This window comes from Ylistrum balloti, unplaced genomic scaffold (assembly GCF_031769215.1).
Source record: "Ylistrum balloti isolate Yb309-2 unplaced genomic scaffold, AGI_CSIRO_Ybal_v1 Utg371716, whole genome shotgun sequence".
Classification (NCBI taxonomy): domain Eukaryota; kingdom Metazoa; phylum Mollusca; class Bivalvia; order Pectinida; family Pectinidae; genus Ylistrum; species Ylistrum balloti.
The window spans coordinates 11908-83996 of NW_026782864.1; the positions used below are offsets into that span (position 1 = coordinate 11908).

Here is a 72089-nt window from a genome sequence, read left to right on the forward strand (position 1 = left end):
AATTCAAAAGTTCATATTTCTCAAGTATTTAAATCTATTTTCAAAGAATTTTTTTTTAATTGTGTCGCGTAGACTATAAAAACAACAATAAAATACCAACATGTCATTTGAAAAGGAAATCACAGAAAATTTGAAAATCTTATTTTTCGTACTTGAGATGAAGAATTCATTTTGATCGTAGGGTTTCGAAGCGGAATATGGTGTACACTATTACACCCACACACCCCGACTTGTTGTCAACAGGTGAACACCATACTGTATATAGTAACAAGGGCATGTTTTGCGATTTCTGCATACCCATAAGAGACAGGAAAAAATCTATCTAGCCGTTTCTATAGTTACTTCCGAATTCGTCAGGTCATATCCTGGTCAATATTTGGCCAATCTTTCAGAATTCTCCTTCACTTTAAATGTTACATATATATATGTGTACTGATTGCTATATTTAAACATTATCATCACACATTAGACAATAAATTCTCTTGTTGGTTTTACTAGAATCCTACGTCAGCTTCATCAGCCTTGAATGTTTTACAAACGTCTGGAAGATTCGGATATACCTTCCAGAGCTTTACAAGCGCCACACAGACTTTGATCCGACTGATATATACCTCGGTAAGGCGGGCTGCGAGGGCTACCGATCTGGTGACTACCTGATTATAAATCATCAGTATAACGACTGTCTGACTCGCCATACTGTAAGTCCTAATTATTAGTTATGTACGTATTTCTAAATATAGAACTGTGAGTTAAACCACCTCACTACAGAGTTACACATTTTAGTTAACTACTTGAAACCGGACATCAAACGACAGAAATGAGAAGGTAGCGACGTAGAGCAGGAAAGAAGTTCGTTTCTTTCAAAAAGTACACTTTCTATGTGGCTTGTTATGCTTCACTTTATAAAGAAACAAAAGGGTTTATAAGGGTTTTCGATATTTAATGTTTTGGTGTTCAAAATACCAAAACTCGAACATCCTATCCGGTACAATGTACGTTAGGATTTATGATCCCATGGATATAAACTTATTCGTTGCAGATGACCGCCATTTTCAAAGTCGATATTTCTGAGAAATGCAAAGCAAGAAATCGTTTAATAAAACGAATCTGTTAACATGCCTGTCAGTTCAGCTGGATTTTAAATCTATGGATTTCTGTGACGTGAAATTTTTATCTAGTTAAATTAGAGTTGAATGTTTTAGCGCGTCGTTAGAAGCTAAAAAGGTTACTTGCATCGATGAAGCGGTTTGCTACCATGGATAAGGAGAGGGTGTTTGGACATTTCGAAGCTGAAAGCGACCAGAAAGAAAAAGATGTGCCTAAATTATATATTTTACACTTCGAAAGTTCCACTGATGGGGCTCAGTTCAGACTTGTCTGAAATGATCATGAGACAACAGACCTGAGCAATACTTATTTTTTGGGTCGGTCCGAAATACAATACGTCCGCCATCATGATATACATTTTAAAAATCTGTTCAAGTTGAAAAGTCGGCAAAGTGCTGTTAGTTTTCGGCCTTTTCAATACTTTTACGTGGAAGTCACGTTTGTCATTTTGTAACATGATTGCCTTATCATGTTATTAGGTCATGTGACCCGAAGGGTAACACTTGTTACAGTTACCTACTCCTCACCAAAACTTAAGTCTTCATGGGAAATAGCTTCTCAGTAAGATTTCATTCAAAGTAGAAAAATAATCCTTCTCCCAGCCGAAAGTTTTTGTCGTCAGATGACCGGTAAGGCCAATGGGCCTCTTGTTTTTCTGAACAACACTTAACCTCAAGTTCCGACAGTGGAATTAAACCCAACAGTGCCTGGAACGATCTTGAGGTGATATTGACCAAGTATTTTTATTTTTCGGATCGATCTGAAATCTGAAAAAGTTGAGAAACAAAATAAAATGTGCTTTGATGCTTCTGTTACCTTTACTGCCAAAATCAGAATCGTTTAAATCATTTGATGGTTTACTTAAAAAATTAACTTCAGTATTTTGCTATATGTAGCTGTACAATACTTCATTTCATTTTTGTCTTTATTTCCTCCAAAGATGAAGAGCGTTACTTACAAATTACAAAATCGATCGACTAGAAACGCATACAATCAAGGTGGAAATTAATGTAGATTTTACAAATTATGATTATACATACACTATGTTCGTTTTATGTAATTCATACTCCGTGAAGAATTATCTTGCAAGTTATAATGTTATGAAATAATTACATACTAAGTATATATGTCACAATAATAGGTTTTAAGTGTATATAATACAAAAGACCAAGAAAGCCGTAGTTAGTTGCGTTTCCGAGAAATTGTGATCTATCTGAAGTACACATCTTTGGACGGCGATAGCCTCGATATGGATAGCCTCGATATGAATAGCCGTTGTCTGTGACGTGAGAAATTCAACGCTATAGAAGCATGTTTAAATTAATTACTTTCGGCAAATTTCATATGACTGTTTACAGTCTGTATAATGTTATCGTCAGTATTATTTAATTCCTCAAAAGCTGTCAAACATTTCTTTGCAATCTAATGTTGCATATCATAGCTGTTCTCGATCTGTTTCTTCCATGTCGGCTACTTGAACTTGTGACGTAACAGCCGATAGGGTCCCACTCAGCGCGAGTCACCCTTAGTCTGATTAGAAGTAGTTTACTGAACACGTCAATATATAGGATTTTAATGCCGTTTCAATCTTTTTGATTCCGAATCATAAGAAATAAGAGTACATTCATTTCAGTCAGGGTACACTTTAATGTTACGCCAACAATGGTATGGTATTGCATTTCTTTTCAGTAATTATATATATTCTTGATATGGTTTGATTTTAGCTCACTGCCAGAAGTGACGTGTATAGCAATACTTTGGTGTATGCACTGAGAGATGCCAATTACGAGTTTATCATCAGAGACTACCGCTTCCGGATAGACCTAGAGTGTCGCATGAATATACACGAGACGGTGTCGCAGCATTTTATAGAGACACAGAACCAGGTTCGCACGCGCAGCAATAATCCACGTATTTCTGGTCAAGGCCACTACGCTATCTCTATGACATTTTACACGTGAGGCTTGTTAATTTCCCGTTTATAGCTGTAAGATCGCAAATGATATTCTGTTTTTCTCTAAACACACAAACGAATCAAACATCATGTATAGTTCAAGTTGTTGTACATTTATTTTTGTTAGAACTTCATAACGTACTGTTGTAATATACGCACAGGTTTATAATTATTTATCGTATTCCTTATTTTTACCCATCCTATGTAAATTATTTTTTCTAGTCCGAATACAATTTTCGTTACAGGGACTTAAACTTCCTACATCCACTGATCGATAACTATGTAATGACAAATAACCCACTCTCGGCCGACATCGGGGAGGACATCTATGTCAAGCTCGCCACACTCGTATCCGACCCCGACGTCAAGATGAGAGTAGACTCCTGCTACACTCTTCCCTCCCCTGGAGCTGGGGAAAATCTGAAATTATACCTGATCAGGAACGCGTGAGTTGTTGATGTGTTCCTTCTCTCTGCGGACATAGGTCTGCAACGGGGCAGTGGAGTTTCTGATTAGTAAAGATCTTTTGCTGATGAAATATTCATTTGATATCCATTCTGTCAGTGTCTCTATCAGCTTCGATTCACTAACTAGTCAGAGATTAACCAATCATGTGATACTTCTATTTCAGGTGTGCTAGTGACATCAGTTCACGTGTGCTCTACATTACACCTCACGAGACCAGGTTTGTATTTAGAGATTTTGAATATTCGACTGATCAGGACAACTTGTATTTGTATTGCACCGTCACCTTCTGTAACACTACGGACAATTCGTCTGTTTGTGACCAACAATGCCACCAAAGAATGGTGCGGTCGATCGTAACAGCGCCTCAGGGGTACCGAGCGATGTTAACTACTTCCGGGGTCATACCGCGACACATCGGTAAGCCAAACTACAAAAACATTTCCATTGCATTTCTTTCTGATTGTTAAAACCAAACATCTTAAGAAGTCTTGTTGTAAACTTACACACAGTATATTTTTGTTGACAGGCCGTAGAAGAAAAGTGGCTGGTAAACCGGATGTAGCAAACCCAATCGGTCAGACGAAGAACATCGGTATCGATGGTGATATATTCACGATCGCAGTGTTGGTAGGTATGATGGTGTTATCAGTAAGTGCTGTTTTACTGATGGTTCGACGCCGTTTGAACCGGGAATCAGAATAGTCACCAAAAGATCACTTTTTTAGGGACAAACCAGGCAATAATAATTGTACTTTTTGTTTTCCGTCTCTGAAAATAAACACATTTACAGAATTAAAACGACTTTGTTTTCATCTTTACTAGTCGAATTAAATTTTGTACACAATCTCTCGATTTTAAGCAATTACAAGAATCAGTGTCCGAAATCATAGCAGGGGCCAACATGAAGAAAGTGAGAATGTCGGTTCCAGATAGTCCATCAAAGGGCGATACCTTGACGACTTATCTGACAGCAGGATTCGTATTAGACAGGAATCTGTCTTGTAATTGTGTTCCTATTGTGACCAAGTCGGCAAGGGAGTTTAGATACTCGTGAAACGAATGCACTCAAATATAGGAACTTCCGATCAAAGAGTATGTTTTCTAGACATCATATCTTTTTCCAAAGTTGAGTTACATACAGGAGTACTTCAGTTAATTTACGAAGAATTTAAGTTCAGTATATGTCAATGACTAGAAAGCTATAATTTACAACAAATTCTTTTCTGATGTGGAGGCCGAAAGACCTGGCCCAAAGCGGAAGCGGAAGAACTCCCGTCCTGTTTAAATGTCGGAAGTAGCTTAAATACCAATAATCAGCCGTCATTCAACGGTCTTCCAGGACAGAACCAATTATGAAGAATATGAAGGAATTATGACGCTACAAATAGCTCGACTGTACCTTTTAAAGTAAAATGTTTATACATAAGTGCGAAACAAGTTTTTTCCAACTTTTATTAATCACACTTGTTGTTCCGAATGAAAGCACACAAAAGGGGTCTTACTATGGGAGGAACCGGAGTACTCGTGGAAAACCCACGTTTACGGGCAGGTGACCCCATACCTTTTCACGTCTGTTCCGGGAATCGAACACCGGACGGCTAGGTGGAAGGCGAGTGCGTTACCACCGGGTTGCGCAGTAAAATATTTGTTTACTCTCTGATGGTTATGTTGATTTATGGAGATGGGGAAAAAATTCGACACTGCTGATAAGAGTAGGAGTCACTGAAGAGCGATTATTAATCTCTCGGTGCCTAACTACAACTCTATAACTGTGTATAATTCTGGAAAAAAAGCTTTCCGCCGGGAGCTCTGTGGCCATCATATGGTTCTTTTCCTATAACCCCGCTTTGCTCTTGATTCTAAAGGTAGGTTTGCTATAACGTTTCACGGAATATTCGTAGCATGAGCTACCATATTTACAGTAAAGATAAAGCATACTGCGGATGAAATTAGGAAAATGATTTCTTGCTGACAACTCTACGTCTAATTTGGTGGTAAGATCTCCTTACAGACTATTGACCTGTGGAAACAAACTGTGCTTCTATTTTGGCTATTTTCACACTTGACTGAATTAATCAGATAACTTATCAAAATAAAGACATGGACAACTGATCTCATTTCTTCTTTAGATGTTTTCATGGTGTCTTGATTTGTAATGATTAACAAAACAATGTTCCTTATTCATTGGAAAGCAACCACACGACAGGCTCTTCTACTTTTTACCTCGACCCTGTCATACCACACAACCATAAGGTGCCGATTTGTGCTAAGTTAAGCTTGAATATTTCGATTACCTTAGATTTCAGTTTCTAGTTGTAACAATCCTGCTTCCACAATCTATGATATTTATATGTTGGTATTCATGAGCATGTTTAACTTGCAACGCGAGATTTCAAGAGATGCAGATTGATGAAGACTATGGAGAAGTTTAATGACCTTCCCCGTGGTCTGACTGGGAAATATATGTATTCGATGCGAGTTATCATGTGAAGTGGATTCCGACAGAAGTAAAGGCTGACGACGCTAACCCTTCCTGAACACTTGTCTCAGTCCCTGTACTACGAGTCTCCGTGTAATTTTTGTTTTCTTTGTTGATGTTTTGCCGTTGTAATAATGATATTGCATATACCAAAGCATAAGCTTTTCAATTTCTCTTGTGAATTGTAAATTATATTACAAGGAGCCATCCAAATGTTCTTCAACAAGTCTCTATCTATTCTGTCAACAGTCATGTATTGATTCTACTATAAATCAATTAATTCCATTTCCTTTTAAATTGATATTTAAATCACCAAGCCACGCATGGCTGAATTTCCTTTATAGCTACAGATTTTCAATCAAAATATCGTGCCACGAAGTATATCATTATATATGTGTAGGTGTAGATGAGAACTGACATCGGTAAATACAAATATGTAGCCATCTACCTACCACTTGTCCAGTGAACCGTAACCTTGTTATTCTGTTCTTAGGCAACACATGTAGACTTACTTCTTTTTATAGACTTTCATCGTCACATTCACAAACAAAACCCATCCTTGCGTGGTAAAACGTGACGTATGAACCGTGATAAAACCAGTTGAAAGGTCGTGCTACTGTATATTGTTGTTAACATTCAAAGAAGATGGCGGACCCAGAGTCAGGTCGGGAAGGATGCCGAGAGTGTTGTTCACAAGAATTTAAGGTGTCTAATTTCCTTTCGGGATATGACCGACCGCATCACTTTGTCCAGTTTCAGGTGAGTTAGTATCGGTCGATCAATTCTGATAAAAGACTTACCTGGCCACAGTAATTTGCACAGTAAGCTGTAACGTAAACATCCAGGTGTGGAACAGTATCAAAGCTGCTGCTGAATATGTTCTTAGTTGATTACTTTCTAGAGTAGTGTGCATATATACAAACCATGATATTTATCTTTTTAGGTAGAGGATGAACTAGCTTTTGATTCTTTAATATCTTATGATATATTGAGATTATCTATATTTCCTGTGGTTCGTGGTATAGCATACAGTATGTCTGTTAGTGTGTATGACAGCTCATTAATGCTGGAGAGGTGAGTTGTACTTGAATTAAATGGTAGTGTGATATACAGACTTTTATCATGTTTATTTGTTTGGTGTTTTGTTCACGACAACAATCGTGCTACAACATAAGATTTTTATTTTTTATCTGGACGATGTATCGTGCTACAACATAAGATTTTTGTTTTTATCTGGACGATGAATCGTCCTAAAATATAAGATTTTTAGTTTTAGGTGGACGATGAATCGTGCTACAACATAAGATTTTTAGGTGGACGATGAATCGTGCTACAACATAAGATTTTTAGTTTTAGGTGGACGATGAATCGTGCTACAACATAAGATTTTTATTTTTTATCTGGACGATGAATCGTGCTACAACATAAGATTTTTGTTTTTATCTGGACGATGAATCGTTCGACAATTTTTAGTTTTAGGTGGACGATGAATCGTTCGACAATTTTTAGTTTTAGGTGGACGATGAATCGTTCGACAATTTTTAGTTTTAGGTGGACGATGAATTTTAGTTTTAGGTGGACGCTTAGGCCTTTTTATCAATGCCACGCATTTTTAGGTTTTAAGTGTAACTATAGTTAATGGATGCTACAACATAAGATTTTTGTTTTTATCTCGATCCTCCCTAAAATATAAGATTTTTAGTTTTCACTCACTCCTTCCTTCTCACTCTTTCTCCCTCCCTGGTGATTTCGCTCGCTCCTTCCCTCACTCGCGATCTCGCTTCCTCTCCCTCCCTCGCGATCTTGCCTTCTCTCCCTCCCACGCGATCTTGACTTCTCTCCCTCCCCCACGATCTCGCTTCCTCTCTCTCCCTCGCGATCTCGCTTCCTCTCCCTCCCTCACTCGCGATTTCGCTCGCTTTTCATCCCTCACTCGCGATCGCACTTCCTTTTCTTACCTCCCTCCATCGCAGTTTTGTTCCATCTCCCTTCCTCCATTACAAGCTCGCTCCATCTTCTCCCCTTCCTAGCGATCTCACTTCCTCTCCCTCCCTCGCGATCTCGCTTCCTCTCTCTCCCTCGCGATCTCGCTTCCTCTCCCTCCCTCACTCGCGATTTCGCTCGCTTTTCATCCCTCACTCGCGATCGCACTTCCTTTTCTTACCTCCCTCCATCGCAATTTTGTTCCATCTCCCTTCCTCCATTACAAATTCGCTCCATCTTCTCCCCTTCCTAGCGATCTCACTTCCTCTCCCTCACTCGCGATCTCACTTCCTCTCCCTAACTCGTGATCTCACTTCCTCTCCCTCACTTGCGATCTCGCTTTCTCTCTCTCCCTTCGCTATATCACTTCCTCTCCCTAACTCGTGATCTCACTTCCTCTCCCTCCTTCGTGATCATGCTTCATTTCCATCACTCATTCGCGATGTTATTTCCTCTCCCTCACTCACAATATCGCCCCTTTTCCATTCGTCTCCTCGCTTTTATCGCTCGGATCATGTTTAAACGTTTTTTTTTTTCAGTGTGGAAAACAAATTCCATATTTGGTGTGGAGGGTAATTTGGGCCCTATACCACGTGGTCTGGATTATCCTGACGGGAGTGTTTAGCTGGCAATGGGCGGGGCCTGATCACAATCAACAAATCAAATGGTTTATATACCTCACTGACTGGTGCTACTTCATGCTGACCCTGTCCACGCTGATAGACTTAACTTGTGTCATTTATACTCGTGTTAATCGGAAAGATATATGTGAAGGTATATACCATTATATGTCCATATAGCCATGAAATGTACTTAGTTGAAATCAAAGAAAAGTATTTTCTCTTGTAAAGAAATTTGTCTATCCTGATACTTTGACCCAGGTTACGTGTTTGCAGAAAACAAAGCGAATAACCTGCTCTCTCAGTATAACATTCTATTGTTTCGGAACATTTTTGTGGATAAACATTTATAACATATATCTAGAGACCTGTTTCAATATTGGAAATTTATTTATATTTATCTTTTGAAGCGGACACGATTTTTAACTTGTTTCGGTTTGTTGTCTAGGTTGGTTTAACAGCTTGTTTTCAGGTAGACATGCTAGGCTTACGATATCATTGTGAACTGTTTTATAGCGTTGGCGTTTGCGAATCCATGGTACTTCAAGTTCAACTGGGTAGTCTTTAACGTAGCCAACACATGCAGTATCACCGTATCCATGCTATACTGGGGCCTCCTCTACAGCAGTAAGTATACAGTATCGGGGCCTCCTGTACAGTAGTAAGTATACAGTATCGGGCCTCCTCTACAACAGCATATACATGTTTTATATACACTACTTGGGCCTCCACTATAACAGGAACTATATATCTCATATTCAGTATCGGGGCCTCATCTACAATACCAAGTACATATCTGCTGAATACATAACGCAAATATTATTTGTTAATTAATTTTCCCACATTTCCCGAAAAAGTTGCTAACCAATCACTGAATCATTGTCGTCTCGTGTTCACTGTATGAGTGTTGTCTCATGTTCACTGTATGAGTGTTGTCTTATGTTCACTGTATGAGTGTTGTCTCGTGTTCACTGTATGAGTGTCGTCTCATGTTCACTGTATCAGTGTCGTCTCATTTTCACTGTATGAGTGTTGTCTCATGTTCACTGTATGAGTGTTGTCTCATGTTCACTGTATGGGTGTCGTTTCATGTTCACTGTATCAGTGTTGTCTCATGTTCACTATATGAGTGTTGTCTCATGTTCACTGTATCAGTGTCGTCTCGTGTTCGCTGTATCAGTGTTGTGTCGTGTTCACTGTATCAGTGTCGTCTCGTGTTCACTGTATCAGTGACGTCTCGTGTTCACTGTATCAGTGTCGTCTCGTGTTCGCTGTGTCAGTGTCGTCTCGTGTTCACTGTGTCAGTGTCGTCTCGTGTTCGCTGTATGAGTGTTGTCTCATGTTCACCGTATGAGTGTCGTCTCATGTTCACTGTATCAGTGTCGTCTCGTGTTCACTGTATCAGTGTCGTCTCGTGTTCACTGTATCAGTGTCGTCTCATGTTCAATGTATCAGTGTCGTCTCGTGTTCACTGTATCAGTGTCGTCTCGTGTTCACTTTATCAGTGTCGTCTAGTGTTCACTGTATCAGTTTCGTCTCTTGTTCACTGTATCAGTGTCGTCTCTTGTTCACTGTGTCAGTGTCGTCTCGTGTTCACTGTATCAGTGTCGTCTCGTGTTCACTGTATCAGTGTCGTCTAGTGTTCACTGTATCAGTTTCGTCTCTTGTTCACTGTATCAGTGTCGTCTCTTGTTCACTGTGTCAGTGTCGTCTCGTGTTCACTGTATCAGTGTCGTCTCGTGTTCACTGTGTCAGTGTCGTCTCGTGTTCACTGTGTCAGTGTCGTCTCGTGTTCTCTGTGTCAGTGTCGTCTCGTGTTCACTGTATCAGCGTCTTCTCGTGTTCACTGTATCAGTTTTACTTCATAGACATGTTTCTTTTACACGAGTAGGTTCTGAAGAAATGACTGCTGTGAATATTGAGACACATGCCTTGAATGCTGTCTACGTCATCCTGAATCTGTTCGTCACTGGAATACCTGTCCGAGTCCTCCACTTCTGGCACACGATGGTGTACGCTTTAGTGTACGTGCTGTTCTCTCTGTTCTACACGCTAGGGGGCGGCACCAACCACGTAGACAAAAACTACGTCTATTCTGTTCTTGACTGGAAGGGTAGCACAGGGTATACCGTAGGGATCTCTATAGCTGTCACCTTCGTGGCTATGCCGTTGGTCCATTGTGTATGTTACGGCATTTACAGACTCCGTCTAGTACTCTGCTGTTGTGACGATGGTCGCGTGATTGACAGTAAGGAAGTAGAGTTAACCTACCAAGACAATCCATCATATACTGCAGATAAAGACACAAACTGAACTAGGGACATTAGCCTTAGTCACGTCTAAGTTATATATACAAGCTTATGTATAGCCAGTGTATGCAAAATTATAAAATATTATACAAACCGATACGACTACACTTTATTAAGTTCATAACCATTTATTTAAGTGTAAATGTCTATAACCCCCTTCATCTCGACTCGAAACTTTTCACTCCACTGAGACACGACATTCACTTTCTCTCCTTTGTATAAATTTCCTTATAGTTATAATTGACGTAAACTTTGATTTACAAACATTTTGTCGTAAGTGTATGATCAAAACTACCGTAGGTATTTTACTCGGATCATGCTCAGCAATAGCATGTATGTTGCTGACGAATGTAACTCCAAAGTGATGGATGTAATGAGTTACATGTCTACGAAACAGTTAAGCAGGCGTTTGAATCGAGACGAGGGGAACATAGACTCGTGTGCATATAAACGATTTATTGATTCCATATCCATTGTGTTAACTAGCTACATATCATTGCACAGCCTATCTGCTTAAGGTAACAGAGTATGCATTGCACAAGCCACAAGTTAAAAACATACTCTTCAAGTCAACGTTGCATACTTTTCTCTATACATTTTCTTGGTGTCATATAAAAATCAGTTTTACTGTAGACTATACGGAAGATTCAAAACATGCTGTGTAGATAGAAACGAATTTTATGTTACTATTGTTAGTTTGCAACATCCGTTTTGTATTCTTTATAACTATAAAATGTACGTATTATTGGAAATCAACAAGAATGTCTGACATGTCCAGATATCAACATCAACAAGAATGTCTGACATGTCCAGATATCAACATCAACAAGAATGTCTGACAGGTCCAGACATCAACATCAACAAGAATGTCTGACAGGTTCAGACATCAACATCAACAAGAATGTCTGACAGGTCCAGATATCAACATCAACAAGAATGTCTGACAGGTCCAGATATCAACATCAACAAGAATGTCTAACATGTCCAGATATCAACATCAACAAGAATGTCTGACAGGTCCAGACATCAACATCAACAAGAATGTCTGACAGGTCCAGACATCAACATCAACAAGAATGTCTGACAGGTCCAGACATCAACATCAACAAGAATGTCTGACAGGTCCAGATGTCAACATCAACAAGAATGTCTGACAGGTAGAGACATCAACATCAACAAGAATGTCTGACAGGTCCAGATATCAACAAGAATGTCTGACAGGTAGAGACATCAACATCACCAAGAATGTCTGACCGGTCCAGATATCAACAAGAATGTCTGACAGGTCCAGATATCAACAAGAATGTCTGACATGACCTTGATTTGTCCTGAACCCTATTTATTACAATATTTTACACATTGAAGTAGAGTATTTATAGACATATTTAGAGAGTCACATTTCTAATCACATGTACCCAACCCAACAATAGTACGTGATGGTTTGATTTCCATGAAAGCATAGCACATGGCTGTAAGCGATGCAAGCTGGTGTTGGTTTGGTGTTTGTTCCTTGCTCGTTGAGTTGGTTTGTTGGCTGGTATTTGTTCGTTGCTCGTTGAGTTGGTTTGTTGGCTGGTATTTGTTCGTTGCTCATTGACTTTGGTTTGTTGGCTGGTATTCGTCGTTGCTCGTTGAGTAGGTTTGTTGGCTGGTATTCGTCGTTGCTCGTTGAGTAGGTTTGTTGGTTTGGTATTTGTTCGTTGCTCGTTGAGTTGGTTTGGTATTTGTTCGTTGCTCGATGAGTTGGTTTGTCGGCTGGTATTTGTTCGTTGCTCGTTGAGTTGGTTTGGTATTTGTTCGTTGCTCGATGAGTTGGTTTGTCGGCTGGTATTTGTTCGTTGCTCGTTGAGTTGGTTTGGTATTTGTTCGTTGCTCGTTGAGTTGGTTTGTTGGCTGGTATTTGTTCGTTGCTCGTTGAGTTGGTTTGTTGGGTGGTATTTGTTCATTGCTCGTTGAGTAGGTTTGGTATTTGTTCGTTGCTCGTTGAGTTGGTTTGGTATTTGTTCGTTGCTCGTTGAGTTGGTTTGTTGGCTGGTATTTGTTCGTTGCTCGTTGAGTTGGTTTGTCGGCTTGTATTTGTTCATTGCTCGTTGAGTTGGTTTGGTATTTGTTCGTTGCTCGTTGAGTAGATTTGTTGGCTGGTATTTGTTCATTGCTCATTGAGTTGATGTGGTATTTGTTCGTTGCTCGTTGAGTTGGTTTGTTGGTTTGGTATTTGTTCGTTGCTCCTTGAGTTGGTTTGTTGGCTGGTATTTGTTCATTGCTCGTTGAGTTGGTTTGGTATTTGTTCGTTGCTTGTTGAGTTGATTTGTTGGCTGGTACTTTTCGTTCCTTGTTGGTTGGTTTGTTGGCTGGTATTTGTTCATTGCTCGTTGAGTTGGTTTGGTATTTGTTCGTTGCTCGTTGAGTTGGTTTGTTGGTTTGGTATTTGTTCGTTGCTCTTAGAGTTGGTTTGTTGGTTTGGTATTTGTTCGTTGCTCTTAGAGTTGGTTTGTTGGTTTGGTATTTGTTCGTTGCTCTTAGAGTTGGTTTGTTGGTTTGGTATTTGTTCATTGCTCGTTGAGTTGGTTTGGTATTTGTTCGTTCCTTGTTGGTTGGTTTGTTGGCTGGTATTTGTTCATTGCTCGTTGAGTTGGTTTGGTATTTGTTCGTTGCTCGTTGAGTTGGTTTGTTGGTTTGGTATTTGTTCGTTGCTCGTTGAGTTGGTTTGTTGGCTGGTATTTGTTCGTTGCTCGTTGTGTTGGTTTGGTATTTGTTCGTTGCTCTTAGAGTTGGTTTGTTGGTTTGGTATTTGTTCGTTGCTCTTAGAGTTGGTTTGTTGGTTTGGTATTTGTTCGTTGCTCTTAGAGTTGGTTTGTTGGTTTGGTATTTGTTCGTTGCTCGTTGAGTTGGTTTGTTGGCTGGTATTTGTTCGTTGCTCGTTGTGTTGGTTTGGTATTTGTTCGTTGCTCGTTGAGTAGGTTTGTTGGCTGGTATTTGTTCATTGCTCGTTGAGTTGATGTGGTATTCCTCGTTGCGTGTTGAGTTGGTTTGTTGGCTGGTATTTGTTCGTTGCTCGTAGAGTTGGTTTGGTATTTGTTCGTTGCTCGTTGTGTTGGTTTGGTATTTGTTCGTTGCTCGTTGAGTAGGTTTGTTGGCTGGTATTTGTTCGTTGCTCGTTGAGTTGATGTGGTATTCCTTGTTGCTTGTTGAGTTGGTTTGTTGGCTGGTATTTGTTCGTTGCTCGTAGAGTTGGTTTGGTATTTGTTCGTTGCTTGTTGAGTTGGTTTGTTGGTTTGGTATTTGTTCGTTGCTCGTTGAGTTGGTTTGTTGGCTGGTATTTGTTCGTTGCTCGTTGAGTAGGTTTGTTGTCTGGTATTTGTTCGTTGCTCGTTGAGTTGATGTGGTATTCCTCGTTGCTTGTTGAGTTGGTTTGTTGGCTGGTATTTGTTCGTTGCTCGTTGAGTTGATGTGGTATTCCTCGTTGCTTGTTGAGTTGGTTTGTTGGCTGGTATTTGTTCGTTGCTCGTTGAGTAGGTTTGTTGGCTGGTATTTGTTCGTTGCTCGTTGAGTTGATGTGGTATTCCTCGTTGCTTGTTGAGTTGGTTTGTTGGCTGGTATTTGTTCGTTGCTTGTTGAGTTGATGTGGTATTCCTCGTTGCTTGTTGAGTTGGTTTGTTGGCTGGTATTTGTTCGTTGCTCGTTGAGTAGGTTTGTTGGCTGGTATTTGTTCGTTGCTCGTTGAGTTGATGTGGTATTCCTCGTTGCTTGTTGAGTTGGTTTGTTGGCTGGTATTTGTTCGTTGCTCGTTGAGTAGGTTTGTTGGCTGGTATTTGTTCGCTGCTCGTTGAGTTGATGTGGTATTCCTCGTTGCTTGTTGAGTTGGTTTGTTGGCTGGTATTTGTTCGTTGCTTGTTGAGTTGGTTTGTTGGTTTGGTATTTGTTCGTTGCTCGTTGAGTTGGTTTGTTGGCTGGTATTTGTTCGTTGCTCGTAGAGTTGGTTTGTTGGCTGGTATTTGTTCGTTGCTCGTAGAGTTGGTTTGGTATTTGTTCATTGCTCGTTGTGGTTTGTTGGTTTGGTATTTGTTCGTTGCTCGTTGAGTAGGTTTGTTGGCTGGTATTTGTTCGTTACTCGTTGAGTTGGTGTGTTTGCTGGTATTTGTTCGTTGCTCGTTGAGTAGGTTTGGTATTTGTTCGTTGCTCGTTGAGTAGGTTTGTTGGCTGGTATTTGTTCGTTGCTCGTTGAGTTGATGTGGTATTCCTCGTTGCTTGTTGAGTTGGTTTGTTGGCTGGTATTTGTTCATTACTCGTTGAGTTGGTTTGTTGGCTGGTATTTGTTCGTTGCTCGTTGAGTAGGTTTGGTATTTGTTCGTTGCTCGTAGAGTTGGTTTGTTGGCTGGTATTTGTTCGTTGCTTGTTGGTTGGTGTTTGTTGGCTGATATTTGTTCGTTGCTCGTTGAGTAGGTTTGTTTGTTTGGTATTTGTTCGTTGCTCCTTGAGCTAGTGTGGTATTTGTTCGTTGCTCGTTGAGTTGGTTTGTAGGCTGGTATTTGTTCGTTGCTCATTGAGAAGGTTTGTTAGCTGGTATTTGTTCGTTACTCGTTGAGTTGGTGTGTTTGCTGGTATTTGTTCGTTACTCGTTGAGTTGGTGTGTTTGCTGGTATTTGTTCGTTGCTCGTTGAGTAGGTTTGGTATTTGTTCGTTGCTCGTTGAGTAGGTTTGTTGGCTGGTATTTGTTCGTTGCTCGTTGAGTTGATGTGGTATTCCTCGTTGCTTGTTGAGTTGGTTTGTTGGCTGGTATTTGTTCGTTACTCGTTGAGTAGGTTTGTTGGCTGGTATTTGTTCGTTACTCGTTGAGTTGGTGTGTTTGCTGGTATTTGTTCGTTGCTCGTTGAGTAGGTTTGGTATTTGTTCGTTGCTCGTTGAGTAGGTTTGTTGGCTGGTATTTGTTCGTTGCTCGTTGAGTTGATGTGGTATTCCTCGTTGCTTGTTGAGTTGGTTTGTTGGCTGGTATTTGTTCGTTACTCGTTGAGTTGGTTTGTTGGCTGGTATTTGTTCGTTGCTCGTTGAGTTGGTTTGGTATTTGTTCGTTGCTCGGTGAGTTGGTTTGTTGGTTTGGTATTTGTTCGTTGCTCGTTGAGTTGGTTTGGTATTTGTTTGTTGCTCGTTGAGTTTTGTTTTGGTATTCGTCGTTGCTCGTTGAGTTGGTTTGGTATTTGTTCGTTGCTCGTTGAGTTGGTTTGGTTTGTTGGCTGGTATTTGTTCGTTGCTCGTTTAGTAGGTTTGTTGGTTCCATCGTGCTATCGAGGATTTCGTTCACAAAATGTAACTTTACTTTGATTTACCTTGATTCCACCTTAAAACAAAATATAAAACAATCTGGATGAAAAATATGAAATCCAGAATTAGTGTTGTATAAAATTTTATCACATACACTCAGATCCAGACAGTGGTAGAGATGGAATCAGCTCCCATATGTTGAAAAGTAACAGCTCCACCTGTCGGTATTTCCTTTGAAATATTGTGTGATATGTCGATACGGTGAGGGTTTTAACATGAAATAAGGAAATTAAATCCTGTCATATTACTATTTTTAACTACAGACAAATATCACTTCTACCTACACATTAAAATCTTTGAAAGAATGTTTTATAAACAACTGTAAACTGACTATTTTATTGAATATACAAACGGTACGTTGTTTTATAAGCATCAGTCTGGTTTTATGCAGGAACACTCCCCAGTTTACCTACTAATCTATATTTATCATCAAATATGTACTACACTCGAGGTGATACAACATACAGAGTTTTTTGTGTTATATGCAAAGTTTTGAAAAATGTTTGTCCTAAAAGTTTCTTCATTAAGTTAAAATCGTATGGTTTATCAGGTGAATCATAAACATGGTTATAAAATTATTTATTTTTAGACGTAAAAGTCATTTTTATTTTAGATAAACCTTCTTCATCTGTAAGTGACATTGAGGCTCCATAAGGGGGAATTGGTGACATTTTTTAGACTACCTTCTCGTCTTTCTGTAGAAAATACTTCGCTTTAGAGCGCATCATCTCCCAACAGAGAGTTAGATCAGTGAAATACATGAGTAAAACATGGTTATCCAGAAAAGACAGATTGTTTACAACTCTGTGGATATAAATGTAAAGTTGGGAATTTGAAGTTAATGCAAATATTCTTAACTTTACAAATTATCATTAACATTGCGGAGATCTTTTTAATGCTAGAAAAAATTAAGAAAGCTTAAATAACTAAGTGATTGGATCTTTGTGTCAAACCTCATTCTGGTGAATCAGGGAAAGCCCAGATAGTGGCTAGCCGTGATATAATGTACATTTGTATGTAAAGATGCTTTGCATTATGAAACAGATATTGAATTTCTTTCCGATCGGTAGAAACAAAAGCTCTTCTGAACCGAATTCTCTGCCCATCAGCTGTTAAGCTTATTTCTATACCAAAGAGTGAAACAAAGGGAAGTAATTCTGGGATATCAAAATGTTAAACATAATATTATCACTCACATTTAATTGTTGGTGAAAATAACCTGTACGATCTTCGAAACGAATATAAGTATAGAATTCTTCAGATTATTTATTTCTTTACAAACATGTCCTTTGTATCATCAACTGATGAATGCCCTAGATATCTCACTGAAATATCTACCGTCTTAAGATAATATAAAAACTCGTCTAACATACAGTCTGTTATGGAGTTTGAGAACGAAAGTTAAAATAGCTCTCTAAAATATGATCTCTTTAGAGCTAACTTTACAAATAGTGTACCATGTAGCTGTGGTAACCCTTACGGGAATGTCTTTCTCTATTCTTCTGACATGTGAGGGTTATGTTCTCAATACAAGACATTTTCATGCAGTTGAACTTCATTATCTCGAACTCTTATAATTCAAAGACCCTGTTTAATTCGGAGCATTTCGTCGGTCCCTTCCTAACTTTACACAAAACATTTGAACACACTTAAATCGATTACTCTTTTATCTCGAAGGTTTCTCGTGGTTCCGCTGAGTTCGATGTAACGAGGATCGACTGTACCTTTAATATAGAAACTAACTTGGAATCTTATTCGGTGATTCTCAATACACCAATGTAACGTAATCTCATTATGGATATTCTAGATATGTCCATACTTGTATAAACTCAAACAAAAGTTTGTGATGACGATCTTTGTTGAAAAGTTTGATGTCAATTGTGCTTAAACTTTATTCTCCTTCACCGTAAAATTTCGATATCTTATCTAAGGAAGATGACCGTGACAAATTGCAGTACCTTGCGCTAAATCCATTCTCTAATATCTGACAATAGGAAATGAAATGACATCAATCCAGATTACTTTGTATGTCTAAATTATTATAATAATACATTCAAATAATAAAAAACGACTTCATTTAAAATCTTTTTACATATAATTTTTAATTTTAAATTTCAAATCAAGTTGGTGATCGGCGCTTCAACAGTCTTGACAGTTAAGCTTCCTTTCCTGTAAAAAAAACACAAAACCACCATGTAACACCTCGTACATTTGTGTTCTTTTATCATCAGAAACCTTCCAGAATATAATTCTTGTTAATACTATTTTCAGATAAACTTTTTTCATATTCTCAACTAGTAATAAATCATCATTTTTCATATCCTCAATAAGTAATAAAACAACATTTCTATATCTTCAATTAGTAACGAATTCTCATTTTCATATCCTCAATTAGTAATAAATTCTCATTTTTCATATCCTCAATTTGTAATAAATTCTCATTTTTCATATCCTCAATTTGTAATAAATTCTCATTTTTCATATCCTCAATTTGTAATAAATTCTCATTTTCATATCCTCAATTAGTAACGAATTCTCATTTTCATATCCTCAATTAGTAACAAATTCTCATTTTCATATCCTCAATTAGTAACGAATTCTCATTTTCATATCCTCAATTTGTAATAAATTCTCATTTTTCATATCCTCAATTTGTAATAAATTCTCATTTTTCATATCCTCAATTAGTAACAAATTATTATTTTTCATATCCTCAATTAGTAATAAATTATCTTTTTTCATATTTTCAATTAGGAATGAGACATGACGTAATTTCCCTGTGCGATACAATTACAAGAAATAACACAAGTACAGATCCGAGTCACAAAACGTTACCACTTAACACATATTAAGATAAAGACAAAATCACCTTCGAGTCTGAATCACTGGTTTAAAACATTGCCAGATTTCTATCGATTTATGGAATAAGGAATGCTGCCTTTTGATCTTTTTTATGGAATTCAGGTATGGAAATTACCTTGTGATAAAAATAGTACTATAGTTTTGTCGATTAACACATTCATGTCTCGTAACTCATCCATGATAGTTCTGTGTCTCATGGTAATGCGTTCCGGATTGTCGCATAAAAGAATATTACTTCAATACGCAATACGTATATCAAATGTTATATGTTATTGCTTAAAACTTCTAATGCTGGCTATGTAGAACCAAAGATAAACAAAAATTACATCCTCCCATTCGAATGAAGAGTCGGCTAATACGACAGACTGTTATTGGGGTGCTTTACGTACGGGATAGTCGCTTTGACTATTTATACCTTTTAAAAGAAGTACAAAAACAGACGAAGTACCAAATGTTCTAATGTTGCCATATCTGCAGACGATGGTTAAATGCTGAACAGCTACATGGTCCATCAGGATAATAGTTTTAACTGAACATATGGAAAAAGTCAATGGAAAATATGCTTATCAAACATGGCCTCGTGCAATGTAACACATGGTATGCCACGTGACCTCGAGTGAAATGTCCTTGTTTGTCCTTAGAAATAAACACAAATGCTGGAACCAAACAATTGACATTACATTGTAAACTGTTTTATATTTCCGCTACATGTACTTTTCACACATGAATGGTATCCGAAATAAAGGTGTAGTGATGATGTCGTCGTCGGTGACCGAAAGGTCAAGGCCGTTGTATGATTTTCACAAAATAGAGCATCCAAAATGGTTTTGTCCCTCTTTAACAACGAGACATAAACGAAGAAAATATTCCAGGAAGGAAAACGTCACACCAGCTCAAAAGCAAGAGCAAGGAGAACAAAGATGGCGGCGGGATGTCGAAGTAACTTGGGAATATCTTATTGTGTTTAATCAACATAGGAGGACGGGAACAACGCTCATTTAGCTTCATAAATTTGTGTAGCGTTGTACTAAATATACTGCTGACTTTACCTTTATTTCATATACATAAATATGTTTGTGAATGAATCTGTATACAATTACATAATCAATGCAATACGGGACAGTGCAATTAGTGGTGTCGTATTTATATATAAACTTACAGAACAATATGAACTTTTCGACATTAGTGTTCACAAGTTGAACTTGCATAAACAGCTAATGTCCTTTTTCTCAAAAGCGAGTATATAATTTTCTTTCAAGTAGTAATAAAGCTTCGCGAAAACATCAACTTTGACGTAAGATATTTTGACGATTCGTTTAGTTATCAGACGACGCCATTTTGTATAGACAGATTTACATGGTATTCTACACGTTTATGCTGTTATTTGATGAGAAAAGCTTACAAAACTGTTTTATATACCAAATTGCAGAAAAACAGAAATGTACACGGGAAATAGTTGATGGAAATTCAAGTTTAAGAGAACCTCTTCATCCTCGTCAGAACAGGAACTTTGGCGAATTTCAAAGCACCACTTTGCAGGTAAAAAAATGTATCACCAGTGGAAAAGTTATGACGTTAAGAACAATCAATTCAACTTCCTATATTGTTCTGGTAAAATGTAATAAATTATTTTACGGTGTGAAAATCTAAACAATGTTTGAGTGAAAATACTCAATTTCAGTAATTTCACCCAATTTTGATAGATCGTTTCTCTAGGAACTCCTGCCAAATCAATCAAACAGTGATTACTACGGGACACCATAGATCTACAACTACACAAACCAATCAAACACTGGACCATTACTACGGGACACCATAGATCTACAACTACACAAACCAACCAAACACTGGACCATTACTACAGGACACCATAGATTTACAACTACACAAACCAATCAAACACTGGACCATTACTACGGGACACTGGGTTATAGATATACAACTACACAAACCAATCAAACACTGGACCATTACTACGGGACACCATAGATCTACAACTACACAAACCAATCAAACACTGGACCATTACTACGGGACACTGAGTTATAGATATACAACTACACAAACCAATCAAACACTGGACCATTACTACGCGACACTGAGTTATAGATCTACAACTACACAAACCAACCAAACACTGGACCATTACTACGGGACACCATAGATCTACAACTACACAAACCAATCAAACACTGGACCATTACTACGGGACACTGAGTTATAGATCTACAACTACACAAACCAATCAAACACTGGACCATTACTACGCGACACTGAGTTATAGATCTACAACTACACAAACCAATCAAACACTGGACCATTACTACGCGACACTGAGTTATAGATCTACAACTACACAAACCAATCAAACACTGGACCATTACTACGGGACACCATAGATCTACAACTACACAAATCAATCAAACACTGGACCATTACTACGGGACACCATAGATCTACAACTACACAAACCAATCAAACACTGGACCATTACTACGGGACACCATAGATCTACAACTACACAAACCAATCAAACACTGGACCATTACTACGGGACACCATAGATCTACAACTACACAAACCAATCAAACACTGGACCATTACTACGGGACACCATAGATCTACAACTACACAAACCAATCAAACACTGGACCATTACTACGGGACACTGAGTTATAGATCTACAACTACACAAACCAATCAAACACTGGACCATTACTACGGGACACCATAGATCTACAACTACACAAACCAATCAAACACTGGACCATTACTACGGGACACTGAGTTATAGATATACAACTACACAAACCAATCAAACACTGGACCATTACTACGGGACGCCATAGATCTACAACTACACAAACCAATCAAACACTGGACCATTACTACGCGACACTGAGTTATAGATCTACAACTACACAAACCAATCAAACACTGGACCATTACTACGGGACACTGAGTTATAGATATACAACTACACAAATCAATCAAACACTGGACCATTACTACGGGACACCATAGATCTACAACTACACAAACCAATCAAACACTGGACCATTACTACGGGACACCATAGATCTACAACTACACAAATCAATCAAACACTGGACCATTACTACGGGACACCATAGATCTACAACTACACAAACCAATCAAACACTGGACCATTACTACGGGAGATTCTGTTAATACAAACTAGTACATTATCCATTGTACAAAGAATTAAAGAGACATAGAATCTAAACGTGCAAACATTGAGGTTAGGATATTCTTAGTATATTTTACATGTAGTGTAAATAAATACTAAACGTAGGTATGATATGTAGGACAAGGGCTATTGACAAAGAATTTACGTGCGAAGAAAGTATTGAAAAAGACAAAGATTGTAAGTAATGGAACAAATATGATGTGGATATATTTTAATTGAAAAATAATGTACATGCCAAAATAAAAATGTATAGATACGTGTGTCTATACGATAGTAATAGACAAAGTCCATAAGTGGAAATAGATAAAGAAATAATGAGAGTGTGTGTTGGGAATAGACTAGAAGTCATGTAGGATTGGAATAAACAAAGGATTTATATGAGAAAGTGCTGCTTATATATATATAATCCCTGGGAATTTTTTTTTAAATCTAGTCTTACAATAGACGAAGAAAAAATGCACGAAACAAACTTAAAAGGAATCGAAAATGTGCGAAGAACTTGCCATACAGACAGAATCATGATTTGTGTGTACACTGAATATAGTATAAATACAACAAAAATAAGTGAGAAGTGAAGTTAGATTTGTCACGTGGTTGGAATAGACATAGTAATATCAATCTACATTATCTCTCAACTAAACTTATACGCGCGTGCTTACCTTGTACGTTTGTGTATCAGTTAATTTACTTATCTTGGTGTCTTTGTAGTCTGTCAAAATTTTAACAAGAAAACTGTTAAACATTCACCACACTGTAGTACCAGGTCACGCCAGAAGGATCGCCCACATGTTAAGTGTTATCCATAAGTAGCAAGAATCATACCCGAAGCGGAACAATACACGTCACCACGTGACCACGTCACATTTTACTAATGTAAGTAGTTTATCAACTGAGTTTAGATTCCACTGCAACGAAACACATGCTGTTCTCACCTGACAGTCTATCTATAACGGACGTCAGATCGACGCCAAAGAAATCGGAATACGCGATCTGAAATTGAATGTTATATGTATACCCAAAATTCCGATTAATAAACAACTTCCTTTCTGTACTGAAGACAATATCAAGCTGATAATAGTTAAGCACTTTGGAACAAACAAAAGGACGCTTATTAAAATAATTCAATGTTTAATACTTTTGAATGTGTATCTTTAAACAGAAATTAAAATATACAAATAAACTATATAGAATGTAAAACAACGAGGCTATATGAGAGTTACCTCCCTTAGTTTACAGAAGTATGGATGAACAGATTTCCCCAGGAGTCCCATTGTGAATTGATGATACATAAAATGTTCGACATGTGCTTTTTCATTCCAAACAGTGTAAGAAAAGGACATATAAAAATAAAACAGATTTCACAAGACAAAAGCGAAATCGATGTGTCTATGTACATTTAATACTGTATCGGTAGGAATTGTCCTCAGGTAAACACGAGCTAAAGTTAGGGCTTGTTGGATATACAAGTATAAGTAAAACAATAAATTTTAAAACACTTCTAAACAAAGCTGGAGTAAACGCTGCATGAGGGGCTGGCCCTGGGGGACGGACAATTAGGGGACAAACAAAGAAAGGTTGACTCCGGAGGAAATCAGGGAACGTTGATTGTTTTTAAATAATGACAATTATATAACATTTTTCTCAGCGAGAGTCAGTAGAAGATCGCTGTTTACGTTCTTGGAGCGTTGCCGATCCCAAGCACTGTCTTGTACGATCCGATACCATATTTGCCAACTGTGAGGAAAAAAAAAAGAGAATGAATGTGTGCACGATAGCATTACTGGCCAGGAAGTGACGTCAGTCAGAATGTTCCTACATTATACCGTCATTCTTATAATGGCTTAATATCCATGAACTTCGACACCATACTCGTAATATGATAAATAAATAAGTTAAAACGATAGTCCAGACTAATGAGTAAAGTGTAGGGCATGCAGGTATTATACTGTATAAAGCCGCACCTGTCAGCCACTATCTCTGGCAAGTTTCAAACCCTGTGGTTATATATATATATATCACCCAGTACATAGGATATGGCGATCAAAACCATACACTGACAAATTTCTCTCTTTAATTAACCCAATCGTATGAAAAATTTATCTCTGAATGAAGTTTATACAGAACATCGATTTTTTAATTTTCTTTTTCTCATTTTCCCAATAATTCGTCTGACAAAGAAAATGATTATAGAGTTCTGCTAACATTTGACTCAGAGATGCTAGTTCGTTTGGACTCGCATAATTTGCCAACTTTATTCACCCTTAAACATTTTACCCCGCACTTGATCACAACATACATTTGGTGGGCTTTGGGCGGTCTATCAGCCAGTACCGGAAGCCGTCCCGGGCTCTCTCGTTAAAAGATGTTCTTGATGACTTCCGGCTAAAATTCATCCGGGGTCTCTGGTTGATAGTTGGTGTTGGTAGTTCTGCGTCTAGGCCATTTAAAATCATATCATCTATAGACCTCATCGGTAATCGTGTAACATTGTCGTTTACAAACTTAACCCTGGTACTCTGAGCTTTCCTTATAGTTGCTAAGTCTGAAAAACAACGTGCAGTTGGCTTTGGCTTTTCTTTGTTGTTCTTGTTTTTCTCTTTTTTATCACATCTATCAAAAGGTGTTAGATTTCAGTTGTCACTAGAAAACCTGACAGCAGGTTAAATCAAAGCCAAGAGCGGTTCAAGCGGTTCGAAATTTCAACAGAAGCAGAAAGCACATGGATTAATAGCTTCAGCTCATGAGCACGAGGGTTAGGTTTAATGTCAATCAGTTACTAATTAATAAACAACTATAATAAAAACAATTACTACAATAAGTATGGACACAAACTGACACTGAAGACAAGACACTAAACAGAGAGAACGTAAATAAAAATATACCACACATCGCAAACACATAGTACAAAGTCTACTTCAAATGCATTTCTGCATATTTAAGTGGAAAAGTTAGTCTACAAAGATAATGCCAAAAATGATACACGTAAAATGTATGATACCTCTCACACTCCTTACGGTATACAGTGTACACGTACAATGTATGATACCTCTCACACTCTCCACGGTATACAGTGTACACGTACAATGTATGATACCTCTCACACTCTCCACGGTATACAGTGTACACGTACAATGTATGATACCTCTCACACTCTCCATGGTATATGGTGTACACGTACAATGTATGATATCTCTCACACTCTCCACGGTATACAGTGTACACGTACAATGTATGATACCTCTCACTCTCTCCACGGTATACAGTGTACACGTACAATGTATGATACCTCTCACACTCTCCAGGGTATACAGTGTACACGTACAATGTATGATACCTCTCACACTCTCCACGGTATATAGTGTACACGTACAATGTATGATACCTCTCACACTCTCCACGGTATACAGTGTACACGTACAATGTATGATACCTCTCACACTCTCCACGGTATATAGTGTACACGTACAATGTATGATACTTCTCACACTCTCCACGATATATAGTGTACACGTACAATGTATGACACCTCTCACACTCTCCACGGTATATAGTGTACACGTACAATGTATGATACCTCTCACACTCTCCACGGTATACAGTGTACACGTACAATGTATGATACCTCTCACACTCTCCACGGTATACAGTGTACACGTACAATGTATGATACCTCTCACACTCTCCACGGTATACAGTGTACACGTACAATGTATGATACCTCTCACACTCTCCACGGTATATAGTGTACACGTAAAATGTATGATACCTCTCACACTCTCCACGATATATAGTGTACACGTACAATGTATGATACCTCTCACACTCTCCACGGTATACAGTGTACACGTACAATGTATGAAACCTCTCACACTCTCCACGGTATATAGTGTACACGTACAATGTATGATACCTCTCACACTCTCCACGGTATACAGTGTACACGTACAATGTATGATACCTCTCACACTCCTTACTGTATACAGTGTACACGTACACTGTAAAACATTTTCCGGCTACATATCTCATTAAAGGAAGATACATAAATGAAATATTTCAACAAAAAGCATATTAAGAAAACATTGATTAAAAAATGTACAAATCTATGGATGAAATATACAAAATATGTCTGGTTATAGTTTGTAGTTATTGAGACTCGGTAGTTAGTGTAATGTAATTTGCAATGTTATAAGCATCATGTATTATCATGTATGTAAGCGACACACACAATTCGAAATACAGTTTCCGGTTTATTCGCCATGCTGTCTTGTCCAGTTATATTACATGGTGTCAGAACATCGGGCTCATCGCCTGCCGTACGTAAAAATATTTCCGTCGATAGCATCCAATGTCTAATTGGGACGCCAGTTACATATTTAATGTGGTTATTTGACATTAACGCACATTCTGTTTTGTGAGACACGGAAATCAAAGTCGGAACTCACGATGTCACATGTTCAATTCGATCAACCATGTTTTGATTGGGACGCGAAGGATTTATATCAGGAATACCAGCGTTTCAAGCAACATGTGGACTTTGTGTTCAAAGGTCCGTTGTCGAAAGCGGATGACAAGGACAAAACCGGATGGATTGGAATGTGGATAGGAAGACAAGGTCGCGAAGTTTACAAAACTTTTGACTGGGCGGAAGGTGAACAAGATAAACCCGAGGTAACTTTGAACAAGTTAGAAGCATATGTCAGGCCACGGAAAAACAAGCGTGTTGCGCGATTCAGACTGAAACAGAGGAAACAAGCGGAAGGTGAGTCGTTTGACAATTTTGTTAAAGACGTTCGCTTGATATTGATGGATTGTGATTATAGAGACCCGGATGACATTCTCATCGACACGATAATAGATGGTGTTTCAAATCGTAAAGTACAGGAGAAAATGTTCGATCAAGGGCAAACTATAACTCTCGATAAAGCTCTAGAAATTGGCAGACAGTTTGAAATGTCTCAGAAACAGCTCAAAATGATTCGTGGTGAGGAACCAGTGAACAGTGTTGGGTTTAAAAACAAACAAAAACACAAGCCTGTACACAGTAAACCTAAAGTGAAAGTAGCGTCAAAATCCGAGTTTGCGGGGAAATCCAAAAAGTTTATCAGTGGTGACAAGTGTACAAGATGTGCGCGTGACGTCACAACCGGACACAAAAATGGTGTATGTCCAGCGATAGGAAGCACCTGTAATTACTGTCGTGGACGTGATCACTGGAAAGTCGCATGTCGCAAGAGACTTAAATCTGAACTCTCTCATGTTAATACACTGCAGAATAGTGCTGAAAATAATGTGACGTCCGACAGCTATGATACAGATACTGATGAACTTTTCCAGATTTATAGCCATCAGTGTACTGATAGCGGTGTAGATGACAAGTGGCTAGTTGACATTAGCATTGGCTGTAAAACGCTAAAATGCAGGATCGACACGGGAGCTAGATGTTGTATTCTGGTGAAATCGGAATATGACCGGATCGGAGTGCACGGAAACGTCAGAAACTCGACGAAAGTACTTAAGTCGTACACGAATCACAAAATACGACCACTCAAAACTGTTACTTTACCAGTGACTTGTAAAGGTAAAGACGTTGAAACAGATTTTGAAATCGTTGATCTAGAACAAGAGAACGTAATTAGCGGTAAAGTCGCCGAGCAACTTGGTCTGATTGAAAGAATCGCAAACGTCAGTGGGGAGAAACAGTTTGATGAGTTTCCTGAAATCATTAAAACTACCGGTACGCTGCCTGGGGAGTATACCATTAAGGTCGACCCTGACGTCAAAGGTGTCGTACACCCTGTTAGAAGGCAACCAGCATCCTTGAAACCGCAAATTATCGCAAAACTCAAGGAAATGGAGGAAGATGGGTTTATTAAGCGTGTTGACCACCCAACAGAGTGGGTAAGCTCGATGGTAGTTTCGTTGCGTAAAAACAAAGTTCGCATCTGCATTGACCCGAGCGACCTTAATAAGGCTATCAAACGAGAGCATCATCCCATGAAAACGATGGATGACGCTTTAGCTAATATTCCTAATGCCACAGTGTTCTCCGTGCTGGATGCAAAATCCGGATTCTTACAGATCAAACTTGAGGAAAAATCTTCATACCTGACAACATTTAATACACCTATAGGAAGGTTCAGGTGGTTACGCTTACCGTTTGGATTAAAGTGTAGTCCAGAAATATTCCAACGTATCATGGACGAAATGTTGGAAGGCATCGAGGGTGCCATCGCAGTCATGGATGATATTCTAGTCGCCGGAACTGACATTCAACATCATGACCGCATATTACGTGAAGTAGTTGAACGCGCTTCAAGCTACAATCTCAAGCTAAACTTTGACAAGTGTCGTGTGCGCAAAACGCGTGTGTCATACGTTGGTCACATACTGACTGACAAAGGTGTCGAAGCCGACCCCGAGAAGGTGAGAGCGATTACGGATATGCCGGCTCCCTGTGACAAGGAAGGAGTCAGGAGATTCCTAGGTCTAGTGCAGTATTTAGCTAAGTTCTTACCAAATCTAAGTCAAGTCGACGCACCGTTGCGCATACTGTTGAAATCGAACATTGAATTCACGTGGGGTCCGGAGCAAGAACGCAGCTTCAAAGCTCTTAAACATTTGTGCACATCGTCACCAGTTCTCACATTTTATGACGTGAACAAACCAGTTCAAATACAGTGTGATGCGTCGAAAGACGGACTAGGTGCAATCTTGATACAGAATGGTCAAGCCATCGCATTCTCGTCCCGTTCACTTACGGACACTGAGCAACGTTATGCTCAAATAGAGAAAGAACTTCTATCGATAGTCCATGCTGCCACAAAATTCCACTGTTACATATTTGGGAAAACGGTAACCGTGTACAATGACCACAAACCGTTGGAACAGATATTCCGAAAACCTCTATTATCTGCCCCGATGAGGTTACAACGCATGTTAATGAGACTCCAATGGTACGATTTGGACGTGAAGTACATGCCCGGGAAGGACCTAATAGTCGCTGACGCTCTCTCCCGAGCATATTTGCCTGATAACAAGACAGAAATCAACCTGAAAGGTGTTAGTTCTTTGGACTTTGTGTCAGTTAGCAAGGACAAATACGTGGAAATTGTACAGTGCACAAAGGCGGAACTACAACCCCTACATGAGATTATTGTTGACGGATGGCCCGACTCGCGAACAGAGACTCCTACTGCTGTCAAACCGTATTGGGATTCGCGTGATCAACTGTCAATATCTGATGGAATTATCTTCAAAGGAATGAGGATTGTTATTCCACCTAGTTTGCGTTCGTACATGCTCGATCTAATTCACGAATCGCATCTTGGGATCGTTAAGTGCAAACAGCGTGCAAGAGAAGTCATGTACTGGCCGGGTATGAGTGCTGAAATCGAGGTGATGATTCAGAACTGTGGAAAGTGTGCTGAGATTCAAAATAAACAACCCGCAGAACCTCTGAGACCGTCCGTTACACCTGATCTACCATACAGTGAAGTTGGGAGTGATTTATTCCACTTTGAAGGAAAGAACTATATCATTCTAGTGGATTATTATTCAAAGTACGTCGACGTCGAGGAATTACCCGACGCGACTGCCTCTGCTACAATTCGTGCTATGAAACGAGTGTTTGCGTGCCACGGTATCCCGAAATTACTTCGTTCAGACAACGGCCCAAACTTCACATCAGCTGACTTCAAAACATTCTGTGCTGACTATGGAATCGAACACATAACATCCAGTCCCCATTTTCAGAGTTCAAATGGTGAGGCTGAACGTGCTATACAGACAGTGAAGCGCATCTGGCGTAAAGCTGATGATCGTTATCTAGCGCTTCTGGACTATAGAACCACACCACTTAATGGAATAAATCTATCACCGTCACAGATACTCATGGGCAGGAGACCGAGAAATAAATTACCTGCTAAACGCGAGATCCTTGAACCGTCTATGAACAATCGCCGCGAAATAAAACGTCACTTCACGGAAGCGAAACAAAAGCAAAAACTTTATTATAATTTGCACAACAAAGTCAAAGAGTTGTCTCCCTTGGTAAAACAAGAACCAGTGCGAATGGCTCCGTTACCTGGAACAAAACTATGGAAGCCTGCAACTGTTATAGAACATTCTGTGCGTCCGAGATCATACATAGTGAAATCTAATGATCAACTGTACCGTAGAAATCGTAAACACTTGAGACGGTCTACCGATCATGCAAATGAGTCGCTACGATACAACATTACCGAGGAAAATGATCATGACTTTATGAACTTGGACACTTCCACTCAAAGCAAACAATCAAACTTGCCACCCTCCGAACTGACTGTTGCTTCGCCGCAAAAACATTCTGTTATACCTAAAAGCGAACCGAGTGTAGTCGATATACCTGTCACGAGGTCAGGAAGAAGGATCAAACCGCCTGTGAAATTGGACTTGTGATGTGTTAACAATTCCCTGTGGAATTAACCATTCTATGAACTGTTAAAGTTTCTATTGTGAAATTTATTTTGTATCCAGTTACAGCGCGAGGACAGTGCTAATGATAATTTTGAAAGTGTTGTTTCTTTCTGTTCGTATTAATTCTAATAACAAGACTGTACTAAAGAAGGACTGAGAAAAAAAAAGAAACTTCAAAGTTTTTATTTCAAGTTTCAGCAACAATATCCTTTAAATCTTCTTTGATTAAGCAAAGGGAGATGTAATGTAATTTGCAATGTTATAAGCATCATGTATTATCATGTATGTAAGCGACACACACAATTCGAAATACAGTTTCCGGTTTATTCGCCATGCTGTCTTGTCCAGTTATATTACAGTTAGTTAGGAAGTAGACACACATACAGCTACAGGCCACAACAAATAATTACAAAAATAAACATATTTACGTACACTGTAAACATACACGGTTCAATCAAAGTACAGATGCTTTTCAAATATTTATCATGATACTTTCAATGAAATTAGTTCTAAACTAAGAACACCGCTAAAACACGTATCCTTACAGTAACAAGACATTCTATAGAGTAGATATCTCCATTCTTATCAACTTGTTTATAGTAAATATACAAAGTATAAACATAGTTAAGGACGCTACCAAGAACACAATGTCAAGTTCGGGTAGGTCACGGATCGTTACCCTACAATCGCTGCGTGCTTGACCATTCTAAATTGTCCTACAAACTATATGTAGTAGACAAAACATGACGAACAAGTCGGCTGATGGCCTCCTTCATGTTCCCGCAATGTATTTATATATGACAATGACTATCTGCAGTTTCATTGGCTGTTTTTTAGTGTGATTTTGGACCACTTTGTGACGGAGTTCACTTCTCCTAAATTGAAATTCGCGACTTTATAGGTTGATCGATTTTCATCATTTACAAAAATATGTAAATGGTAACTTGATCACGTGATCTGTAGCTAGCGACATACCGAAATCTAATTTTTTTACTGACTAAAAGTTTAATGTCTAAAAGTTTTATTTTTTTATTTATTTTTCTCTGAATTTCCCGTACTTTTCGTTGTTTTCCAGTACTGACCAGTTTGACGTCCTAGCTATAATCGAACCTTCAGTAGATCATGTAGGTAGAACACTAACACATCAGAAAGGGCCCCATTATGTGTCTGACCCTATACGGTAATTTATAACAATAACAGTTTCATGATGACTTACAGACAAATTTTCTTCATAATCAATATATCTGCCAGGCAATAAATGCACATTTTGGCCATAACCTTTGACCCTATGACCTTTAGCTTTGGTTAGTTGATAACTGGTTTAACTATGACGTTTCCAAATATCATAACAAAGTGTTTAGCGATTAACAGGTATAAAAAGTATCCGTGAATTTGTTCCGATGACCTTAACAGTCAGTTTCGAGTTTTCGTTTGATTCTGACCAACTTTGCATCATGATACCATAAAAATATATTCATCGCTAAAATATTCATAATTTGACATTGACCTTGTGACTTTGACACCTTTAGTATAGCATTTTCTCATTTGATTCAGGTTATTTTTGCTTCCTAATATCAAAAGAAAATATTTTCCAGTAAAACATTATCCTTGATCTTCGACCCGATGACCTTATCAATGGGTCTGGTGACTTCGTATTAGATTTCAATCAATTATGCCTCATAACGTTGGAAGTAAATATTTACCATCAAGATTCAGATATGTTATATTTTTTGCTGAATATTCACATTTCTATTTTTAGTAATGGTGACCTTGACCTTTAACATTTGATCATGAAAAGCAACTGACATTCCTGTAAAGAAACCATATAGAAATATCTAAACAGATCTGATGATATTTGCAGAAACTGATTTCCTGTTAACAGTAACAGTGACCTTGACCTTTGACTTCAGGACAACCCAGAAATGACTTCCACGAAGACATTTCCTTCCAAGGAGCCCTGGAAAACGTATGAGTCCAATTTGCCAACAGAACAAGAGAACGAACAGATTACCTGATTACAATAGGACACATGTATCTGCAATATAGAAACCTAACAATTTGTATGGATAGATCAACAGAGAATTGCGGTGACATTATTTACATAACATACACTACACAGTGTTCGTTATAGGGTGACGCTTTAGATTATTGATAACCAATATTATCACATACGTCGGCGATCTGGTGCCAAGTTGGGAAGGAAACGACAAACCTACTACACCAGGTGTTCGTTAGCTACAGGTGTGTCTGACGTCAGCTTGTGTCGAGGCTCTATATGGTGATTTGGTCTTTGTAAAATCATGCCAACCGTTTTATCATACATGTACAAATTTAAAGTAAGCTTTGTGTCCGTTTAAGCTGTGTAAATCACGTGGCTTTGTCTGTAACTTTGTGTAATCGTCATTATGAGCAATTATTCTGTGAGCTTTGTTAGAATAACGAACAATGAATGGTCGAGTGGGACCTGTAGAAGTTAAAAGCTTTACAAACTGACACATCGATTGGTTATCCAAGGACGTGGATATAATTGTTTAGTCTAATATTCACTAGAATTCAATAAAACTTTAAGTGTTCCAAATAACAATGGTATATATATATATATATATATACATCCAGTACTCACCTAAATTTGTGTCCGAGCGGATCTGTAGCCCCTTGGCTCCGTACGACACAGAATAGGCACTCGACTGAAACATACCACACCACACTGTACACAGCCATACCATGCTATTCCACGGAGATAATGTATTTGATGGAATGTCCATCAATGTCTTCATTTTAAAAAGTCTGAGAGTATCAAATAATGAAGTATTTTACGACAATCCAAGTAGTTTCGGTTGGTCTATTTAACCGCCGTGTTCATTATACTGTAAAATATCGCCGTTCACACCAGAGTGTCGTATCAATTATTGGATAATACTTATGTATTGAAGAAAGCTCGTGTCATCACTATCATCCCCATCATACCCACCCCTCGAGATTACTTGGAAATCTTCATTCTCAGATCAATAAAGTATTCCAAAATTCCACTGATAGGGATAAGGGGCGACCTTGGTGCGTTATTGACTCTTCAGCTCCAAATTGTTCTATTGTACTTGAAACGTTCCTATGATCGGCGTACCAAGATTTATTATAAAATATAATCATTATTCTGATGTTGGCAAGTGATAAAAACACCGAGAAGTATCACAAATATTGCCTCCTGACACTGTACCGTCAACCTTATATCTACCGTGACATCAAATTCCTACCAACCAACCTGATATCTACCGTGACATCAAATTCCTACCAACCAACCATATATCTACCGTGACATCAAATTTCTACCAATCAACCATATAACTACTGTGACATCAAATTCCTACCTACCAACCATATATCTACTGTGACATCAAATTCCTACCAACCAACCATATATCTACTGTGACATCAAATTCCTACCAACCAACCTTATATCTACCGTGACATCAAATTCCTACCAACCAACTTTATATCTACTGTGACATCAAATTTCAACCAACCAACCTTACATCTACCGTGACATCAAATTTCTACCAATCAACCATAGATCTACCAACATCAAAACCAACCACATACATCTACCGTGACATCAAATTTCTACCAATCAACCATAGATCTACCGTTTCATCAAATTTCAACCAAAAAAACATATATTTACCGTGACATCAAATTCCTACCAACCAGCCATATATCTACCGTGACACTAAATTTCTACCAACCAACCTGATATCTACCGTGACATCAAATTCCTACCAACCAACCATATAACTACTGTGACATCAAATTCCTACCAACCAACCATATATCTACCGTGACACTAAATTTCTACCAACCAACCTGATATCTACCGTGACATCAAATTCCTACCAACCAACCATATAACTACTGTGACATCAAATTCCTACCAACCAACCATATAACTACTGTGACATCAAATTCCTACCAACCAACCATATATCTACTGTGACATCAAATTCCTACCAACCAACCTTATATCTACCATGAAATCAAATTCCTACCAACCAACCTTATATCTACCGTGACATCAAATTTCAACCAAAAAACCATATATCTACCGTGACATCAAATTTCAACCAACCAACCTTACATCTACCGTGACATCAAATTTCTACCAACCAACCTTACATCTACCGTGACATTAAATTTCTACCAACCAACCTTATATCTACCGTGACATCAAATTTCGACCAACCAACCTGATATCTACTGTGACATCAAATTTCTACCAACCAACCTTATATCTACCGTGACATCAAATTCCTACAAACCAACCATTTATCTACTGTGACATCAAATTCCTACCAACCAACCTTATATCTACCGTGACATCAAATTTCGACCAACCAACCTTATATCTACCGCGACATCAAATTTCTACCAACCAACCTTATATCTACCGTGACATCAAATTTCTACCAACCAACCTTATATCTACCGTGACATCAAATTCCTACCAACAAACCTTATATCTACCGTGACATCAAATTTCGACCAACCAACCTGATATCTACCGTGACAGTAAAATATACACAGACAATGAACTTCAACATACAGACAATAGACTGTGCATGAAACCGATCGATAATGTTAAAGTGTCGATCGCGGCAATGAAATAACCTTAAAAATCATCGCCTGTTGAAATTCAGTCACGGTGACAGTCATCCGAGATGATAAGAACATAATCGATAACCAGTTAATATGGAATTATAATTTGATAGCATTGTATGTAGACAATAGAAAAGCGCTGACAACATACAAGGACAACAACCGGCGCGTGTGTATTGTGTTGGTATGTAGACTGCCCTGTGTACTGCTTGACATGTTTCCACCCAAAACTGTTGCATTATTGAACGTTTTGAAACATTTATATTTGGTTTTAAATTTTTAAAAGACGGCGGTAGTTACTTACCTTCTGTCTGGCTTTTGACCAATGGTCAGTATGACCTTTCTGTTGTTTAATTGGGTCATGCCTCGACCAAAAGGTCATCCTGGAAAAAGAGAAAACAAACATATATTGATCGTTTCAACTTAAGCTTTGACGAATAAAAACAGAGACCGAGTTGTCTGTTTCATTACATATCTTTTCTGACAACTGGTAACGTTAGTGACCGGTCCGCACCCTATCCGTGCCAGCTTATGTTTCTCGGGAAGCTGAGAAACAAGCCAGTCTATGATACCGTGGTTGTATCCTTCCGCAAATCACTTTACCCTAATTATTCAGGATTTGTGACAAGCCTTCCGTATGTGTTGTTCAGTGAAGTAATCACCAGTTACTACAAAAATACCACGGTTGTTCACGGGGTTGACAAAAAAACAGTGACAGAATTAGCGTGACATTGAAATGTAGTCACCCGACCCGTTTCTCTCAATTTCACTATTGGGTGTTCCCTTGCCCTGAACACACACGGTAACCAAATAAAACTAAAGTTCAGTGTCGTTCCCGCCAAAATAAGCCAAATATCAAAGATATTTAACTCAATTAAGCCATCAATATTTCCTTCTATTGCATCTTTGGTTCCGTGAACGGTCCCTCTTCTTCAATCACAAAACATCTGTTGCGTAAGCATAGCAATACAGGCGCCGATACCTCGTAATGAACAGCATACATACAGAGATCGTGTGACAAAATATTCTCGACGACAAGCTACACAAATAATCCGTCTCTCATTCTCCTCCCTACAACTTCCTATCAGAACCTCTTCACGGGACAACCCACAAGTCCCGAAATTCTTGTGCATCAACGCACGTGCGATCACAGGACAGAAGCAGGCGACTGTGACCTGTAATGTAGTTGTACTTACACACCAAAATGGCTGTTGTTGCTGAAGTCTTCGTATGCCATTGCGTAACAACAGCCCGTAGAAACAGTTAATCGTGGTGTGAATCTTCACACAAGCAACATCTATGACGTCATAACATATATGACGTCATAATCGGATCGAAGACAATTTTTTCCGTCTAGTTCAGAATGGTCTTTAGTTCTTTTTCCGAATTCGCCACCGAAGTGTGAGCTAATTAGATCTGTGTATGTTATTAGTTGACGGCGATTGTTTGGAGGCGGTGTCGGGTTGCCGACTCTGTGGGTGTTTGGTGTGACAATGTCGGTCATTTGTCGTGGTGTTCGGTGACACTTCTGGCGGTAAATCAACTGATTAACACTGATCGATAAGTGATCCTTGTCTGGCTATATAATATATATGAAATAAGTCTGTCACTTGGAGTGCTACTCTTTAACGTGTGTACCTGTGTGCTATTTAAAACCACGCACGAGACAATGAACAGTTATCCCATGTGGACAAAAGACCAGAAACCATTCCGTTATATCGTTACTATTATTTCCCCCTAGTTGAAATTAAAGACCAAATTTTTCGAGTTCAAATTTTTAATGTCGCTTCTATTTAAACTGACAGATGTTATGGAAAATCGGCTCTTATCTATAACGTGTGATCTTCTCTCACACAGAGAGTGTTAATAGAAATTTTACCCTGTTTGAATCAAACTTGTAATTTGCCAATTCATTCCTTCGATTTTACCTTGAATGATTAACGACGTGACACGTACGTTATCCAAATCAATTAGATGTCTGTACTCTGATGTCACTCGCCATTGTTCTGGCATGGCCACACTGACATCTGATAAGGCCGGCCACGTGTTTACATGTTAACCCGTTCACGGTTGATTGGACAGAGCTATAAAATACTTCAGTTTTTGTTGTCTCCCTTCTCATTCTCACGGTGTATAATTCATTATATGTACAAACTAATACTAGTGACGGGGCTAATAGAGGTCACACCAGCATATCTACATTTCCACCTGTGAATGATTGTCAAAATGTAAACTACAAAATACCATTACAAAATCTATAATCATGAGTGTATGTGTTACAACAGCCAATCACTGTATCGCAATGCCAGTCTGAGTTATGGAGTAAAAATATTACATTTCTGGTAGAAGTATGCTACAAACGCAACTAAATGTACTCATGTTAAAATACAAACTATTCTGCGAAGCTCCTGACAAATGCTTCAATCATATCAAATGTAAATAGGTTTGAGCAACATTCGTTAAAGATGGATTTTAATGAATCCGGATTAAACAGGTTCAACTTTATTCGGCAAAGACAGGTTATACTTAGATCCGGTTTAGAAAGTGCTCTACTATAATCATTTAACAAGATGATATTTTGTTTTGCCTTTTGTTTTCAAACCCGGTTTATATCATTCAGTTCAGCTTTGTTCAGTCTATTCAGGTATCAGTCATTTCCGGTTTATTCAGGTATCAGTCACTTCCGGTCTGTTCAGGTATCAGTCACTTCATGTTTATTCATTTACCAGTCACTTCGTGTTTATTCAGGTATTAGTCACTTCCGGTTTATTCAGGTATCATTCACTTCGTGTTTATTCAGGTATCAGTCACTTCCGGTTTATTCAGGTATCAGTCACTTCGTGTTTATTCAGGTATCAGTCACTTCGTGTTTATTCAGGTATCAGTCACTTCGTGTTTATTCAGGTATTAGTCACTTCCGGTTTATTCAGGTATCAGTCACTTCCGGTTTATTCGGGTATCAGTCACTTCGTGTTTATTCAGGTAATAGTCACTTCCGGTTTAGACAGTTAACAGTCGATATCGATATTTCGGTCATGTAAAAAAAATGCCGAAAACAGCGCGGACATCAATGTCAACATATAGATCACAAATCACTATAAATGTGGTGTATAAACCCCGTGAAATCCCATGAAATATCCGGGTCGTAGACATTTAATCTATACTCCGTGAGCGGATTACGTCAAAAACTTTTTTAAAAAATACTCGCAACATATACACTGTTCACCGAATAGTTGTCAGGAGTTATATATCAAATAAGATTGTTTAACGTGGCGACTCGTGATCTGACAGTAATACCTTAGGATAAAAACCCGTTATCCTTAATAAATCCTTTTTATTAATTTCAAGAGTTTAATTGCATCATCTCGGACAACAAAACTATTTGAAACATTTCTCACCTGTTAAGCTTTTCGTGTGAAATCCTTGTCGCTTCTATCGACATTGTATACAGCACTGAAAACCTTACACACAAGACAATAGACGGGAAACAACAGTTATCCGTAAAACAAAGATGTCGATAAGTACAGGTTTTTACTCCTGTGGTATCAGACGTATAAGAATCACCAGTCTGGATCACACGGGCGCCATCTGTCGGTGGAGGTTCCGATGTGAGGAGAGACGATGACAAGCTATAACTGTACTATGTTACCAACGAGCGACAATATTACAGTGTAAATTTATAAAGTATGAGGCCCATTTGGGGAAAATTGATCCAATACTCTGTTATAGAGGGCAATAATGCTTTTAATAGTCAGGTAGTAGCTAATACACATTAATTCTCGGACAGCCCAAATACTATCGACCACAAAGGAAAACTAAATAACTACAAAAGCCGCACAGCGAAATAAAAGCGAGCGATATGTCTATAAATGTTTTATGAAAGCCCATATAAACTCATTATAATGGGTCCACATTGAAGGAAATGGTAATCGTTTAACAAAACACACGTCATAGAATTGGGAGTTCCTGTGTGTACCTCGCATTATTACTATAATATTTGTACATTATCCAACTGATCGCGGTGCTGTTTAATATATACACTTTGAATTATAATAAATCAATTGATTTAGACTGAGGTGTACTATAATTTAAGGACAAAGAGCGAGACGACGACAAAAGGGCCTCCTCTGTACTTTTTACAAAATACCACTAAACCATAGAGTTGTCCGTTGTACTGATATACAAGAACCAGTGGGGCCTGCCTCACACCTTGGCACCAAAACCACGCTCCTGGACTGCTAGTGTGACTGATACACGTGTGATGTGCCGAACCTTTAGAACTCTTCGTCGCTTTTGTCTGTTGCGTTTAAAATGTTCAACGGAGAAACACGTACAAAGAAAGGATGGTACACTATAATTACAAACTGGTAAAAAATCGGTTTCATAATTAGAAAACGAGGAAAGCTCTTCCTTCCCTACAGATCGTAACCGCAGATGAGGTCGTCCGCCTGACGTCATCAATTTTCTAGGTAGTATATTATCCTCCCTTTTATGACGAAGTAATGCTTCTTCCATCCGTGCGACAAGAATAACCGAAAGTATGGTTTCCACGGCTGTTGCTACTTTCCGAAAACCATTGTGTCGCTACCTTCCGAAAACCTTTGTGTCGCTACCATCCGAAAACCTTTGTGTCGCTACTTTCCGAAAAACCTTAGTGTCGGTACTTTCCGAAAAACCTTTGTGTCGCTACTTTCCGAAAACCTTTGTGTCACTACTTTCCGAAAATCTTTGTGTCGCTACTTTCCGAAAAATCTTTATGTCGCTACTTTCCGAAACCTTTGTGTCGCTACTTTCCGAACACCTTTGTGTCGGATCTTTCCGAAAACCTTTGTGTCGCTACTTTCCGAAAACCTTTGTGTCGCTACTTTCCGAAAAACCTTAGTGTCGATACTACTTTCCGAAAACCTTTGTGTCGCTACTTTCCGAAAACCTTTGTGTCGATACTTTCCGAAAACCTTCATGTTGCTACTTTTCGAAAAACCTTTGTGTCGATACTTTCCGAAAAAACCTTTGTGTTGCTACTTCCCGAAAACCTTTGTGTCGCTACTTTCCGAAACCTTTGTGTCGCTACTTTCCGAAAACCTTTGTGTCGCTACTTTCCGAAAAACGTTTGTGTCGCTACTTTCCGAAAACCTTTTTACCGTTATTAGGTGTTACTAATATATAACTTACTTCCATTTACAAAACAAAAAGTAATATTGTCTTTCATTATTCTTATGGTCCAATCCTAACTTCATCCAATCTCAAGAGTTAGCCGGACCTCTAAAAGAGACGACAAGGCAGGATAGGGAATACAAATAAAAGCAGTACAGCAGTAATAACATTAAACACAACACGGGATACAGACAGCTATAATGACGGGACTTAAAGGTTTTAGAAGCAGTTTAGGTCATCGCAAACATTAATACAACGTTCTGTGTTTGGTGGGTCTGACAGACTGACAATGTCACGGGTCTAACAGACTGGTAATGTCACGGGTCTAACAGACTGGCAATGTCACGGGTCTGACAGACTGGCAATGTCACGGGTCCGACAGACTGACAATGTCACGGGTCTGACGGATTGGCCATGTCACGGGTCTGACAGACTGGCAATGTCACGGGTCCGACAGACTGACAATGTCACGGGTCTAACAGACTGGCAATGTCACGGGTCTGACAGACTGGCAATGTCACGGGTCTGACAGACTGGCAATGTCACGGGTCCGACAGTCACGGGTCCGACAGACTGACAATGTCACGGGTCTGACGGATTGGCCATGTCACGGGTCTGACAGACTGGCAATGTCACGGGTCCGACAGACTGACAATGTCACGGGTCTGACGGATTGGCCATGTCACGGGTCTGACAGACTGGCAATGTCACGGGTCCGACAGACTGACAATGTCACGGGTCTGACGGATTGGCCATGTCTCGGGTCTAGCAGACTGGCAATGTCAGGGGTCCGACAGACTGGCAATGTCACGGGTCTAACAGACTGGCAATGTCACGGGTCTAACAGACTGGCAATGTCACGGGTCTAACAGACTGGCAATGTCACGGGTCTAACAGACTGACAATGTCACGGGTCTAACAGACTGATAATGTCACGGGTCTGACATACTGGCAATGTCACGGGTCTGACTGACTGGCAATGTCACGGGTCCGACAGACTGGCAATGTCACGGGTCTAACAGACTGGCAATGTCACGGGTCCGACAGACTGACAATGTCACGGGTCTGACGGATTGGCCATGTCTCGGGTCTAACAGACTGGCAATGTCACGGGTCCGACAGACTGGCAATGTCACGGGTCTGACAGACTGACAATGTCACGGGTCTAACAGACTGACAATGTCACGGGTCTGACAGACTGACAGACTGGCAATGTCACGGGTCCGACAGACTGGCAATGTCACGGGTCTAACAGACTGGCAATGTCACGGGTCTAACAGACTGGCAATGTCACGGGTCCGACAGACTGGCAATGTCACGGGTCTAACAGACTGGCAATGTCACGGGTCTAACAGACTGGCAATGTCACGGGTCCGACAGACTGACAATATCACGGGTCTGACAGACTGACAAAGTCACACCATTAAACTGCCATCAGAATGTGACGAAATACGCTTGATTCGGATTGTTTTCTTTGAACAAGGGAAGCCAGATCTAAGATTTTCTTGTAAATTATTTTATTATCTCTTGATTTCATTTGTAAAAGCACGTGACCGAGAGGAATTTGAACCAAGCGTTGTATTCATCAAATGCCCTGACAATTATTATATGTATAATGAGGGATTGTGCTGTGACCAAAGTTTACGGTTAGGGGCAACTTTGACACACAACCAAACAAAGAACTCAGACAAATCAATGAATTAACCTACTGAAGATACTTCATACGGCTAGGTAGAGTGATATGTGTTACCTTATAGTGTAGCACGAGAAATGTATCCCGTGTACTCAGAACAGATAAATACGACGTAGATAAGGTGTTCTGAGCAAGTCCATCGCGGGACCAGTTTGTCCATTGAAATAATTGAAACATATTTTATTGTAACAAATACAATGGGACTGGGCATAAGTTTTACAACTTATGTTAAACCACATGAAGTTTGGCAATGTCACAAGACAACAGACATGGCAAGTACATAACTACACGGAGAGAGAAAGAGAGAGAGAGAGGGAGAGAGAGAAAGAGAGAGAGAGGGGGTGGGGGGTGGGGGGGTGTCATAAATACAATTCATGCAATAAAGCATTCTATCTTAAACGGACAACACTTTGAATTATATCCCAATGAATTAATAAGCTAATGTGTTCTGATGTTAGATAATTATACCAACACACGTACAAATCATTTCAAAATAAATAAATGTTTTCAATACGTAACAATATGTAATATTGTACAGTAAACAATGAAAGTCGATTAATGAGTGAGAACGTGATTCTAGTTGGATTAGTTTGACAAGAGGTATTGTCGGGAATCATATGTAGAAGTAAGAGGTTCCTTATAGCTAGCTCTAACTAGGCTAACACCACACAATTATCTTATGTGAAGCGTGGTACTGACGACGCGATGTTGATGTGATTAAACCATTTGATGATTTCATGTGATTGGCAGCCATATTTAGCTATATTGTCTCTTATATAATGCCTGCAATTACATTTGTTACGACCATGTAATTTTTATTTTCAAGATTTTCAAATGTTTGAAAGCTTTGATAAGAATCAATCCATCCATTGCCTTGAATAAGACCAATTATAATAAGAACACTACTTGAGATGTTCAGTGTGATCGATTTTGATAATTTAAAAATCTCATGTTTACATACTGTGTGATTTCCGTGACATAACTAAATTATCTATATATGGACACGGTCCAATCGAACGCGCCACATGGACACTGTGCTATCGAACGCGCCACATAACATACGTTACTAACCAAACGACAAACGTATATCTATTGATCGACTTGCGCTCTGTGAGTTGTTTTACTCTTGTCAATTCGAACCTATCTATTAATAATGCCAAACAGACACACCAAAAAACCAAACTGAAGTGGCATTCTAAAGAGCTATGAATGTCACAGCCTGATCACTGAAGCCATCATGATACTGACGCAGAATGGCGGGTTATCACCGTCCTTGATGGAAATAGCGAAATTGACAGTTAAACTATTTTGAAATTAATGTTTTTAAGACAATAGTTCTATTTTTCTAAATTTCTCTATGCGAGTAAATTTTAATACCCGGTAGTCCGTTGCTTAAATGTTTTAAAATATTATCCCTGTACACAACTAAACGACATGATATTACTTCCAATGGACGTGAAATTGACAAGCTATGGCTGTTGTTCTATTTATGACCGACCACGTTCCAAACTCTATAGATTGTTTATCTAAACAATAATCCATTTCAACATCAACAAACCACAGGCAACAATCTACATCACAGTGAAACACAATAAGAAAGTAAATTTTGTCAGGAATTAAAACAAGATTGACCACAAATAGACCACCGTGAATTGCAAACCTGTATATCAGCATTATAAGCCAATTAAAACCAAATGTCGTACTTATGGTACAGCATTGGTAAAAAAAACACCATGATTGGTCCGTTAAAAAAGCATTGACAACAATCCAAGCAATTCTGAACGGTCAAATAGTAAATTATCAATAACTTGTATTTTACTGACTAGTCAAAGAACCAAGCATCGGCAACAATTCACACAATGAGTTAATTAGCCAAACAAATGCGAAACGCTCCACAAATAGCAGTCATTGCCAGCTCCTGCAAACAATACGAAAATGTGGCTTTAAATCTACGTCAAAGTGACCGACCTATATATAGCCTAAACACACGTCACAGTGCACGTGATGCTTCACACAGTGTTTTTACCTATCCTTGCTCTTTTTCTTTGCTATTTGTTGAATGATGGGTTCCAGGTCAGTAAACTCCTGATATATAGATCTGTACAGGAAAATCAAACACATCGATGAAATGTTAGAGGGAGAACATTGGTGGCCAGTTCGTGTCCATCGGTACAGAAGACACTGGAAAGGTTGTTTAACACTCGTGCTGACAGGGTGAGGTAGATATTAGCAGCTTTGGTCTCCACCATCTTGGATCAAATAAAAATACAGGGCAATGGGAAAGAGAGGATATGGATAAATTAATTCTAAAAGTCATTCCCTGTTATTAGTATTCACTAGTATGTCCTAAAATAAGGTAAGTAATTGGCATTGTCTAAAATAGGTCTGATCTCTCAGAGTTACGTCCCTTCGCTTTACTTTACCAGTACTCTATCCGGAGGGAAAAAATAAAGCTGGCAAAACTAATGTTTCTGAGTGTTGAGATTGATAGTATAGTTTAACATAGGTCGAGAATGCGGTTGTCTCCCCTTACGACGGACCGCCATGTAGTTAGAACTAATTGATTGATCCGTTTTCTTTCGTTTTATGAATCTTACAAAATTACGGCAGAAATATTGTCTAAATAGTTTTGTTAGAATGTAGACAGTCATTCATAACCCAATGCAAAGACACATTCACTGTGATGTTTGCCGAACATTCAATGTAAATACTGAGTCAAATTTGTATTTGAATTACTGTATAGAGCGTGTACACCCCTGTCAAGATATCTGGAGGTTTGGTAAATGGTGGGCGGTCCTCGTGTCATGATTGTATACCTACACTCTAAGTAAGGTTTTACCGTGTTATAAGACCTTATCTAATTGTAAAAGTATTATGCAACTAAAACACGTACCACGAGTTGCAATGGATGCACCTAAGCATATTAAGTCGTGCGCGATACACAGTGAATTGATGTATACATAATGCATATGCCGTAGTTAAAATTGTGGGGATTAAATAAAATTCCATTGCTGAAATTTGTTCAGACTTTACAACACACTGCGCCCCTGATCAGACTGAAATGCTGAGAGTTAAGAATTAAGTATGGTAAAGGTGTTCCGGGATCCGTCCATCTTATCAAACTTTATATCGAATATAACTTGTTTTCATATTTAAAAACACTAGTTGACCACGCCCATACCCCATAGACGCTATCAAAACCCATATACATATTAGCCGAACGTGACGGCCAGGAATAATTTATTTCTAAATTATTAAAGACGACTGATAAAATAATATGGATTTTCTATTGCGGCGTTGTTAAGTCCACGATTCCCGATATAGATGTCAACATTCCAGTACCACGATTCCCGTGATAGATGTCAATATTCCAGTACCTCGATTCCCGTGATATATGTCAACATTCCAGTACCACAATTCCCGTGATAGACGTCAACATTCCAGTACCACGATTCCCATGATAGATGTAACATCCCAGTACCACGATTCCTGTTATAGACGTCAACATCCCAGTACCACGATTCCTGTGATAGACGTCAACATCCCAGTACCTCGATTCCCGTGATAGATGTCAACATCCCAGTACCACGATTCCCGTGATAGATGTAACATCCCAGTACCACGATTCCCGTGATTGATGTTTACATCCCATTACCACGATTCCCGTGATAAATGTCAACATTCCAGTACCTCGATTCCCGTGATAAATATCAACATTCCAGTACCTCGATTCCCGTGATAGATGTCAACATCCCAGTACCTCGATTCCCGTGATAAATGTCGACATTTCAGTACCTCGATTCCCGTGATAGATGTAACATCCCAGTACCACGATTCCCGTGATAGATGTAACATCCCAGTACCACGATTCCCGTGATAGATTTAACATCCCAGTACCACGATTCCCGTGATAAATGTAACATCCCAGTACCACGTTTCCCGTGATATATGTCAACATCCCAGTACCACGATTCCCGTGATAGATGTCAACATCCCAGTACCACGATTCCCGTGATAGATGTCAACATCCCAGTACCACGACTCCCGTGATATATGTCAACATCACAGTACCACGATTACCGTGATAGATGTCAACATCCAAGTACCACGATTCCCGTGATAGATGTAAACATCCCAGTACCACGATTCCCGTGATAGATGTAACATCCCAGTACCACGATTCCCATGATAGATTTAACATCCCAGTACCACGATTCCCGTGATAGATGTAACATCCCAGTACCACGTTTCCCGTGATATATGTCAACATCCCAGTACCACGATTCCCGTGATAGATGTAACATCCCAGTACCACGTTTCCCGTGATATATGTCAGCATCCCAGTACCACGATTTCCGTGATAGATGTCAACATTCCAGTACCACGATTCCCGTGTTAGATGTCAACATCCCAGTACCACGATTCCCGTGATAAATGTCAACATCCCAATACCATGATTCCCGTGATAGATGTCAACATCCCAGTACCACGATTCCCGTGATATATGTAAACATCCCAGTACCACGATTCCCGTCATAGATGTCAATATCCCAGTACCACGATTCCCGTGATAGATGTCAATATCCCAGTACCACGATTCCTGTGATAGATGTCAACATCCCAGTACCACGATTCCCGCGATAGATGTCAACATTCCAGTACCACGATTCCTGTGATAGATGTAAATTTCCAGTACCACGATTCCCGTGATATATGTCATCATTCCAGTACCACGATTCCTGTGATAGACGTCAACATCCCAGTACCACGATTCCCGTGATAGATGTCAATATTCCAGTACCTCGATTCCTGTGATAGACGTCAACATCCCAGTACCACGATTCCTGTGATAGACGTCAACATCCCAGTACCACGATTCCCGTGATAGATGTCAACATCCCAGTACCACGATTCCCATGATAGATGTCAACATTCCAGTACCTCGATTCCCGTGATAAATGTCAACATTCCAGTACCACGATTCCCGTGATAGACGTCAACATTCCAGTACCACGATTCCCGTGATAGATGTAACATCCCAGTACCACGTTTCCCGTGATATATGTCAGCATCCCAGTACCACGATTTCCGTGATAGATGTCAACATTCCAGTACCACGATTCCCGTGTTAGATGTCAACATCCCAGTACCACGATTCCCGTGATAAATGTCAACATCCCAATACCATGATTCCCGTGATAGATGTCAACATCCCAGTACCACGATTCCCGTGATATATGTAAACATCCCAGTACCACGATTCCCGTCATAGATGTCAATATCCCAGTACCACGATTCCCGTGATAGATGTAACATCCCAGTACCACGATTCCTGTGATAGATGTCAACATCCCAGTACCACGATTCCCGCGATAGATGTCAACATTCCAGTACCACGATTCCTGTGATAGATGTAAATTTCCAGTACCACGATTCCCGTGATATATGTCATCATTCCAGTACCACAATTCCCGTGATAGACGTCAACATCCCACTACCACGATTCCCATGATAGATGTAACATCCCAGTACCACGATTCCTGTTATAGACGTCAACATCCCAGTACCACGATTCCTGTGATAGACGTCAACATCCCAGTACCACGATTCCCGTGATAGATGTCAACATCCCAGTACCACGATTCCCGTGATAGATGTCAACATCCCAGTACCTCGATTCCCGTGATAAATGTCAACATTCCAGTACCACGATTCCCGTGATAGACGTCAACATTCCAGTACCACGATTCCCGTGATAGATGTCAACATCCCATTACCACGATTCCCGTGATAGATGTAACATTCCAGTACCACGATTCCCGTGTTATATGTCAATATCCCAGTACCACGATTCCCGTGATAGATGTAACATCCCAGTACCACGATTCCCGTGATAGATGTCAACATTCTAGTACCACGATTCCCGTGATAGATGTCAACATCCCAGTACCACGATTCCCGTGATAGATGTCAACATCCCAGTACCACGATTCCCATGATAGATGTAACATCCCAGTACCACGATTCCCGTGATATATGTCAACATCCCAGTACCACGATTCCCGTGATAGATGTCAACATCCCAGTGCCACGATTCCCGTGATAGATGTCAACATCCCAGTACCACGATTCCCGTGATAGATATAAACATCCCAGTACCACGATTCCCGTGATAGACGTCAACATCCCAGTACCACGATTCCCGTGATAGATGTCAACATCCCAGTACCACGATTCCCATGATAGATGTCAACATTCCAGTACCACGATTCCCGTGATAAATGTCAACATTCCAGTACCACGATTCCCGTGATAGACGTCAACATTCCAGTACCACGATTCCCGTGATAGATGTCAACATCCCAGTACCACGATTCCCGTGATAGATGTAACATTCCAGTACCACGATTCCCGTGATAGATGTAACATCCCAGTACCACGATTCCCGTAATAGATGTCAACATTCTAGTACCACGATTCCCGTGATAGATGTCAACATCCCAGTACCACGATTCCCGTGATAGATGTCAACATCCCAGTACCACGATTCCCATGATAGATGTAACATCCCAGTACCACGATTCCCGTGATATATGTCAACATCCCAGTACCACGATTCCCGTGATAGATGTAAACATCCCAGTACCACGATTCCCGTGATATATTTCAACATTCCAGTACCACGATTCCCGTGATAGATGTAAATTTCCAGTACCACGATTCCCGTGATATATGTCAACATTCCAGTACCACGATTCCCGTGATAGATGTCAACATCCCAGTACCATGATTCCCGTGATATATGTCAACATCCCAGTACCACGATTCCCGTGATATATGTAAACATCCCAGTACCACGATTCCCGTGATAGATGTCAACATTCCAGTACCACGATTCCCGTGATAGATGTTGATTGCTGACCTACAAAGCTCATGGTTTGGACGGATGCAGATTCGTTAAAATCATGGAAACGGTTAAAGTAACAACCACGGCCTCATTAACAAGTTGCCTGTTGTCTTTCACAATAGTTTTACTTATTAGTTCACTCTCGCTATCGGATTGATGTTTTGCGTTAACACTTTGATACGTGTATTATATTAGAATGCAGTGAATAGCTAGAAAATTGTTTGATTAACCTTAAATATGACAGCGATAGTTAGTTTGAAAACTACTACTTTAGTATTGTGCACAATAAACTGTAAACAATTTTGTTTCTTTATATGGTGAACGTACATGTAATTACTAATTGGAGCGCATACAATAATCATAACCGTCAGTTTTCTGTAGAATTTTTGCCGTACATTACTATATTTGGGAATTCACTACATATAGACAAACAGCTAACGAACGACAGAGGTGTGGTCGATTACAGGAACGACAACTCTTGTAGATTTGATCTCTGACATAACCAGACGTCAGTCAGGTGACCCAGTTTCTAACATTCACGCTTTGCTATTGTGTTACAACACGTGGTGTAACACTTCTTGACCGGTAAAGTCATCCATTGTTTTCTTGTTGTAACGGTCGGGTGATTTCATACTGTTAACCAACCCAGATCAATATTGTTTATTTGACCACAAAACTTTATGGTGGCCCGTTTTAAGTTAATAGATTGGGGTCGACATGTAAAGACGTTGAATGTCTATATCATACACTCCGAAATCTAATACGGAAAATGGGCAATAAAATGTCTTTATTGTACTGTATATTGAACCTCACTGGAACAGAACACTTGACAGTCTGTAAAGATGGGGTAGTGAAGGAGAATTTAAAAAAAAACAAAGGGGACATTTTTATTGTCACTTTGATATATAAATGTTGTTAATATCCTCTTTATAGTCATAACACCTCAATCAATGTAATATCATCTATAGTTATCACACCTGTAATACCATCTATAGTTATCACACCTGTAATACAATCTATAGGTATCATACCTGTAATACCATCTATAGTTATCACAACTGTAATACCATCTATAGTTATCACACCTGTTATCACACCTGTAATACCATCTATAACTATCACACCTGTAATACCATCTATAACTATCACACCTGTAATACCATCTATAACTATCACACCTGTAATACCATCTATAGTTATCACACCTGTAATACCATCTATAGGTATCACACCTGTAATACCATCTATAGTTATCACACCTGTAATACCATCTATAACTATCACACCTGTAATACCATCTATAGTTATCACAACTGTAATACCATCTATAGTTATCACACCTGTAATACCATCTATAGGTATCACACCTGTAATACCATCTATAGTTATCACACCTGTAATACCATCTATATGTATCACACCTGTAATACTATCTATATGTATCACACCTGTAATACCATCTATACTATCACACCTGTAATACCATCTATAGGTATCACACCTGTAATAGGTATCACATCTATAGGTATCACACCTGTAATACCATCTATCAGGTATCACACCTGTAATACCATCTATAACACCTGTATAACACCTGTAATACCATCTATACCTGTAATACCATCTATAACTATCACACCTGTAATACCATCTATAGGTATCACACCTGTAATACCATCTATAGGTATCACACCTGTAATACCATCTATAGGTATCACACCTGTAATACCATCTATAGGTATCACACCTGTAATACCATCTATAGTTATCACACCTGTAATACCATCTATAACTATCACACCTGTAATACCATTTATAACTATCACACCTGTTATACCATCTATAGGTATCACACCTGTAATACCATCTATAACTATCACACCTGTAATACCATCTATAGTTATCACACCTGTAATACCATCTATAGGTATCACACCTGTAATACCATCTATAGGTATCACACCTGTAATACCATCTATAGGTATCACACCTGTAATACCATCTATAGTTATCACACCTGTAATACCATCTATAACTATCACACCTGTAATACCATCTATAGGTATCACACCTGTAATACCATCTATAACTATCACACCTGTAATACCATCTATAACTATCACACCTGTAATACCATCTATAGGTATCACACCTGTAATACCATCTATAACTATCACACCTGTAATACCATCTATAACTATCACACCTGTAATACCATCTATAGGTATCACACCTGTAATACCATCTATAGGTATCACACCTGTAATACCTTATATAGTTATCACACCTGTAATACCATCTATATCTATCACACCTGTAATACCATCTATAGGTATCACACCTGTAATACCATCTATAGTTATCACACCTGTAATACTATCTATAGGTATCACACCTGTAATACCATCTATAGGTATCACACCTGTAATACCATCTATAACTATCACACCTGTAATACCATCTATAGGTATCACACCTGTAATACCATCTATAACTATCACACCTGTAATACCATATATAGGTATCACACCTGTAATACCATCTATAGGTATCACACCTGTAATACCATCTATAGGTATCACACCTGTAATACCATCTATAACTATCACACCTGTAATACCATCTATAGGTATCACACCTGTAATACCATCTATAGGTATCACACCTGTAATACCATCTATAGGTATCACACCTGTAATACCATCTATAGGTATCACACCTGTAATACCATCCTATCACACCTGTAATACCATCTATAGGTATCACACCTGTAATACCATCTATAACTATCACACCTGTAATACCATCTATAGGTATCACACCTGTAATACCATCTATAGGTATCACACCTGTAATACCCTATCTATAGTAATACTATCACACCTGTAATACCATCTATCACACCTGTATCACTATCACACCTGTAATACATCTGTATCATCACCTGTAATACCATCTATAACTATCACACCTGTAATACCATCTATAGGTATCACACCTGTAATACCATCTATAGGTATCACACCTGTAATACCATCTATAGGTATCACACCTGTAATACCATCTATAGGTATCACACCTGTAATACCATCTATAACTATCACACCTGTAATACCATCTATAGGTATCACACCTGTAATACCATCTATAGGTATCACACCTGTAATACCATCTAATACCATCTATAGGTATCACACCTGTAATACCATCTATAGGTATCACACCTGTAATACCATCTATAGGTATCACACCTGTAATACCTATGTATCACACCTGTAATACCATCTATAACTATCACACCTGTAATACCATCTATAGGTATCACACCTGTAATACCATCTATAGGTATCACACCTGTAATACCAACTATAGGTATCACACCTGTAATACCATCATCTATAGGTATCACACCCATCTATAGGTATGTAATACCATCTATAGGTATCACACCTGTAATACCATCTATAGGTATCACACCTGTAATACCATCTATAACTATCACACCTGTAATACCATCTATAACTATCACACCTGTAATACCATCTATAGGTATCACACCCATCTATAGTTATCACACCTGTAATACCATCTATAGGTATCACACCTGTAATACCATCTATAGGTATCACACCTGTAATACCATCTATAGGTATCACACCTGTAATACCATCTATAACTATCACACCTGTAATACCATCTATAGGTATCACACCTGTAATACCATCTATAGGTATCACACCTGTAATACCATCTATAGGTATCACACCTGTAATACCATCTATAACTATCACACCTGTAATACTGTAATATCTATAGGTATCACATAGGTATCACACCTGTAATCACTATAGGTATCACACCTGTAATACCATCTATAGGTATCACACCTGTAATACCATCTATAGGTATCACACCTGTAATACCATCTATAGGTATCACACCTGTAATACCATCTATAACTATCACACCTGTAATACTATCTATAGGTATCACACCTGTAATACCATCTATAGGTATCACACCTGTAATACCATCTATAACTATCACACCTGTAATACCATCTATAGGTATCACACCTGTAATACCATCTATAGGTATCACACCTGTAATACCATCTATAGGTATCACACCTGTAATACCATCTATAGGTATCACACCTGTAATACCATCTATAGGTATCACACCTGTAATACCATCTATAGGTATCACACCTGTAATACCATCTATAGGTATCACACCTGTAATACTATCTATAGGTATCACACCTGTAATACCATCTATAACTATCACACCTGTAATACCATCTATAGGTATCACACCTGTAATACCATCTATAGGTATCACACCTGTAATACCATCTATAGGTATCACACCTGTATATCACACCTGTAATACCATCTATAGGTATCACACCTGTAATACCATCTATAGGTATCACACCTGTGTAATACTATAGGTATCACACCTGTAATACCATCTATAGGTATCACACCTGTAATACCATCTATAGGTATCACACCTGTAATACCATCTATAGGTATCACACCTGTAATACCATCTATAGTTATCACACCTGTAATACCATCTATAGGTATCACACCTGTAATACCATCTATAGGTATCACACCTGTAATACCATCTATAGGTATCACACCTGTAATACCATCTATAGGTATCACACCTGTAATACCTATCACACCTGTAATACCATCTATAGGTATCACACCTGTAATACCATCTATAGGTATCACACCTGTAATACCATCTATAGGTATCACACCTGTAATACCATCTATAGGTATCACACCTGTAATACCATCTATAGGTATCACACCTGTAATACCATCTATAGGTATCACACCTGTAATACCATCTATAGGTATCACACCTGTAATACCATCTATAGTTATCACACCTGTAATACTATCTATAGGTATCACACCTGTAATACCATCTATAGGTATCACACCTGTAATACCATCTATTGGTATGGAGGGAGAAACAGACCGATATCTTCAGCATCTTTGTCGGTATCATTGATCCTATTTCAAAGTTCCTTTAGTGTAATCATCAAATTAACTACACACACAGCTAGTACACATGACTGTCTCATTCTCTACTTTACTGCATTAGCTATAAACATCTCTCTTTTGTGTTTTGTAGGCGTGATGTAAACTGTGCAATAATTGTGCAGTATTTGTACCATATATATCCGGAACCATATTTGGTATTCCTCGTGCTCCCTATATTTGGTATCCTCGTGCTTCCTATATTTGGTATCCTCGTGCTGTCTATATTTGGTATCCTCGTGCTCCCGGTGTTTGGTATTCTCGTGCTTCCTATATTTGGTATCCTCGTGCTGCCTATATTTGGTATCCTCGTGCTCCCTATATTTGGTATCCTCGTGCTCCCTATATTTGGTATCCTCTTGTCCCTGTGTTTGGTATTCCTCGTGCTTCCTATATTTGGTATCCTCGTGCTCCCTATATTTGGTATCCTCGTGCTTCCTATATTTGGTATCCTCGTGCTGTCTATATTTGGTATCCTCGTGCTCCCTATATTTGGTATCCTCGTGCTGCCTATATTTGGTATCCTCGTGCTGCCTATATTTGGTATCCTCGTGCTCCCTATATTTGGTATCCTCGTGCTGCCTATATTTGGTATCCTCGTGCTCCCTATATTTGGTATCCTCTTGTCCCTGTGTTTGGTATTCCTCGTGCTTCCTATATTTGGTATCCTCGTGCTTCCTATATTTGGTATCCTCGTGCTCCCTACATTCGGTATCCTCGTGCTTCCTATATTCGGTATCCTCGTGCTCCCTATATTTGGTATCCTCGTGCTTCCTATATTTGGTATTCCTCGTGCTGCCTATATTTGGTATCCTCGTGCTCCCTGTATTTGGTATCCTCTTGTCCCTGTGTTTGGTATTCCTCGTGCCTCCTACATTTGGTATCCTCGTGCTCCCTATATTTGGTATCCTCGTGCTTCCTCTATTTGGTATTCCTCGTGTTCCCTATATTTGGTATCCTCGTGCTCCCTATATTTGGTATCCTCGTGCTTCCTCTATTTGGTATTCCTCGTGCTCCCTACATTTGGTATCCTCGTGCTCCCTATATTTGGTATCCTCGTGCTTCCTCTATTTGGTATTCCTCGTGCTCCCTACATTTGGTATTCCTCGTGCTCCCTGTGTTTGGTATTCCTCGTGCTCCCTACATTTGGTATCCTCGTGCTTCCTATATTTGGTATCCTCGTGCTCTCTACATTTGCTATCCTCGTGCTCTCTACATTTGGTATCCTCGTGCTTCCTATATTTGGTATCCTCGTGCTTCCTATATTTGGTATCCTCGTGCTCCCTATATTTGCTATCCTCGTGCTTCCTCTATTTGGTATTCATCGTGCTTCCTAAATTTGGAATCCTCGTACTTCCTTGAATCATGCTTAAAATGAAACCTCCACAGGACATCTATTCTTGTAATTTTCTAGTATTGTTGAACATTAATAAGAGAGGTTCATGTTCTGTTACCTGATTAAAATGGAACTGTATTCCCGTGATATTTCACTCAAGATCCACAATCCATACCCTGCTATACAAATTCAAAGACTTGAATGGGGAAGAATATCTGTCAACCAGACCCATCCATCTTACCAATAAGGGAAAAAATAATTATTTTTCCCGTTGTGTGCTTTTGGGCCTTTCCGTGATGTGTTGATGTCATGACGTCATTGCTATGGGATGCATCCCCCCCTCAGGGTGAGAAGAAAGCTTAATCCCAATATGATTGAAAAAAACAAGATTCCCAAAATAACGGGTATCAGTGATCCAGCTCCACCTGTAGTGAATATCTTAGGAATAAAAATTTCCAGTTGGGGTCGTGTGCCAGCTTACAGCACAAAACATAAATCGAACAAGACTATTCTCATGGGACATCCTGAACTTCTGTGCAAGTCTTAATCTTCCTGTATAGAGAATACAAAGCATCGGACAACAGTTCGGAAATTTTACACACTTCCGTCAGCGTTATCACTAAATCAACCCAAACTACAAGGTCCCCAAAGTACTTACTGTGATGATGCTGAACGGGGTTGGACCATCTCCATATCTGCTGTCTCTCCAGTTACTTTAGAATACCGCCTGGTTTTAAGTCCGATCGCTTCCACACGGCTCTCAATTAGTACCAGTGAAAGTTTTCATAAATATAACATTAGGGATATATACGGCACTCCACAGAGCTACACAGGTAAAGTCTTACTACGGCGCTAAGTTGCCAGGCGACATCTGCTACCGTACTATATTAATCACACGACTTGTTCATTTGCCAGAGAAGTAGAAAGCTCAATGAAAAATCTAATTTAGATTTAAAAGTTATTCTGTAGAGGATTGGAGATTTATTTCTTCAATTTTATCTTAACATGATACAATATGAAGTTAAATTTCAAAAGCAGTGACATTTAAAAGTTAAATATATTGATATTTTATTGATTTAAGTAAATAGAAACGTTTTTAAACAGCGGATCGATAGTCTACTTGTAAAATGGTGGGGGGAATTACAATGAAGAAATAGGTAAACACTAAAATAACCATATTTATTTTCTATCAGCTTTCAATTAGTGATAGCACTGCGCACTGCATTCAAGTCTACTTAAATGTGAACAGGTAACATCGGCCGGTATACATTGGAGGGTTGGGATGATTGTAAACCTAATCCTACAGGCGATTAAAGATCTGAATATGTGTCGAGGGCCGCTTATCTCGACATATTCAACTAGTGTCGACAATGAATGTGTTTTAGGTGTATTTGGATAGCAAATTCAATTTAGATTTTCGAGAGTAATCATACTTACCACAGTGTAATCTCAATATTTATGTAAATATGTTTGTACAATGCAATACTAGTGTAATCACCACGTGCTCGTGACCGTATAATAAAAGTCATTAACGATTAATTCTAGTTTGATGTGGTAAATTCCGATCGGATGAATGTAAATAGTTCTCTACTATTATACGTCCGTAAATCAAGCAAGGATATTATACATCTTAATGGTTTGTACAATTTAATAGCTACCATAATTGTGTGCGTATATATACTGTTCAATTTAGGTTAGGAACCGAACTAGTTTAAGAATAACTCACTTGATTCAAGTAGGGTAGGCTTTGTTATGGTACTGTTTTGAATAATGTTTTGTCTAATTGACTCTGATTAAACACGGTCGTGCCCACCTAGAGCAGGAATTTTATAACAGACAACTAATAATTAATTAATACCCCCATAGCGCCCTCGCGAGCGCACACACACACACACGCACGCACGCACGCACACACACTCACACTCGCACATACACACACACTCGCACACACACACACGCACACACAAAGGGTTTATAGACAACGTTTCATCAATGACCTTGAAGTACCCTAGTGATGTACATTTCACTTATGATGTTCCATCTCCTTTCATAAAGTCATGAGGTCATTGCATAAATAAATATGTAGTAACCCGGTTACCCATAATATGTCAATATTTTTGGGTAGTTTCGTTAAAAATTGGTGCCTCAGTTTAGAAGTCAGGACAAGATCCCTCTATTCCTAATTTTTATTTCGTGATCATGGCAACCAAATGGCGTAGAATATTTTAAAAAAATAGTAATTACCATATTTAAAACTTTTGTGTATCAATTTTCAGCATAATCGGATATCTCCTATTCTACAAACCCATTATGTTTCCATAGTAACGGCTCTACATACATCTGATGTGTCAAATTAGGAGTTTTCATATGTTACAACATTTCACCAAGTTTCATTAAAATTGATCCGAGGATTAATGAGCTGTCATTACACAAAATCTGGAGTTCATTGACTTGGTTACCATGCTGGAAAACATGTTATATAAATATCTACACAAGATGCCTAACATAATGGTGAAGCTTTCATTGAAATTGGTTCATATAGACATGTCCTACAAAATCGGTTCATAAGGACTGGTTCTATGAAATCGGTTCATCAGGACATGTTCTATGAAACCGGTTCATAAGGACTGGTTCTACGAAATCGGTTCATAAGGACATTAAGTGACAAAATCATCACTAGCGCCGTCGTCAGGTGACGTCATATTGACGTTGTGACGCTATATTGACGTCGTGGCGTTCTCACAACTTCCTTTCGGGCTGTTCGAACGTGTTGACATCAGCGTCGTCGAAGTGTAATATAAACGCGGGTGCTTTTTTTTAAAATCTACTCCAATTTCACCTGAAATATATCTCAACGTATGATCAGAAAATGTGATTATGTGCATAGTCTTGTGCGACTTCTGTATCCCCAAACCCTTAAAAAACACCTACGTTTCTAGTCGAAAACAGCAACCTCATCTAAAGAAGTAACTCAGACAAGTTATATACAGAATAACTTTCATATTTATTCCATATCCACGACATAAGGACTGAATTTCTTTCTGTGCGACCACCTTAAGGGAATATATACCTTTACTAGTAACAGACACCAGGTATGGCACGTGATAGCCCTAAATGAACGTATTGATATTTTGTGAATACCATCCTTAATCATGATGCTAAACAGCGAGCGACACATTTATCTAACGTCATCATCCTTGAATATCACATATCCAGCAGGCATTATAGAAGAGTTTACAAACGAAGAAGATGCCAAATTAACAAACAAAAGAGGCTTGGTCATTATGATAAGTGATAATGTATGATCAAGTTGTGATAAAGTTTGTGTCCGTGTGGCATACACGCGTTTATTTGTCACACAGTAGGCATCGCTTTCAGCTTGAAGGGAAGGGGTGAGCGGACGAAGGAGTAGCCACCCATCTTGTCGTATGAGGGGCCTTCTGGCTTGTACAACTCGCACCTTTGAAGAACGTTGACCAGGAAGAGAAAGACTTCTAGTCGGGCAAGGCTTTCCCCCAGACACCTCCGCTTTCCGAACCCAAACGATACTGTCATGTCAACTTTCGCCTGGTCCAAAGTGCCGTCCATCTTAAGGAATCTTTCTGGATCAAATTCGTCAGGGTTGTCCCATAGGTCTGGGTCAAACGAGGTGCCATATACGTCGAAGAAAATAGCTGTGTTTTGTGGTATAAGATATCCTCGGAACGTAACGTCACGCAACGTTCCGTGTGGAACGGCCATCGGCAAGGTTGCCGCCGTTCGGAGTACCTCGAGCATTACTGCCTCAACGTAAGGAAGTTTAGCGCGGTCATGTACTGTCACGGTTCGGCTTCCTAGCACATTATCCAGCTCGTCGCGCGCTTTTGCTTGTACTTTCGGGTTTTCAGCGAGATACATGAAACCCCAGGTCAGTGTTGCAGCCACGGTGTCAAAGCCAGCTCCTATATAGTCGTGCACCGTTTCCATGATCATCTTGTTTGTGAGGCCTACTTTCAGTTTGTCATCTGCTGAGTAAGTGTAAGTCGCGTGCAGGAGACCGTCTGTTGCATCTCCAAGGTGATCGGCATCGTACGTTTTCTTGTGGTAGTTTATCTTTTTGGCAGCTAATTTTCCCATCCTGTATAGAATACTGAAGATACCTTTATATTTCCAAGGAGTCAGAAAAGCCATGAAGGCCATCACATCGAAGGGATTTCCGACTTTTGTGAAGTTTTTGAAATCGCTGAAATTTCGGATTAGATACGACAGCTGTTTATCCTCCTTAGCACTTTTGCCTCTGCCGTACACAACCTGGAGGATAACACTACCTACAGAAAAGGATATGTTCTCACTTGGATCAAATGGTTCACCACTGTGATCGAGGAACTCCTTGACCAGATTTTCTGCTTGTTCCTGTACCATTTCAGTTATAGGATTGTTCCTCGTTCCTGTGAACATCTTCAATACATTTCCGGCAATTTTTCGATGTAAGACCCAGCGGGGATTGTACTTGCCGAATACGAGACCTTTAGCGCCCCCAATCAGTCTATTTATGAAAAATAAAGGCCGGTCTGAAAATTCTTCCATGCTAAGAGCTTCTTTGAAGGCATCCTTACCGCTAATGACTACTGTGGGCCACATGCCCATCCGAATACTGTAAATATCGCCATACTGTTTTCGCAGCGTACGAAACCCCTGCAGTGACCCGTGCTTGTTGAAGAAAGGTATATTTCCGACGACTGGGTAACTCCGTGGACCGGGGGGTAGAATACCTCTTGGTTTCCCGTGGCTGAGTGTATAGACCTGTAACAGCCTAGTAAGCAACAACACTACCACGAAAGTTATCAACATACCACACAGGTTCTGGTGGATACCCATCTCGTTCAGAATATTTGTATGGAACGCCATTCCCTCCAGTAAAGTCATGGCTATTCAGGATTCTTTAGATGAGATGGCCCGGTATTTTCTGAGGAAGTGGTGGACTTTCTTGCTGTGGTCAGTTGACCCAAATCTTGTTCCTATGTACTGGTCTCGTGGCTTCTTTAAATTTGTACACTGTTCATTATTCCCTGGGCTTGACCAATCAGTATCGCCGACACTGCTCTCTCAGGTCTGACCAACTCTACAAAAAACCAAGACCATGTAAATGAAATTTCATATAACTATAACATACCGCCGTATCAAACACATGACTAATAACTAAAATATTTCATTTAGATTGCTGAATGTCCATTTTAAGACTGTGTCGAATGTCTTCGTCAGATTAAGGCAAGTTTTCAAGTCAATATAGAGCCCACGTATGTCAGTTAAGGCTACGATCTGTTCTGTTATATATGATGGTACAAGAGGTTATTAGGGCCTGTAACGCCCATCTTGATATTTAAGTTTTTCATCAAAACAATTTTAGTCATTACTTCTAAAAAATATTAAGTCACATTTAAGGGGTAGGAGTGGTCTGTCCCATCGTTTAAAAGTGAGACCCTTTCACCCAATATGCTTCAAACCAAATTTGGACAAAATAAAAAAAATCCTGATAGTAAACACCGAGTCCCTTTCGCTCAAAGATGCTTCAGACCACCATATCTGGACGAAATTCAATACTTCCCAGAGAATTCTAAAGACCGTATCAAATTTCTCATTTTTAGGCCTCGCCCCTGAGGCCCCGAGATCCAAAATTTATTTTAAAAAATGGATCCCGTTCAACCAAAAAATGGTTTACACCAGTCACGGTATAAAGGTTACAGGTCGCTAGGACCAGGGGAGCGAACTTACGATAAAGAGGAATTCCTGAGAGATTAGTTTTCAAAAGAAGTAATTGATACTCAGCAATCTATGATTTGATATCGTGCAGCAGTTGGAAGAGATTGGGATATAACGTTGTTCGCCGCCTTCAAGTCCTGCCGGCTAGTTTAATGCGCCCCTACACCGAGTTTCCCGAGGGGAATTCCGTGATGTTCTATATTTAGATTCCAGCGTGCCAGATCAAAAATTATATAAAAAAAAGTCTTATAAACAACGAAAACATGCGTGTACATGAAAAGTTCAATACTTTCTGTATTCAGCTGAGAACCGCACGCCATTGATATTTCCATCATGAAAATATCAACATCATCGTTCGTGTCTAAAAATGTAACTTATATAACGCCCGCCATTTTGGATACAAACTACGAGATCAGTATCATTTCTAAAATTAAAACGTATTTCCTGGTAGATATAAATTCACCATTATTGACATTAAACAAATATTTGTCTGTTATTGTAAATTACCTGCTTTTGAAGGCTTTGTCCCCGTCACGTATGTATTACATTCACTTCCCGTACGATCGTCTGTAGTACATGTGTACCGAGCCTGAGACGTGCGTGTGAACTCGGGCAAGAAGAAAATAATTAACACTTTTTACAGTGGTAGTAGGATACCCAATGGCACCCATAAAACCGTGACAGACGAAACAGCTATATATTTGTTTCATCGTTCCTAGTATAAAAATTGTACTTACACGCGTGCAGGCGATATTCACATAGTTAAAGGACGCATATTGATACAAAAGTCCCGCTGAAATTTGTCCATTTGCTAATAACACAAGTTTGACACAAAACCACGCGAATAATAAGCATTCTTTCGTTTGTAGTTTTATATTGTTCTATACACTCATTATAAAGCATGCTATAATAACCTGAAATGCCACGGACGAACGGACAAAATGTTCGCTCGTCATTTACGTCATACAGAGTCAACAAATCCCAATTGGTTTAGACTCCTACTGGCCCAAGGGAGATAAGGGGTATCAACATTTACAACTGAAATCACCGAGTTGCGTAAAATTATTGTTTGTAATTTAAAGAAGCTAGGAACAATGATAAATATATCAGAACACCAAGTTAACATTACCGTAAATAATGATTTCCGGGATGAAATCTTGGAAAATAGACATACTATTTTGTACAATACCACGATAAAATACTGTTGTACTGGTCACTTAGTGGTCAAGATTTTGGAAGTTTTAGGAGTAATGAGATTTTGCCGAAGAGGGATGAAGCTCCGTTGGTGGTTTTATAGATTTTTAATGTCAATCTTCGTGGAAATGACATGATTATTTGTTTGTGATTATCACATGATTTATTTATAAGGATCCAGAAAAGACAACTATTTACATATGAAAATAGAGAAAAAACCTCTCTCAGTGTGAAAGTAGTAATCAGCGGTAGGGCTATCAATTAAATCTTATAACAAACTAAACAACGGGGGTCACTGACTGGTAACCGTCAGGGTTGAAGGGGTCACTGACTGGTACACGCCAGGGTTGAAGGGATCACTGACTGGTAACCGTCAGAGTTGAGAGGTTCACTGACTGGTAACCGTCTGGGTTGAAGGGCTCACTGACTGGTAAACGCCAGGGTTGAAGGGGTCACTGCTGGTAACCGTCAGGGTTGAAGGAGTAACTAAGTGGTAACTGTCAGGGTTGAAGGGGTAACTGACAGAAAACCGTCAGGGTTGAGGGGTCACTGACAGAAAACCGTCAGGGTTGAAGGGGTCACTGACTGGTAACCGTCAGGGTTGAGGGGTCACTGACAGAAAACCGTCAGGGTTGAGAGGTTCACTGACTGGTAACTGTCAGGGTTGAAGGGGTTACTGACGGAAAACCGTCAGGATTGAAGGGGTCACTGACTGGTAACGCCAGGGTTGAAGGGGTCACTGACTGGTAACTTCAGGGTTGAAGGGATCACTGACTGGTAACGTCAGGGTTGAAGGGGTCACTGACTGGTAACCGTCTGGGTTGAAGGGATCACTGACTGGTAAACGCCAGAGTTGAGGGGGTCACTGACTGGTATCCGTCAGGGTTGAAGGGGTCACTGACTGGTAAACGCCAGGGTTGAAGGGATCACTGACTGGTAACGTCAGGGATGGAGTGGTCACGGACTGGTAAACGCCAGGGTTGAAGGGGTTCACTGACTGGTAACCGTCTGGGTTGAGGGATTCACTGACTGGTACCCGTCTGGGTTGAGGGGTTCACTGACTGGTAACTGTCTGGGTTGTAGGGGTCACTGACTGGTAACCGCCTGGGTTGAAGGGTTCACTGACTGGTAACCGTCAGGGTTGAGGGGGTCAGGATTCATAATAAGCTGACATATCACGTTACATATAACTAATATCGGTAAGGATTCCAGTAACTGCATTAATCCATGCTACAAATCTGCCGCGAGATGAAATGTCATTCAATTTACGCATAACAAATATTCGCGTATTCTGCTAGTGTATATAAAAATAATTCGTGTAAAATGTCGATTCGAGAGAACAAATCAAGATCTCAGGGAAGGATGGAAGCTTTTGTTTTCTGGACCTAGTTATTTATCTAGATTCACGGGACAATGCTCCTATACCAAATACAGCATTCAAATCAGCGAACCGTAACGGCCAGGGTTGTACTGTCCACTACGGACGACCCGAATATGAATCTGCATTAAGTGATACTTCGGTATTACACGTACCTTACAATTTCAGATTAATTATTAAAACAACCCGGGAGTGCTACTTAATTCATTGTTCAGACACATCACCTACCTGTCTGGTACCTGCTTTGTCACCATGCTATCTAAACGCTCGTGCAGTCACGGGTGAGTAAGGTCTCCACCGGGTGTCACCGGAAGCGCCGTTTCTGCCGCGGAACATACAGTATCAAAGTGTGAAGGGAAACATTGAAAAAAAAAGAAAAGTCATGGAGAGGTGAAGTTTCTAATTACCTTTCGATCATTTTATCGGGGGAAAGGTATCGAGGCGGTTATCAAGATCTCGAAAATATCTTAACTAATGCATATTCCCTATAAAAACACTGAAACAGAGTTCCGAATGTCACAACATTAGGTAACCTCGCTGGGGAACATCTTAAATGTGAAAAAGAAAGATGAGATAATGTCGGTTTTGTGATTCTATAGATATATGACCGCCACAATGAACCCCTCAACCCTGGAAAATACTTGGTGGAGTGTCAGACTATTAAGTCAGGGGTACCGGATTAGATTCCTAGCGGAAACATTGATATGAATAATGATCTCTGTTACAATAAGTGTTTCACTGTTTTTACCAAATGAAAGATCACGAAGAGATTTTATTTTTCAGACTAAAACTGGTGATGTTTTTCCCCGCTTGAAGTCTGAAGGACACATTTATTATGTCTTATGATTTAATTAACTAAATAAAAGGTAGCGACGAGACATAATAGACGTTTAAATCATTTAAACTCTTGACCCTAGTTCCCGATGCTCCAGTGTACATCTGAAACAGACAGCCTAGTTAGTGACCCCATCTAAATATAGCCTGTTATATCTACCTGATCTACACTTTGACCTCAATACAGAACAACAACATAACGCTACACAACATGGATATCGTGACGATTCTAGTCCTGATCGCCACTATATTTCTGTGTGTTAAGTTCCTCCACAGGAGAGTACACGACCAGAAGCTACCACCGGGGCCATGGGGGTTTCCAATAATTGGACACCTCCCTTTGTTCGGTACACATCCTCCAAATACTTTTGCTAAATGGCGTCAGAAATATGGAGACATTTTCAGAATTCGGATCGGGACTAACGATACAGTGGTTGTGAGTGGACGGGACACGATAAAGGAAGTTCTAGGTGGGGACACGTGTGAGGTTTTCTCCGATAGGCCTGCCTTCTTCACCACCAAGCTCATTGGAGGGGACCGAGGTCTGACGTTTAGCTATTACACTCCCAGATATGTCCACCATAGAACGGTAGCTACCAGTGTTCTAAAAACGTTCACCGACAGCCGGAACACCACGGTACCGGATGTGGTTGAAAACGAGGCAAGCATTTTAGTCAAGGAATTCCTTGAGCACAATGGGGAACCATTTGATCCTCGGGAGTCACTTTTCGTGGCTACAGGAAGTATTATATACCAGATTTGTTATGGTATGGGGACAAATGGACGTGAGGACACGGATCTAATGGAACTTGTCAGAGAAAATAAAGCGTTCAATGAGTTTGTTAGAGCTGGCAGCCCTTTTGATGCTATGCCCTTTCTACGATATATTCTACCAGGGAAATTTCAAAAGTTCCTTCGTTTGGTTTCAAATTCAGATTTGTTTCGTGATAGGAAGATTGCAGAACACAAAGAAACGTTCCAAGAATCCGATTTGCGAGACGCAACTGACTGTCTCATCAGTGCTGCTGGTCGACTTAGCGAAGAAGAGAAATCTCGCGTGGGACTACTGGATCACGTGATCCTGGAGTCAGTGGGGGAGTTTGTTGGAGCAGGTTTCGATACAACAGCCAGTGTCCTGTCATGGGCATTTATGTACATCGCCGAACATCAAGACATCCAGACCAAAATACAACAGGAAATGGACGCGGTGATTGGGATAAGGTCAGTTAGGCCCCAGGACCGATCGAAATTACCTTACACGGAAGCCGCCATTTTGGAAACCATCCGCATTTCTGCCATTGTTCCTTTTGGAATTCCGCATGCTACGAAATGTGATGTCAAAATCCACGGTTATTTCATTCCAAAAGGCACTGCAGTGTTTTTCAATTTGTACTCTGTCAATTTTGAAGAAGAGATATGGCAGAATCCCCATAACTTTGACCCGGAAAGGTTTCTCACTGACGATGGCAAACTAAACCAAAAGCTAACCGCCAATATCATGTCATTTGGATATGGAAAACGTCGATGCATTGGTGAGATTTTAGCGCGAATGGAACTCTTTCTCTTGTTCACCAATGTGTTACAAAAGTGTTCACTGGAAAAACCTGTCGGAGAAACGTATGACAAAGAAGGGGTGTTCCATCTCGTGCGGAAACCGCACCCGTATCGTGTACGAGTATTGCAGAGATGCTGCATTTGAACCCACGTGAAATCTAGAACGAAGGAGAAAATCTGCAAATGTACGTGACAAATATGGTCCGATTCTACTTAAACCTAACTCAAAAAGAAATTTATAAACGTTCGTCTATATTAGGGTTGACTACAGTAGCACAACATTGTAATATCTTCCGTATATTGGTTTATGTAAATATGGTCCTTTGAATTTGAAGAAGAATAAGAGTTAAATATATAAATTTCTATTATGAAATATGAATGTATTTTATGTATTTGAGAAGTGTAATAAGTCTGAAGGTCCGTAAAATGGCTATTTTGAACAACGGTCACTAGAGATTGGGATTTCCTGAGACTTTTGGTAAAATCTTTCATCAACTCAAACCTATAATCGGTTCTCATGTCGTCATAGCAAGGCGAAAAGAGCGGCTACGATGCAAACTCAATACCAAAAATATCAAAACACAAAAACAACAACAAAACAACACCAAAAATATCGAAACACCAAAACAACACCAAAAATATCGAAACACCAAAACAACACCAAAAATATTTAAATACCAAAACAACACAAAAACAACACAAAATTTTCAAAACACAAAAACAACGCCAAAACAACACCAAAAATATCAAAAAACAAAAACAACACAAAATTTTCAAAACACAAAAACAACGCCAAAACAACACTAAAAATATCAAAACACCTAAACAACACCAAAAATATCAAAACACCAAAACAACACCAAAAATATCAAAACACCGAAACAACACCAAAAATATTAAAATACCAAAACAACACCAAAACAACACCAACAGTATCAAAACACAAAAACAACACCAGAAGTATCAAAACACAAAAACAACACCAAAAATATTAAAACACCAAAACAACACCAAAAATATCAAAACACCTAAACAACACCAAAAATATCAAAACACCAAAACAACACCAAAAATATTAAAACACCAAAACAACACCAACAGTATCAAAACACAAAAACAACACCTAAAATATCAAAACACCAAAACAACACCAGAAGTATCAAAACACCAAAACAACACCAGAAGTATCCAAAATACCAAAACAACACCAACAGTATCAAAACACAAAAACAACACCAAAAATATCAAAACACAAAAACAACACCAAAAATATCAACAAAACACCAAAACAACACCAGAAGTATCAAAACACCAAAACAACACCAGAAGTATCCAAAATACCAAAACAACACCAACAGTATCAAAACACAAAAACCACACCAAAAATATCAAAACACCAAAACAACACCAAAAATATCAAAACACCTAAACAACACCAAAAATATCAAAACACCAAAACAACACCAACAATATTAAAACACCAAAACAACACCAAGAGTATCAAAACACAAAAACAACACCAAAAATATTAAAACACCTAAACAACACCAAAAATATCAAACACATAAACAACACCAAAAATATCAAAACACCAAAACAACACCAAAAACATTAAAACACCAAAACAACACCAACAGTATCAAAACACCAAAACAACACCAGAAGTATCAAAACACCAAAACAACACCAGAAGTATCCAAAATACCAAAACAACACCAACAGTATCAAAACACAAAAACAACACCAAAAATATCAAAACACCAAAACAACACCAAAAATATCAAAACACCAAAACAACACCAGAAGTATCAAAACACCAAAACAACACCAGAAGTATCCAAAATACCAAAACAACACCAACAGTATCAAAACACCAAAACAACACCAAAAATATCAAAACACCAAAACAACACCAAAAATATCAAAACACCAAAACAACACCAAAAATATTAAAACACCAAAACAAAACAACACCAGAAATATCCAAAATACCAAAACAACACCAACAGTATCAAAACACAAAAACAACACCAAAAATATTAAAACACCAAAACAACACCAAAACAACAACAACAACAGTATCAAAACACAAAAACAACACCAAAATATTCAAACACCAAAACAACACCAAAAATATCAAAACACCAAAACAATATTAAAACACCAAAACAACACCAACAGTATCAAAACACAAAAACAACACCAAAAATATCAAAACACCAAAACAACACCAGAAGTATCAAAACACCAAACCAACACCAGAAGTATCCAAAATACAAAAAACAACACCAACAGTATCAAAACACAAAAACAACACCAAAAATATCAAAACACCAAAACAACACCAAAAATATCAAAACACCAAAACAACACCAAAAATATTAAAACACCAAAACAACACCAACAGTATCAAAACACCAAAACAACACCAGAAATATCCAAAATACCAAAACAACACCAACAGTATCAAAACACAAAAACAACACCAAAAATATTAAAACACCAAAACAACACCAAAACAACAACAACAGTATCAAAACACAAAAACAACACCAAAAATATCAAAACACCTAAACAACACCAAAAATATCAAAACACCAAAACAACACCAACAGTATCAAAACACCAAAACAACACCAACAGTATCAAAACACAAAAACAACACCAAAAATATTAAAACACCAAAACAACACCAAAAATATCAAAACACCTAAACAACACCAAAAATATCAAAACACCAAAACAACACCAAAAATATCAAAACACCAAAACAACACCAGAAGTATCAAAACACCAAAACAACACCAGAAGTATCCAAAATACCAAAACAACACCAACAGTATCAAAACACCAAAACAACACCAAAAATATTAAAATACCAAAACAACACCAAAACAACACCAACAGTATCAAAACACAAAAACAACACCAGAAGTATCAAAACACAAAAACAACACCAAAAATATTAAAACACCAAAACAACACCAAAAATATCAAAACACCTAAACAACACCAACAGTATCAAAACACAAAAACAACACCAAAAATATTAAAACACCAAAACAACACTAACAGTATCAAAACACCAAAACAACACCAGAAATATCCAAAATACCAAAACAACACCAACAGTATCAAAACACAAAAACAACACCAAAAATATTAAAACACCAAAACAACACCAAAACAACAACAACAACAGTATCAAAACACAAAAACAACACCAAAAATATCAAAACACCAAAACAACACCAAAAATATTAAAACACCAAAACAACACCAACAGTATCAAAACACAAAAACAACACCAAAAATATCAAAACACCAAAACAACACCAGAAGTATCAAAACACCAAACCAACACCAGAAGTATCCAAAATACCAAAACAACACCAACAGTATCAAAACACAAAAACAACACCAAAAATATCAAAACACCAAAACAACACCAAAAATATCAAAACACCAAAACAACACCAAAAATATTAAAACACCAAAACAACACCAACAGTATCAAAACACAAAAACAACACCAGAAATATCCAAAATACCAAAACAACACCAACAGTATCAAAACACAAAAACAACACCAAAAATATTAAAACACCAAAACAACACCAAAACAACAACAACAGTATCAAAACACAAAAACAACACCAAAAATATCAAAACACCTAAACAACACCAAAAATATCAAAACACCAAAACAACACCAACAGTATCAAAATACCAAAACAACACCAAAACAACACCAGAAATATCCAAAATACCAAAACAACACCAACAGTATCAAAACACAAAAACAACACCAAAAATATTAAAACACCAAAACAACACCAAAAATATCAAAACACCTAAACAACACCAAAAATATCAAAACACCAAAACAACATCAAAAATATCAAAACACCAAAACAACACCAGAAGTATCAAAACACCAAAACAACACCAAAAATATTAAAATACCAAAAAAACACCGGAAGTATCAAAACACCAAAACAACACCAAAAATATTACAATACCAAAACAACACCAACACAACACCAACAGTATCAAAACACAAAAACAACACAAAACAACAAAAATATCCAAAACACAACACCAAAAATATTAAAACACCAAAACAACACCAAAAATATCAAAACACCTAAACAACACCAACAGTATCAAAACACAAAAACAACACCAAAAATATTAAAACTCCAAAACAACACCAAAAATATCAAAACACATAAACAACACCAAAAATATCAAAACACCAAAACAACACCAAAAATATTAAAACACCAAAACAACACCAAAAATATTAAAACACCAAAACAACACCAACAGTATCAAAACACCAAAAACAACACCAGAAATATCAAAACAACAAAATTACAACACCAAAAATATTAAAACACCAAAACAACACCAAAACAACAACAACAACAGTATCAAAACACAATAACAACACCAAAATATTCAAACACCAAAACAACACCAAAAATATCAAAACACCAAAACAACACCAAAAATATTAAAACACCAAAACAACACCAAAAATATTAAAACACCAAAACAACACCAACAGTATCAAAATACAAAAACAACACAAATAGTATCAAAACACAAAAACAACACCAAAAATATTAAAACACCAAAACAACACCAAAAATATCAAAACACCTAAACAACACCAAAAATATCAAAACACCAAAACAACACCAACAGTATCAAAACACCAAAACAACACCAGAAATATCCAAAATACCAAAACAACACCAACACTATCAAAACACAAAAACAACACCAAAAATATTAAAACACCAAAACAACACCAAAACAACACCAACAGTATCAAAACACAAAAACAACACCAAAAATATTAAAACACCAAAACAACACCAAAAATATTAAAACACCAAAACAACACCAACAGTATCAAAACACCTAAACAACACCAAAAATATCAAAACACCAAAATAACACCAAGAATATTAAAACACCAAAACAACACCAACAGTATCAAAACACCTAAACAACACCAAAAATATCAAAACACCTTAACAACACCAAAAATATCAAAACACCAAAACAACACCAACAGTATCAAAATACCAAAACAACACCAAAACAACACCAGAAGTATCAAAACACAAAAACAACACCAGAAATATCAAAATACCAAAACAACACCAAAATAACAAGATAACGGAGTCAATGCTACTACAATGAACAGAGAATTAGGTATAACCGGTTTTGTTACCCTGTATCAGATATTTCTGACCGACACCTTTCGGATTGTCAAGTTGTACTGTATTAGTGAATTGTAGAGAGACGCCGTATGTGAGTAAGTAACAGCTGTCCTTATGCTGATAACAACCTGGCGAATTTTTCAGCACAGGGACATGCGAACATCGATAGAGAATTCTTCCAAAACGCCTTTGATACGGACAACTCCCGATATACACATTATAATATAGAACACGCACTGGTGATTGATGATGCATGAATATTCCTTGCTTTTCATTTCGTATATTGATAAGAGTATGGTGTTGATTGTATGGTCTAACATCTGTACACTTTACATGTAAGTCAAATTATATGACTGTTAGAACGGCATAGAAGTGACTGCAGACTGTCAGTACTTGTTACATTGACTGGCCTGTTGTTTAGATGTAAATGTCCCCGGACTGTCGTGAGAGAGGAGGGCCAAGATGTGGGGATGGAATCTATGTCCCCGGACTGTCGTGAGAGAGGAGGGCCAAGATGTGGGGATGGAACCTATGTCCCCGGACTGTCGTGAGAGAGGAGGGCCAATATGTATGGATGGAAT

At 38.8% G+C, this 72089-nt stretch overlaps 6 protein-coding genes across 6 annotated transcripts in view; 3 read left to right on the forward strand and 3 right to left on the reverse strand.

Moving 5' to 3' along the window:
* Positions 1-4327, forward strand: part of LOC132563419 (protein eyes shut homolog) — a 7876-nt gene extending 3549 nt beyond the window's left edge. Inside the window, exons 3-7 of the mRNA XM_060228178.1 lie at positions 499-698; positions 2832-3064; positions 3307-3507; positions 3693-3946; positions 4056-4327. Of these exons, the coding sequence (XP_060084161.1) occupies positions 499-698; positions 2832-3064; positions 3307-3507; positions 3693-3946; positions 4056-4231 (1064 nt within the window). The 3' untranslated portion in view covers positions 4232-4327. The remainder of the gene's footprint in view (positions 1-498; positions 699-2831; positions 3065-3306; positions 3508-3692; positions 3947-4055) is intronic.
* A 2326-nt stretch (positions 4328-6653) lies between these two features.
* Positions 6654-10924, forward strand: LOC132563420 (protein rolling stone-like). Its single transcript, XM_060228179.1, has 4 exons — positions 6654-6767; positions 8531-8765; positions 9128-9238; positions 10503-10924. The coding sequence occupies exons 1-4, from the start codon at positions 6654-6656 to the stop codon at positions 10922-10924; spliced, it is 882 nt and encodes a 293-aa protein (XP_060084162.1).
* A 4821-nt stretch (positions 10925-15745) lies between these two features.
* On the reverse strand, positions 15746-16195 carry LOC132563421 (homeobox protein 13-like). Its single transcript, XM_060228180.1, has one exon. It carries the CDS (start codon positions 16193-16195, stop codon positions 15746-15748), a length of 450 nt encoding a protein of 149 aa, XP_060084163.1.
* Positions 16196-23981: 7786 nt separating this feature from the next.
* LOC132563427 (uncharacterized) lies at positions 23982-38880 on the reverse strand. Its single transcript, XM_060228187.1, has 5 exons — positions 38812-38880; positions 35718-35796; positions 33390-33453; positions 24609-24854; positions 23982-24046 (listed from the first exon to the last, which is right to left on the reverse strand). Exons 1-5 carry the CDS (start codon positions 38853-38855, stop codon positions 23982-23984), a joined length of 498 nt encoding a protein of 165 aa, XP_060084170.1. The 5' UTR covers positions 38856-38880.
* A 19843-nt stretch (positions 38881-58723) lies between these two features.
* Positions 58724-60477, reverse strand: LOC132563426 (cytochrome P450 1A1-like). Its single transcript, XM_060228186.1, has one exon. It carries the CDS (start codon positions 60475-60477, stop codon positions 58927-58929), a length of 1551 nt encoding a protein of 516 aa, XP_060084169.1. The 3' UTR covers positions 58724-58926.
* A 4451-nt stretch (positions 60478-64928) lies between these two features.
* On the forward strand, positions 64929-66416 carry LOC132563423 (cytochrome P450 1A1-like). The gene has a single exon (XM_060228182.1). The coding sequence runs from the start codon at positions 64929-64931 to the stop codon at positions 66414-66416; it is 1488 nt and encodes a 495-aa protein (XP_060084165.1).
* Positions 66417-72089: the final 5673 nt, after the last annotated feature.

What these genes read in the sequence shown, in the direction of transcription:
- LOC132563420 (XM_060228179.1), top strand. Translation starts at nt 6,654, where the DNA reads ATGGCGGACCCAGAGTCAGGTCGGGAAGGATGCCGAGAGTGTTGTTCA. An exon ending in TCGGAAAGATATATGTGAAG is followed by an intron (nt 8,766 to 9,127) that starts GTATATACCATT and finishes ACTGTTTTATAG; the next exon opens with CGTTGGCGTTTGCGAATCCA. An exon ending in CTGGGGCCTCCTCTACAGCA is followed by an intron (nt 9,239 to 10,502) that starts GTAAGTATACAG and finishes TTACACGAGTAG; the next exon opens with GTTCTGAAGAAATGACTGCT.
- LOC132563421 (XM_060228180.1), bottom strand. Translation starts at nt 16,195, where the DNA reads ATGGAACCAACAAACCTACTAAACGAGCAACGAACAAATACCAGCCAA.
- LOC132563427 (XM_060228187.1), bottom strand. Translation starts at nt 38,855, where the DNA reads ATGTCGATAGAAGCGACAAGGATTTCACACGAAAAGCTTAACAG. An exon ending in CCGCTCGGACACAAATTTAG is followed by an intron (nt 24,855 to 33,389) that starts GTGAGTACTGGA and finishes GTTGTTTTTCAG; the next exon opens with ACTTAGCAACTATAAGGAAA. An exon ending in CCGCCCAAAGCCCACCAAAT is followed by an intron (nt 24,047 to 24,608) that starts GTATGTTGTGAT and finishes TTTTCCTCACAG; the next exon opens with TTGGCAAATATGGTATCGGA.
- LOC132563426 (XM_060228186.1), bottom strand. Translation starts at nt 60,477, where the DNA reads ATGACTTTACTGGAGGGAATGGCGTTCCATACAAATATTCTGAACGAG.
- LOC132563423 (XM_060228182.1), top strand. Translation starts at nt 64,929, where the DNA reads ATGGATATCGTGACGATTCTAGTCCTGATCGCCACTATATTTCTGTGT.